The sequence below is a fragment of the Lagenorhynchus albirostris genome, chromosome 1 (genome assembly GCF_949774975.1).
Source record: "Lagenorhynchus albirostris chromosome 1, mLagAlb1.1, whole genome shotgun sequence".
Lineage (NCBI taxonomy): Eukaryota > Metazoa > Chordata > Mammalia > Artiodactyla > Delphinidae > Lagenorhynchus > Lagenorhynchus albirostris.
This window is the reverse complement of record NC_083095.1, coordinates 88,324,861-88,396,332: the sequence shown is the minus strand read 5'-3', so window position 1 is coordinate 88,396,332 and position 71,472 is coordinate 88,324,861. Positions and strand designations below refer to the sequence as shown.

Here is a 71,472-nt window from a genome sequence, read left to right as displayed (position 1 = left end):
AAAAAAAAAAAACAACCCAATCCAAAAATGGGCACAGGACCTAAATAGACATTTCTCCAAAGAAGACATACAGATGGCCAAGAAGCACATGAAAAGCTGCTCAACATCACTAATTATTAGAGAAATGCAAATCAAAACTACAATGAGGTGTCCCCTCACACCAGTTAGAATGGGCATCATCAGAAAATCTACAAACAACAAATGATGGAGAGGGTGTGGAGAAAAGGGAACCCTCTTGCACTGTTGGTGGGAATGTAAATTGATACAGCCACTATGGAGAACAGTATGGAGGTTCCTTAAAAAACTACCATATGATCCAGCAATCCCACTACTGGCCATATACCCAGAGAAAACCATAATTCAGAAAGACACATGCACCCCAATGTTCATTGCAGCACTATTTACAATAGCCAGGTCATGGAAGCAACCTAAATGCCCATCAACAGACGAATGGATAAAGAAGATGTGGTACATACTTACAATGGAATATTACTCAACCATAAAAAGGAACAAAACTGGGTCATTTGTGGAGACGTGGATGAATCTAGAGACAGTCATACAGAGTGAAGGACGTCAGAAAGAGAAAAACAAATATCGTATATTAACGCATATATGTGGAACCTAGAAAAATGGTACAGATGAACCGGTTTGCAGGGCAGAAATTGAGACACAGATGTAGAGAACAAACATATGGACACTAAGTGGGGAAAGCGGCAGGGGGCAGGTGGTGGTGGTGGTGATGAATTGGGCGATTTATGCACTGATGTGTATAAAATTGATGACTAATAAGAACCTGCTGTATAAAAAAATAAATAAAATTCAAAAATTTAAACAACAAAAAAAAGCAAGAGTAAAAAAAATTCAGTGAAATTTAAAATTCAGTTCCTAAGTCATTCTGACCACATTGCAAGCACTCAGTAGCTTCATGTGGCTGCTGGCTATCATATTGGACAGCAAAGATACAGAACTTTTCCATCATGGTAGAAAGGCTATTGCACAGTGCTGCTCTAGAATAAGAAAAGCCAGATTTTCAAGGGCCTCAGAAGGCATCTGCACAACTCTCCACCAAAGCATAACTTTGCTCCAAAAATCCTGGACTGCCCCTGCGGCCTCACATGCACACCAGCGTCATGCTGCACCATCCTTAGCCCCTGGGCAGGGTGTGAAACAAAGTAACTGAGCCCCCTGGCTGAGTTTATGATTAACTTCATTTTTAAAATTTTTGTCCATGCCAGGACAGTCCCTGTAATTAACTTCTCTGTCCAAAACTTTATTCCCTTTCTTTCTCCTTTCACCTCTCTGATGCTTCCTCTGGCTTCCTCACCTCCTCCTTAAATATTCCTTAAATGCAATGTGACTGGCACATAGTAAGCACTCAATAACTATCAATTTCTCCTCCACTCCTCACTCCCTCCAACCCCCAAATACTCCTCCATCCTGGTGGCCAGATGGGCTGGGGAGGCTCCAGGGACTTTATAACCCTCTTCTCTCATGCTTCTGCTGAGAGATGCCAGGCTCTTGCTGGCAGATGCCTGGGGAAACTGAGGCTCAAGGGCACCACTTCATCTTAGCAACAATTAAAGGTGGGAAAAGTGACAGTTCTTCTCCTTTTTGGGATACAGTTATTTCCTTCACCATAAATACACAGTTCAGAAATATGAACCAATGAAACAAAATAATTATGCCACAATCCCCAAATTATGGGAAATTTATAATCAGTGAGTGGACGGTAAAACCACACAAAGAAGAACCACATTTAACAAATTCTGCTAAGTAATGTGGATGAATCTCTTAGGAAAAATGAAAGTTGATTCATGTCTTTCATTTCATGCCACAAAAATTCTAGATCAGGACAGTCCGTGGAATCATGTAAAAGATTAATAGGTGATGTAAGAAAGAGTGTTGCTCAAATGCATTGGAGAAAATCCGTCTACTGTGTCCTTCTCCTGGAAATACACAACATACATTTGTCTCGTTGTTCACTGCTGTATTCCCAGCCTCTAGAGTGCCTCATAATAGGTGCTCAACAAACATTTTGCTCAATGAATAAAGTACCATATTTATGATCTGATAAGTACTATAATAACGGAGCTGTTTAGTTTTTGTCTAATTCATTATTTTCCAATATTATTTGACTATAGAACCCCTTGAGAAAATGCATTAACACCCAAAGAGATAGGAAGCTGGTGGGCTTCCCTGGTGGCGCAGTGGTTGAGAGTCCGCCTGCCAATGCAGGGGACACGGGTTCGTGCCCCGGTCCGGGAAGATCCCACATCCCACGGAGCGGCTGGGCCCGTGAGCCATGGCTGCTGAGCCTGCACGTCCGGAGCCTGTGCTCCGCAATGGGAGAGGCCACAACAGTGAGAGGCCCGTGTACCGCCAAAAAAAAAAAAAAAAAGAAAAAAAAAAAGAGAGAGAGGAAACTGGCGTGGGAAATACTGCTTAGAAGAAATTTATCTTAATTTAGGAAGAAATATATATATGTTAGGTAGTTAGTCAGACATGAGCAGGTCCACACCCCATCCTGGAAGGGGTCATCTTTCCCTCCCCCACCTGGACACTGGTATCAGAACACACCCAGAGATCCTCCCTCTTGTCGCCAAGGAGCACTGCTAGGTTTCCAGTTATATCAGGACCAAACAAGATACAAACTGCCAGCACAGGTTGGTGCAGGCGCACCAAGACCTAAAAGGTGCCTCAAGGTAACCAGGGGTTCATTATGCCGTATTTGTAATAAATTAGCATTTCGGTTTTTGCCCCTCCACCCCCCATGGGTTTCGAGTGGGTGCTTATGGGTAAGCACCTGCACACCGGGAGAAAAGTTATATAACCTAAAGCTGTCAATCAACTTGTCAGTCAAATGATGCAGGACACGGGGAGGGACCACCAATCTAAAAAACCCAACCCTACCCCATTGCAGTGCTGCTTCTGGTTTCCAGACAGCACGCTCTCATCCTTTCTCAAGAGTATACTTTCACTTTTGCTGAATAAAACTCTTAAAACTCCTTAAAGCTCCTCTATGTCTCTCAACTGAATTCTTTCCCTTGAGAGGGCAAGAACCGAGGAAATCGCCCTTCCACTGGTGACATATTTATTACTTACTATTGAGGTAATAAAAAAAAAATTGAGGAAAAAATGGACAGGTGTAACCACAGAAGATTCAAGTACATTTTTATCATTTTCTTTTGTTTAAGAGTAACCATTAGAATTGGAGAAATTGTGACAACTATGACAGATAAAAATTTGCTAATAAAACATAAAAAAGATTAAATACAGACCCATAAAGAATACAAACTCCTAAATAGGCAGAGAACACACTGACCAGGCAGTGTGTATAAGAGGGAATTATTGTCAGCATTTTAAAGGAAAATGCTTAGTTTCGCTAATAATTAAGGAAATGTAAATTAGTCCACTTCCGTACCATTTTTTTTAATTAATTAATTAATTTATTTATCTTTGGCTGTGTTGGGTCTTCATTGCTAAGCGCAGGCTTTCTCTAGTTGTGGCGAGTGGGGGCTACTCTTGGTTACGGGCAGGGGCTTCTCATCGTGGAGGCTTCTCTTTGTTTCAGAGCACAGGCTCTAGGACCACGGGCTTCAGTAGTTGTGGCACGTGGGCTTCAGTAGTTGTGGCACAGGGGCTTCAGTAGTTGTGGCTCACGGGCTCTAGAGCGCAGGCTCAGTAGTTGTGGTGCATGGGCTTAGTTGCTCTGTGGCATGTGGGATCTTCCCGGACCAGGGCTTGAACCCCGTGTCCCCTGCATTGGCAGGCGGATTCTTAATCACTGTGCCACCAGGGAAGCCCCCATACCATTTTGCAAATGTTAAATCAAGAAGCTCTTAAAACTGTTTTAGAAAACACACACTTTGAAGCGTTCTTGAGTTGCTATGGGTTGGTATTGTCTTTCTGGAGGACAATCTGGCAAAGTTTATAAAACATTAAAATAGCTGTACCCTTTGACCAAATTATTCTACTCGTGGAAATTTTCCCTCTGGAAATAATTCAAGAGGAAAAAAAAAAGCCCAAACAAAATGTTTGCATAGGGCAAGAATTCTCAGGGGGGAAGACAGAGAGGCAGACCCCCAGTGGGAAGAATCTGAATTACCTGGAGATTTTTTGTAGTCAGCACCTGCTTTTCCCCTTTCCTGAGTTTCTTGTACCTTCCTTCCCTACTCTTGCCTATATTCTCCTGGTTAGGAATCCCACTCTACCCTTCCACCTTTCACTTTTTTATTTTTATAACTGAAGTGTTAAGTGTATTTTTTAAGTGCTCAAATCAAAGATAAATGATCACAATGTGAACACACCCATATAACCACCAGGTCAAGTGGTGCAGGCAGCTTCTGCCTGCATCCTCCACACACCATCATCCTGACACCTAACACTATAAAATGATTTGCCTGTTTGACTTTTATATAATCATTATCACATAGTAGGCATTGTTTTATCTCTAACTTCTTTTACTCAACATAATGTTTGTAAAATTCATTTATGTTGTTACTGTGTGTAGCTGCAGTTTTTTATTTGCTTTTGTTTGTTTTGCTGTTAGATATTCCATTGCATTAATATACTACGATTTATTTATCCAGCCTATTTTCATGGACATTTGCACCGTTTCCAGTTCTTGGCTATTACCAGTTATGCTGTTAACAATCCTGTATGCCTCTTGGTGTACATGGGCGCACATTTTTTGTGGTGTATACCAAGGAGTCAGGTTGCTAGGTTACAGAGTAAGCCATTGTTCAACTTTTTTAGATAATGCAGAACAATTTTTCAAAATTGTATCCGTTTGCACTCCCCATAGCAGTGTATGAGAATACCCATTGCCCCACATTTTTGTCAGCTTGGCGTTGTTAGTCTTTTAATTTTCGCCATTCTGGAGGGTAAATGGTGATGATAACCTCATGGTGGTTTCAATTTGCATTTCCCTGATGCAAATTAAAGTGAAAGTACGCCCCCTCGTGGTTGAAATCTGAATTACCTGGGAAGTTGGGGTTTTTTTGGTCTAAGTATTCAGGCTTCCCCTATATCTAGGCCCTCCTTCACCTCTCTTCCTCTTCCAAGAGTCTCCAAGAATGAAAAGTCGACCATCTTTCATAAATTCATCGTGCACTGGATATCCTCTTTTATAAATTGCCCCTTTAAGTCTTATGCTCATTTTTCTATTGAGGTTTTTTTATATTAACTTGTAAGAGTTATTTACAGATTCTGGCACAAACTCTTTGTTATTTGCATGTGTTGTTGCACACACCTTTTCCGTTTTAAACCTTTAAATCAACTCATTTCCAACACAACATTGTAAATCAACTCTACTTCAATTTAAAAAATAAAATAAAAAATAACTCATTTTCACCTGTGCAAGCAGAGACTCAATGCAAGTTCCATTTTGTCATACTTAGAAGTTACCAGTAGATGGCGCCCTAGCCTTGCTCCTGAGCCTTCCACCGGCTATGCCTGACTTTCAACTAAATTTCCCAAAATTTAGCAAGTATTAAAGAATGAGAAATCAAACTTTAAACCATCATACAGCTAGATGGAATACAGCTGGAACTGGGTCTTTTGGTGGGAACAACACATTAATGTTTTTTGTTCTGAATAAAGGAATAAAAAGGTCTTTACCACAAGGCAGGAAAGACTGGCGAGGCTGTCCGGTGATGGGCGGGGCACCAAGTGGAATCCATGGAAACACCTTCTGAGAGCAACCTGCAGGCGGAAGAAAGCGAATAACTGCCACACCTAGCATTTAGACACTGTTTTACTGTTTACAAAAGGCAGGTACCCACTAGCACAAGGTCTGAGAGCGGAACAGGGGTTTGGTCTCAGTTCCTGCCTACCTCTGCCCCTCCCTCCGCCTCCACTCAGGGTGCAGGCTTCCCTGAGCTGCGCCCCACTCAGAGGTGGACAGACTTTCCGTCCTCCTCCCTCCTCCCTATGCCCGCTCCCCACTGAATGAAGTAATGAACGAGTGAGTGAATGACAAGGTCCTGGCTTTCCTGAGCTTAGAAATCAGAGCACATAAACCTACACTCAAAGGAAGACCCCAAGGGAGAATGTGGAAACGCTACAAATAGAGGTGCAACTCCAAGAGCTGGAGGGGGCGGGTGCGATGGGTTGGCTTGTGGTGGGCTGTGATTATGAGCAAGGGGAAGGCACCTTTAGTTACGGGAAGACATAAACCGAGGACCGAGGCATGTTTGGGGTGTGGTGAGAAGGTGACCCCTTTTCTCCAACTTTCACAATGGTGATTGGCAAGAACACAGGAACATCAAACCAGAGATTCAGCTTACTTCCTGCAGTAGCCAACACAAGGTTTCCACCACAGTGGGTCACCACGTCTGATGTCCCCACAAAGGGGGACAAAGACTGGCCCATTTAGAACATGTCTCTGGTGGTTTTCATTCTCACTGTTCAGAAATGCCCGAAGGTTGAGTTGCACCCCCGAAGCTCTCTCTGTCCCACATCTGTTCAGACCCAGCATGACCTGCCTTGCAGCCCATGGATATAAAGAGAGGCTCAGAAAGAGAGGCTTTGTCTTCTTTCGTTTTCTTCATTGCAGGTGATTGGGCAAGCTTGCTTTCTGAGAAATATGGAAGTTCCAAACCTCACAGGATTTCACACTTTTCAGGGTGAAGGAAATTGTGCCACTCGAACTTCCTGGCTCTGGGGGCTGCCAGGGTGGATGTCCAGAGGCTGGGGCCTGGGCGGGCACAGAAAGCACACATCTGTGGGTGGGAGAGGTGCCCAGGGCCCAGCTCTGCTCCTCCTGGGTCTGACTTTAACTGGGAATTCAGAGGCTTGGTACCTGTCACATGCCACCCACACTGACACCCACATGGCCTGGGCAGGGAGAGGATGCCAGGCGAGAGTGCACTGAAGTTTGGGGCTTGGAATCCCCCGCTTTTCTCCTGGCCCAGGTGGCACTCAGTGGTTTGCTGGAGCTGGTCTGTACTGCTTGCAAGAGCCAATTGTTAAGTTTTCAGGAGTTTTGCAAAGCAGTTGTTAAAACAGCCATTATTTTAACAATTAAATTACAAAATCTTACAAGAGAATAAGTTATATTTTTAAGAAGCAGCAAATACTCAAAACTTCCTATTTTACTGCATTTTGTAATTATACTTGCTTTTGAGGCTGTCTATGCCTATTGTGTTTGCTTGCTGGAAATATTATGTGACAGTGTACTACTGCCCATCTCTTCCCAATTCTGTATTCAGTGACATCCTGTTGGTAGCTTGAAATCGGTCACAGTGGGAATATTTACACTGCGGAAATCAGGAAATGTGACCTATCAGGGCTTTCCGCCCCCAGTGCCTGTAATACGTTGGCCAGAGCCCTGCTGCAGCTGGGGGACCTGGATGTGCAGTGGCTGGGAGGGGAGCTGGCCCTGGGTTTTCCACCCACTGCTGCCAGTGCAGGACCTTTTCTCAGGCAGGTGAGGGAGGAGGGAAGGGAAGGGGAGGAAGCGGATAGAAACTGGAAAACGCCCTTGGTTCCCCCAGGACACAGCGGTGGAGAGCCTGGCTCACTGGGGGGTGGGCAGGACTATCTGGAGGAACTCAGGGGAGGAAAGCCAAGAGCATGAGGAGGGTGACAAGCAGAAATGAGATAAGCCACTGAGGGGAGGAAAGTGTAATGTCCAGGAGGTGGGCCTTGTGAAGACAAAGGGGAAACACAGAATGTGGTATTCTTGTGACCACAAAAGGGAGGGGAGGGGCTTCCCTGGTGGCGCAGTGGTTGAGAGTCCGCCTGCCGATGCAGGGCACATGGGTTCGTGCCCCGGTCCGGGAAGGTCCCACATGCCGCGGAGCGGCTGGGCCCGTAAGCCATGGCCGCTGAGCCTGCGCATCTGGAGCCTGTGCTCCGCAACGGGAGAGGCCACAACAGTGAGAGGCCCGCATACCGCAAAAAACAAACAAACAAACAAACAAAAAAACAGGGAGGTGAGCCCAGAACACACAGAAGTTGAGCCCCATGGAGCTGGGTTTCACCGAAGGCTCTGCAGTGCTGATGCCTGTCCCGGGCTGTTATAATGGGATGGTAAGAACAAGGCTGGAGGGAACAGAGAAGTCACAGGCTCACAGTCCTGAGGTAGGAGCCCCTAGTGCTTCTCCATCCCCCCTGACTCCCTCAGTCCTCGGCCCCCTACTTAAAAGTTCTTCTCTCCAGGGCATCCCAGCCCTCCTCCCCATATCCTGCCATACATTCACCCCTAAGGCTTCCAGAATCTTCTATTGCTGGAGACACCCCAATCTGGAGCTGGATGTCCCACAGGCACCCAACTTTTCACCTAGTCCTCCAAACCTGCTGCTCTCCACGGGCTCCCATCTCAGGCAGATGCCAAACCTAGAAGGCCTCATAGGTCCAACAACTGTCACAGCTCAGAGGAGCCTCTCCATCACCCTACACCCCTCCTCCTCCCCCACCCTGCTTCCCAGACCTCTGACCACTGCTTCCCAAACTTAAATGACTTTTTCTTTCGTGTTCCTCATGTTTTGAAAGTTGCCTATGACATTGCATGTATTAAACAACATCACCTACCCTTAAAGTTGCATAAGCAACTTCCAGTCAGAATTTCAGCCATTAAACACCCACTGAGCAGTTACCACATGCCGTGCTGGCCAGTGTACTGGGTACGGGGATGCAGAGGTGAACAGGACCCGGCCCCGGCCCCGGCCCCGGCCCTCCAGGCCTCACGGCTTGCTTAGGGGAGAGTCACATAAAGAAGTAATAAAATCATAACAACGCCCCGAGGTAAGGACAACGTCTCTGCCACCTGGACTCTGTCTCCAGCCATTCTCCAGACCAAAGCCAAAAAGGGATTCCTGGGACACAAAGCCGACCACGTCATGCCCTTATGTACAACTTTCAGTGGATCCCTATTGCCCTTAGGATAACACCCAAACTCTGGTTAGCTTGGCTTCTCAGCCCTTACGGACACAACCCACATTAACATGAGAATTCTCATTTACTCGTTCACTTAACGCCAATTTAATTGAACACTTACTGTGTGTCAGGCATTGTGCTGGGCACCAGAATCCTGAGAAAATATAATGTACAGCATTTCCTCTCCTGGAGCTTGTGACCTCGCAGGGGATACAGATCTCAAGCAGATACTTATACAAATAATTGATTACAATTGTGATGAGGGCAGGAAAAGGAACGTTTCCTCCTCAGCTCCCTGCTTTGACCACGACTCCTCGCGGGGCCTGCCTGCCGGCCTTGCCTATGCCATTCCCTCTCCTGAGATGCCCTCTCTCCTTCAATTGGCCAGATCTCTGTAACCCCCCAGGTCTCGGGTCAAGGTTCCCCCCTCCTGGGAGTCTTCCCTGAACCCCCTTGTGGTTCCGTGGCGGGTCTCATCCCTGTGAGGACGCTGAGTACAGGCCTGTGTCCCCCAGGCCCAGCACAGGGCTCCTGCGAATGACAACTAGGTCCCTCTTGATCCACGTGTGAATGCATTAAAAATTTTTTTTCATTATAAAATTATTTACATCGGGCTTCCCTGGTGGCCCAGTGGTTGAGAGTCCGCCTGCCGATGCAGGGGACACGGGTTCGTGCCCTGGTCCGAGAAGATCCCATATGCCGCGGAGCGGCTGGGCCCGTGAGCCATGGCCGCTGAGCCTGCGCGTCCGGAGCCTGTGCTCCGCAACGGGAGAGGCCACAGCAGTGAGAGGCCCGCGTAGCGCAAAAAAAAAAAAAAAAAAAAAAAAAAAAAATTATTTACATCGAATTCGCATATTTATGAAGGCTGGAGCTGAGTGCAAATAAAGGAAACAGAAATGTTTTTTAAAACAAGGACGCTTGTGAAGATGAGAGCTTTCAGGCGACTGTGAGAGTGAGAGGGGTGGGCTGCGGAGGAGGCGGGGCGGCCTGGTGAGGGCAGCTGTAGGGCGAGGGGCGCCCTCGGTCAAGCTGGCTTTTCCGGGGTGGGGGGAGGGGGCGTCCCCATCTTTCCCGCGGGCTCTTGGCCCCGAAGCCCCTGCTAACTTCCTAACTTCCTGCTAACTTCTAGGTTTGGCATCTGCCTGAGATGGGAGCCCGTGGAGAGCAGCAGGAGAGAGCAGCCCGTGGAGACCACCATCCTGCCCCGGAGCCCGGCGTCTGCCCCTGGGCTTAGCTCCTGTGGGCTATCATTGCCCCGGGGAGAGAGGAGCACCGGGAAAGGAGGGGAACCCCAAGGGGGCTGGAGCAGCTGGACCCTCTTGCAACCTAGCGTTCTTGCACCCCGGAGCAGCCTGGCCGAGCCGGCTGGACTCCCCTCTGCTGCGTCTTGGGGAGGAACTCCACTCCCACCGCCGAAGTCCCGTGGTGGCAGCCGGTCCAGGAGCAGCCGAGGTAGGGTAGGGAGGCGAGCCCTGTCACTCACCCGCTTGCAAAACCCGCCTGTCCCTCTAGAAGAGACTTTGTTCTGCCTGGGAGTCGCCCACCTCCAGCAGCTTATGCTCAGAGTCCCACGCTGCTCCCGCAGCTTCCTCCTCCCTCGGAATCACGGAGCTGGAAGATCACCTGGTCGGCCCCCTTCACTTAACAGCTGAGGAAGCTGAGCTCCTGAGAGGGAATTAGTGACCAAGGTACCACAGCCGGTAAGGGCAAGCGTGCTTTCAAACAAACAAATAAGAAAGGCAGTCTCCTGGCCCTCACTCAGCCTGGGGCCCCTTCGCTAAGCCCTGCTGCCCACCTGTCTGGGGTAGGCTGCCCCAGCTTCTCCAGCTGGTTTGAACCTGAAAGTTATGCCTCCAGTGAATGAAACTCACAAGCCTCATGGCCAGCACCCGCCCCCCCCACCCCCCCGCACCTTCCTCCACACCCACCTGTTCATCTGCCCCTCTGACCCGGAAGTGGGGCAAAGCTGGACCCAACCTGACAGGCTCTCCCAGGTAGGGACCTAGAGCAGGGGCTGAGTGACTCTGAGTGACAGTGACTCTGAGGCAGGACTCACCTGGACGGGGAGTGGCTGCCTTAAGGAAGGAAACCAAGCACAGGTGTGCCCTGTTTGCCCGCCTGACAGGATAAAGCTCCAACCTCTTAGCCTGGCCCTGAAGCCCTTCCCAGTCGGGCTACAACCTGCCTGTCCAGCCTCATCTCCCACCACCGTGGACCCCACGCTCCTTCCTGCGTTGTCACACCATCCTCAGGTTGCACCACACCCTCCAGCCCTCTTTGGCTTTACAGGTGCTGTTCCCTTTAACTTGAACACCCTTCCCTGCTTCTCCACTTCAGAGGTCATCTCCCATCCTCTGTGCGGTTGCTTTCCTCCTCTTCTCCCTCCTCCCCTCCTCCCCTCCCTCCTCCCCTCCTCCCCCTCCCACCTCCCCCTCCCTCCTCCCCTCCTCCCCCTCCCACCTCCCCCTCCCTCCTCCCCTCCTCCCCCTCCCACCTCCCCCTCCCTCCTCCCCACCCTCCCTCCTCCTCACGCCTGGAGTGCTTCTGTGCTAACTTTATAGATAATAAAGAAAATACAAGGTCATGAATCTGTGTCGCCACCGGACTCTCAACTCCTCAATGACAGCAATTATGTCTTTATCTTCAAATTCATAGAGCCCTGCACATAAGTAGACACTCAAAAAAGCCATAAATTGCTAAACAAAATCAGTATATGGACTCTGGATTTACTCCAGAGCTAAATTAGGAAACACGTCTTAACATTGCCCAAGGATCCCCTTCCAACTCCTTTATTTAACAAATATTTATTGAGTATGGCTATGTGCAAAGCACTGGTTTGTGTCTGGGGGTCCAGGGTGAGCAGACTTGTGGGCCATCTCTGAAGTCTGTCCCAGTGCCCAACTTCCTGCCTCTCTAATCCTAGATCTAGATGATTCATGGACTGTCTGACCATGCAAGGCCCTCACTTAGGATGGCCACATCTGTTCCTCTAATTTGGGGGGCTAGGATATGCTCTGTGACTAACCCCCCACCGTGACCAGGTGGGAGAGAGCTTCTTCCTCAAGGAGAACAACAGGGTAAGACACCAGAACAGCCACGGTGGAGGGTGGGCCTTACCCCCAGCCTGTGCTTATTTTGAAGGGCAGAGCCCCTGTTTTCTTTACCTTTGTATAAGCCCTCTCCCCGTATCACCTAGCATAGTACATGGCATGGGACGGATGCTCCTTAAATGTTTTCTGGATGATTCAACCCAGTGATGAATCCGTTCACGAAGACTCATGCCGTTACTGAACTCTGGCATACTTTTACCAACAAATAGATACGATGAGTGCCTACTGCATGCCAGGCACACACCAGCAGTTAGTGATCCAATGATGAGTGAAAAATCCGGATGGCGCTCCAGATTTATGTGGGAAGAAATTAATTTTCCAAATGCGCATTGAATGACACCGTGAAAAAGTTATTAAAGGAGAGGGTCACAGGACTATGGAAGTGCAGGCAAGAGGGCCTGTCCGGGGGTCCTGGAAGGCTCCTTTGAGGAAGAGGTTTGCACATCAATCCACCCAGCCACCCACCCGTACATTATGGACCACATTCCAGGGTTTGCTTAACAAGATGCCAGCACATACTGACTGCTCGCGGGTCATTTCCCCAAGGTCCTTCAGAGCAAGAGGAAACCCACATCTCCTGGCTGCATAGGCCTCACCCAACAACACGCTCAAGTTTTTAAGTGTAAGTTTTCCGGTCAAGGGGAAAAAGAATTTTTTTGTGTGCGTGTGTGTGAAGCAGCTTAAACTGAAGCTGACCTCACATGGGTGTCTCAGGTTGTTTTTGGTGAAGGTAATGAGCCAACTTTCCAGGAACCTCGGGACACACCCAGATTGCCCAACACTGCAGGGCAGGGCAGCCCAGACACCTCCCAGCCCCTTCCCCTCCTTAGTGCCAGCTCCTCTGTAGCCAGAGGTCCACAGGGGACCACCCCAAATGAACCTTCTCCAGGGTCTGCTCGGGGCACGGTCAAGGGCAGGCCTGAAGGAGGGACCTTCAGACCAAACTGTCTGCCCACGATCAGGAGATGGACGATGACTGTGCCCTCTGATGCATTGCCTCTTGAACTGTCCTCACCCCTTCCCAGGGCTCTGAGCTCATAACAGTTATCCTACTGGCTCTGGACACAAGCTGTCACCCACACCTCGGCTTCTTCCTGGCTTTCTGCTCAGGTCCCCTTTCTCTCTCCTGACTAGCTTCTTTCCGTCTCTACTCCCTCAGTAACTTGGGGTGTAAGTGGCCCTATGACGGCCTTGACTTCTCTGCTGGCTGTCACCCTTGTCTCTTACTTTAAGCTTCTGAGAGAGTCTGACCGACATAATAAGCCTTTTCAAGCTGGGGTCTCGTGAGGCCACTCAGAAGAAGACTGAAAACCCTGTAGATCCTTTAAGATGTAATCTCAGCCCTTTCTCATCCTCTCTCCTTGCTGCTGATCAAACTGGTCTTCCTTTTGGATGTAAAGAGGGCTACGATGCCATCATAAAATCTTCCAGATACCGTGGCTTAGAACATAACCTCTGGGCTCAGTTTCCCGAGCTTTGTCTTCCAAACAAAACCCTTTCTCTCCCAACTTGCCACACATATATGCATATTGGCTTTTGGGAGGGCTGTGGTCTCAGCTATGGATTTTGAAGCCTCTACATTAATATTTATTTGCTCTAGACCAGAGCTTCTCAAACTTTAGCCATGCAATAACCTGAAAATTCTGTGTATTGAAACTCAGAATCCTGGGCTTCCCTGCCAGAGATTCAGATTCAGCAGGTCTGGGGTGCAGACCCAGGCGATGCGGATTCTGCCAGCCCACCCAGCTGCACTTGGAGGAGGACTGTTCTTGCATCAGTCCTCACCCTGAAGCAAAAGTTACTCGGGCTTAACACTGGAGGGAAGAAGAGCGATGAGGAAACAGTGCAGGGATGAGATATCTCAGTGAAGACATTTCTAAATATTAACCTACCTCACTGGTTTACCCCTGAGATGAATCCCCCTTTGCCAAGCAAGGTTTTGAGAAGTTAGGAAACCCACCCAGCTCTTGACTTGCAGAGCCTAGAGTCAGGTGCTGACCTGTCTGCTTGCTCCCTGCCCACTGTGCCCACCATGACGTTGAATTAATGTCAGATTTGATTGTTACTGGCAGAACCACTGCCATCTGTCCTGACATGGGTGGTCAGTAGTGTCATCTCTGCAGAGAAATGAAGATGTTCACAAAGGCATCCGCATCTACTCCCACTGATACCTGCTAGACCCACCACTCCTCAGTTTAGGGTGCTGGGGTCAATGTGACTGAACAGGCAGCCGGGGCAGCCTGGCCAGGAGAGGCACTCCCACCCTTTAGTGTTCCATGCCTGGCCTGACCCTGCTCTCCTGATAGCAAGAGTTCAACTGACATCTCAAGGCTGGTCTAGGGTATTAACAACTGGGTGAAATTCCCCACTAATTACCAAATGTTATAGGAGCAGTTTCAGCACAGTACTTCTCAAAGTGTGGTCCCCAGACCAGGAGCATCAGATTCACCTGGAAACTCGTTAGAAACCCAAATACTTAGATCCCACCCCAGAACTACTAAAGCAGAATCTTTGCGTTTGGGGCCCAGCAATCCACATCTTAACGTGCCTTTCAGGAGCGTCTGATGCACAGCTAAAGTTTGAGAACAGCCGTTTTGACTGAAAGAATGAGCCAGATTCCTAGTGCGGTTTGGGAGGATTTGGTTTGGCGACACAGAGGGTTCCCTGCTCTTGGGCAAGCTCTGACACACACGATGATAGAAAAGTTGGGGAAACATATACTAATCCAGTTGTGAAGTCAACTGTAACTTCTCTTGCTTAGCTTGGTTACAGCCTTGCCCTGGAGAGGATTTATTGCCGGGATAGTCTTTTTTTTTTTTTTTTAACATCCTTATTGGAGTATAATTGCTTTACAACGGTGTGTTAGTTTCTGCTTTATAACAAAGTGAATCAGCTATACATATACATACATCCCCATATCTCCTCCCTCTTGCGTCTCCCTCCCACTTTCCTTTTCCCACCCCTCTAGGTGGTCACAAAGCACCGAGCTGATCTCCCTGTGCTAAGCGGCTGCTTCCCACTAGCTCTCTATTTTACATTTGGGAGTGTATATATGTCCCTGCCATTCTCTGACTTCATCCCAACTTACCCTTACCCCTCCCCGTGTCCTCAAGTCCATTCTCCACGTCTTTGTTCCGCTACAGTAACTCTTGTACTCTGCCCGGGCCCTTACTCTGTGGGTGGTGATATTTACAACATTGAGACACAAGGTAAACCCAGTGTCTGAACTCTGCTTCCGGGTCTTTCCACACCAGAGCCCAGGGAAGCCTATTGGTTGTCACTGCAGGGACAGCCTAAACTACAAGCTCTGGCCCAGCTGGTCTTGTTGATGTGCTTCTTACAATCTTCAGTAACCTCCAATTTCCTGTTTTCGAAAAAGAAAGCAAATAAAATGTAATATATGGGGGGGACTGGGACGGATTACTACATATGGTGGAAACCTCTGTTAGTTCTTGAGGTGAGATAGCAAGTAAAGGTGGAGCAGATTTTTTTTTGATGATGTAATTCACATACCATAAAATTCACCCTTTTAAAGCGCACAATTTAGTGGGGTTCAATTTAAAAAGTAAATTGTGCCACAAGAACTTTCTCGGGTGATAAGAACGTTCAATAGCATGTTTTGCATGATGCTTTCATGGGTGCATATAATTTTCAAAACTCCTCTAACTGAACCATTAAGACCTGTTCATTTTATTCTGTCTAAACTATACCTCAATTTAAAAAATAACTTAAAAAGTATAATAAATGGTGCAGTTTCCCAGTAAGCAGCCCAAGGTGGCCTCTGAAAATGGTTCGCTATTCTCTTGACCCAGGAAACCCACAAAAATCATGCAAATCAAGAGGTTCAAATCTTTGTGCCATTAAGGGTATGCAGATCCAAAAATCCACCAAGTATCTGAAGGATATCACTTTACAGAAGTAACGTGTGCCGTTCTGTCGTTACAATGGTAGAGTCTGTAGGTGTGCCCAGGCCAAATGGATGCAGGGTCAATGGGGCTGGATGCAGGGTCAATGGCCCCAAAAGAGTGCTGAATTTCTACTGCACATGCTCAAAAATGCAGCGAGTAATGCTGAACTGAAGGGCTTAGGTGTAGATCCTCTGGTCATTGAACACATCCAGGTGAACACAGCTCCCAAGATGCAGCGCAGGACTTAGAGAGCTCATGGTGGGATCAACCCGTACATGTGCTCTCCCTGCCACATTGAGATGATCCTTACTGAAAAAGAGCAGATTGTTCCTAAACCAGAAGAGGAGGTTGCATAGAAGAAAAAGATATCCCAGAAGAAACTGAAGAAGCAAAAACTATGGCCCAGGAATGAATTCAGTTAAAAAAAAAAAAAAGAGTCAAATAAAAGTAAAATAAATGGGGCTACTTCAAAAAATAATCTGAAACAAAATTTGAGAAGTGTCCAGTGGTTGACTCAATGAACTTGTCTAGAAAATAACAAGCAAACAATAGGTCACATTTGTCTTGCAATATGAATCCATTTCTCATTAATGTTGATAAGGAGAATTCAGATAAGCAAAATATAAAATATTTTATAAAATAAAATAATCAGGTTAACTTGCCCGAGGCAACCTAACCTGAACAACATAACCTTTAGAACATAAACACCAAGAGAACAGTATCAACTTCATGATTACACACAACCAAGTAAAGGAAAAATCACATATATTACTTGATGTAAATACAAAAAAGTGGAGTTTAATTTTTTACATAGTATGCCCACTCTCCAAATAAGCAATATTTTATTGTATGTGTATCATAAGTCATACCAAGTGAATGAGCGAGTTGCTTTTAGCATGTCATCAAGAGTTATCAAATTTAGTGTTTTCCTTGATTTTATTCTAGTTTTCATTTTAAAACTAAGTAGTGTGCACACAAGCAAATAAAACACTACCAAAACCAAGCCTTAGTTTCTAGGGAGAAATTACATAATTACTGATGCAACTTTCTAAGCATGAGGAAAAGATATTATAAGGGATAATTACCAGAAAAACAAGTTCAATTCCTATTGCTCTCACTTAACCTCTCCAAGCCTTAGTTTCTCCTTCTGTAAAATAAGGGTGGTGAAAGCTACCTCTGGGGTTTGTTGAGAGGATTAAAAGAGGCAATCCTTGCTAAAGAGCTAATGCCAGGCTTGTAGTTAGGGCTCCATAAATAGAATTATTGTTAATCAATAGTGGGGCTTGCGTTTCCCTTCTATCAAGTTTACATTTAAAAAAAATTGATACCCTAAACAGGTATCTCAAAGGTTCCTCATTTTTTTCACTCAGGTAAAAAAGATCTCTTGAACTAAATTTGCAACAGCCTAAAGCTATATTTTAGGAAGGGAAACAGAATTTATCATGAATGTGTGAAACTACTGTTCAGCCATTGAAACAACCAATTAATAAGAAACCCTTGGAATTACAGAAGATACTATTTTTTTATGCCAGGAAAACTTCGTTACTATTTTAATCCTAAAAATGAATAAATAAAATTTTAAAAATTCCTATTGCTCTCTTAGGTACATATACTCAACTTCATCCCCCTTCCTTATTCAAACCACATACCATCATTTTTTTAAAATAAATTTATTTATTTTTGGCTGCATTAGTTCTTCATTGCTGCAGATGGGCTTTCTTTGGTTGCGTCGAGGAGGGGCTACTCTTGGTTGCCGTGTGTGGGCTTCTCCTTGCAGTGGCTTCTCTTGTCGCGGAGCACAGGCTCTAGGCTCGTGGGCTGCAGCCGTTGTGGTGCACGGGCTTATTATTTGCAGTAGTTGTGGCGCACCGGCTTATTAGTTGCCCCGCGGCATGTGGGATCTTCCCAGGCCAGGGCTCGAACCCATGTTCCCTGTATTAGCAGACCAATTCTTAACCACTGCGCCACCAGGGAAGCTCCATACCATCATCTCTGAATGTAAGAATATGTGTAGTGTACTTGTGGAATATAGTGATTACTAAAATGTAGACAGTGGTTGCTAAGGACAAATTTTTATATTATACACATAAAAATAATTATTTTTGCTACTATGTCTTTTCTAGATGTGAGGCCATCTAGGTGGGCACATATGCAGGGGTTCTTATTTCTAGCTCGGTGTCTGAGTAGGTGAGAGTAAAGGTGAGATGTGTTTATCTTCAGGTGTGGTCATGCTCTGGCAAAGGTTTATAACTGGGCACTGTGAACCAAAGGTAGACCAGTTACCAGAAGTAGGCGTGTGTGAATCTCAAACAGGCAATGTTCTCACTCATGGAAGAATATAATTTTATACACATTAAGAGCTTTCTCTTCTTTTTTTCCAGTTAGATGCAAATATATTTCATGACAAAGCAAATTTATGAAGGGATATGCTAGATCATTCATACCCTTAAACACAATTAATATAATGGACTGACTTTCTGAATACTCCTTTCAATGCGGAGGAAAAGAACAGACATTGCTCTAGCACAGAGTCAAAGCCAAGGGAATTATAAAGCACACTTGGGTGTTCACTGTGCAAAGAGCTTTCTCTTTTATAGTGATAATCATTTTTTAAAAAGCAAAAAGGGAATACTTATTGAACAACTACTGCATGTTAAACACCATGTCAGAAACTTTTATTATCTCACAAAATCTTCACAACTAACCCAAGCAAGTAACAGATTAACCCAATTTCATAGACCAGGAATCTGAGGTACAAAGCAACATGGGTAGTAAAGTGGCAAAGTGGTCTGATTTCGGAGCCTGTAGTTTCATTCTCTGACAAAATCTCAACTAAAATGTGTGAGAATTTCCCCAAGAAAATTGAAAATGATGATGAATGAGTATTTAATCAGACCTCACTCGTTTCTAGTGATATGGTATGTGACTTTAACTTTTTTATTCAGAAAGCTTACTTCACATCCTCTTTTTATATGAGAGAATTATAGGTGTTTGCTTAAGGCTCAAGGATATAAAACTGAAGGACTCTGGGCTTTGGTTTAATTGCAAACTGAAACCAACAATGGAAGTTGTTAAAATGTTAAAAAAAAAAAACACAAACTGTATTATCTCCTTCCCCATCTTAAAATCCTATTCCTTTGTGCCTACAGAATAATAGCATAAAAGGCCCTAAGCATTTCACCTATCCCACTCTACACTCCAATATTAAATTTCATGTACTAAATTGCTCCAAGTTTCTGAAGAGATGCTGTCTTAGCTCTCTATGGCTAGGTAAATACACGCTTCTACTTCAATTGCCTTTCTGACTTCTAATTATTGGCTGTTTTTTTAACATCTTTATTGGAGTATAATTGCTTTACAATGGTGTGTTAGTTTCTGCTTTATAACAAAGGGAATGAGCTATACATATACATATATCCCCATATCCCCTCCCTCTCGTGTCTCCCTCCCACCCTCCCTATCTTACCCTAATTAATGGTTTTTGAAGAAACTAGGCTTTCAGGGACCCATCTTCTTCGGAACCTTCCTTCGTACCATGTGCTTGTTTCTATCCTTGCCTTATTGTCACTGTATTGCTTGGATTTGTTCACAGATGTATCTACCTTTCCTATGTCAGATCCTTGAGGCCAGCACACCACCTACCACATAGTGAACGCTTAACGATTGTACAATTTCTTAAATATTTAAATTACTTGAAAATGTCTTTAATATGTCTCAAACTTTAAAACTTCAAAGTCTACTTGCAAGAGAATCTTATCCAGATCAAACTCTGCAGAGAGAGTTCTATACAAGCTCCTTGGGAGTCACTTCCATGACCACATATCCGTCAAGTACTCAGTACAATAGCCTAACAACCAAATGCAACAAGTGAAACTTGGATTGGACTCTGGACTTAAAACTACAGTTATAAAGGACATACAGTCAGAGGAAATGGAAATGGATTATATGTTAGGTGATAGTATTGAATTAATGGTAATCTTCTTAGGAATGATAATGGTATAACAGCTAGAATGTCCTTTCTCTTAGGCATGAATAGCTTTATGATGTCTGTAACTTATTTTCAGAGTTCATTTTAAAAGAGCATAATATACAGAGAGATACAGCAAATGTGGCAAAATATTAAGTGATAAAAAGTGTGAGTATTTTTTGTGCTAGTTTTTCAACTTCTCTGAATATTTGAAAAATTTCAAAATAAAACGTGTGGAAAATGCTAAGAATACTATCAAAAATAAAATCAATAAATCTTTTGAAATTTAAGTTTCAGTATTGCTGTTGGCCTTTCTCCCTCCCAAACCTGCTGCATGGTACCTTCCACTGCCTTGTTCACCCCATAAAGCCACTGTATTTCAATCAGGTTTGTGTTTTAAAGTTGAAAGGCACAGTCCCCTCCCAAACACTACAATTTGCTCTCCTAATTGGCCAAGCATCACAAGGTTGTTCATTTTTATTTGACTATATGGTACCACATTGCCCTTTAGAAGTTTAAGCAAATAAAATTGTACTTCCTAACTGGTACATGTAATTCCTTGAAATCAATAATTGGAGATTTTCACTGGGAAAATTTGAGGTGATAAGGAAAACAGAAGTTCCAGAAGTAGTCTTGTTTTAATCCCTTCAGAACTGCCAAGTCTCTAGAAAGATCTAATTAATTCTTATTGCCGTGAAGGTGATTAGAATTTAGCCCTACTCTTAAATTTCTATTATGTTCAGATGGAAATTAAGAAAAAGGGATTTATGATATTTATTTAAAAGAGTTAATGAACCTAGGTACACACCCAAGAGAATTGAAAAGATATGGCTATACAAAAACTTATACATGGCTGTCCACAGCAGCATTATTCATAACAGCCAAATGGTAGAAACAATCCAAATGTCTGTCAACTGATGGATAAACAAAATATGGCATATCCATACAATGGAAAATTAGTCATAAAGAGGAATGTAATACTGATACGTGTTACAACACGGACGAATCATGATAACATTATACTAAGTTAGAGCCAGGCCCCAAGGCCACATAATGTGTGATCCCATTTATCTGAAATGCCCAGAATAGGCAAATCTATAGAGATAAACTTTATTGGTGTTTCCCTAGGCTGGGGGCAGAGGGGTCAGAAATGGGGGAATGACTGCTAATGGGTACAGTGTTGTTTTGGGATGATAAAAATGTTCTGGAATTAGATGGTAGAGATGGTTGTAAAACTTTGTGAATATACTAAAAACCACCGAACTGTGCCCTTTAAATGGATGAATACTATGTTCTGTGAATTGTATCTCAATTTTTTTTAAAAGTTAATGAAAAGCTATTTTCTATGTGGTCCCACTTTCAAGAACAGTCAAGGGGGAGCCGAGGGGCATGCTGCGTTTGATCGTACCTTTGATCTCCAAGGGACCATTGGCCACAGTGAAGAGGAGCCCTAGACTCTGTGGGGTGCTCTCCATCCTCCCCTCCCCAAGCCTCACAGGAGCACCACTGTTAGCCTTGGCATCTGGAGGGCTACTCTCGCATGCCCCACATTCCCATCACTGCCAGAATCCCAGTACTTCCTCCAAGACCAATCCCCATGCAAGTCTCATACCCCATCTTGTCTTCATTTTCCTCACTGTACTTACCATCTTTTATTCCTCTCCCTCCAAAATTTGGTTTTGTTCATTGCTTTATCTCAGCTGCACAAGAACAGTGCCTGGATAACAGTAGTTACTCAATAGATTTCTGATGAATGAGTGAACTTGGAAAAAAAGTTTATACAGAAATTTGCACTGGGTGTTATTTAAAAAGATGAAGTTCCACGCTTCAGAATGTGTTTATCTCCCATAAAAAGACTTTCTCCTCTATTTAAGAATGTACCTGAAATTTAAGAAATCTCGCACAAGTGGTATTTTATTGGAGACAATCAAATTTAACAGATCTTTATACATTTTAAGGAGAACATTCAGGCATCATAAACACAAAAGTTTCAATACGCAAAACAAATTTACAACAAGAAAATAAACATAGAATCTTATTTTGGGACTACGTGGTTATTGTTGCACTACCTTTATAATTCTTTATCCAGAATCTGAAAACGTAGGCAAGCCCTAAAAATGTAGCAGAAGCATTTCCGCACACTGGTATCCATAATCTAGTTTGTGCAGAAGTGTTTCCACTAGATTCATAGAGTACTCTTTGGAAGAAAATGGCGAAGACTGGTCACCTGGTTGCCTTTCGGACCTGCTGCAACTCTTCAATAGGCTTCCATTCTTGGTTGATTGTTATAAGCTTTAAAAAAAGAATAAAAATGTTTTGTTAGGATCTGTCCATCCTCAGGCCCCCTTCTGGGATTTGTACACAGCTCCCTTTGTAAAAAGCATCACCATAACATTTGTAGTCAACGAATCACCTCTTCCCATCTCTAAAACAGTAATATGGGCTGGTTCTATCCCTCTATCCCTCTAAAGAGCCTTTGGGTTCCTGAGTGTTACAGGATCAGAGAGAAAGGTCATATCCATTTACCCTATTTTCACTTAAGAAGTTCTAGATTTTTAAATTTCCTATGGTTTTATGTGAACTAGAAGCTCAAAAAGTGTGTCTGCTACGTCTGAGTGGAGGTATGATGCTCCCAGCACAGAGCTAGGCACATAGTAGGCTCTTAAAATTTCCTCACTGTAATTACTCAACAAAAGTACAAATGATCCAAGTTATACAATAAGGGAAAAGGCACAGAGCTGTGGACAAGATAACTAGTAAGCACAGGTAACTCTACTCAATATTCTGTAATAACCTATTTGGGAAAAAAACCTGAAAAAGAATGGATATATGTATATGTATAAGTAATTCACTTTGCTGTACCCCTGAAACTAACACAACATTGTAACTCAACTATACTCCAATATTAAATAAAAATTAAATTAAAAAGGAGATGATGTGTCACAATAATGATAAAAGTTAATATTTGAGTGCTGACTATGGGCCAGGCACTGTGCTAAAGGGCTCTATTTTATCTACTTTAATCCTCTAAACTCTGAGGAAGAGCCCTATTATTGTGCCCATTTTATAGATTCTGAGAGCCTCAGAGAGGCCAAATTATCTAAAATCACCTGTGACTAATGGAGCAAAGATTTGAACTAAATCTCCATAACCCTACAGCACTCCCTTTGCACTACACATTAAATGGCACGCTAAAGGTTAAAAGGTATTACATCCATTTTGCTGACAAATGTGCTAAGGTTTCGGCTAAGTATAAATCACGTTTTAATGCAGCAATACCTTTCTAGGTGCAGTAGGATCCACAGTTTCCCAAGGTTCTGGATTTCTTTTTCGATCAATGCTAAAAATAAAAGAAAGCTGATTAAACATTAAAGTAAGTGCATTTAAACCAAGTCTGATATTGGGTTTATAAATATGCTAGGGACAGACTCAGAGTGCATACTTAGGCATTGAGTTAATTGAAATTGATGGAACATTCCTTTAAAAAGCTTCACAGTTTGGCTCAAACATCAAGGATCAATTCCTCTGCAGAGTAGGAGGTCTGTATTCCCTTTACTGGCCTAGACTGGAGAATGTTCTCATAAGCTGAAGAGCAATTAGGGTGGAAGTGCCAGGCTAAGAGCAAGCAAATATGCTCTTACCCCAGTTTCTGGAAGAGGCAGAAGGGCTGAGCTTGAAACCGGTAGGTGATGAACTGCCACAGCCTAGCATTACGGCTCTACGGAGCCCTGCACCCGGTCAATATCAGAGTCAGGTTTTTCTCTTCCTCATATTCCAGGACACATGGTATTTTACCTTATATCCAGGGCTAAGATTAGATTCATCGTAGACAGCTGAATCTATAAACTCTACCACGTTAGGAAAGACCTTTCTAATGAACTGACATTTTAAAATGTTATTAAAATGATTAAGATTGATGATGTATATCCCAAAAGACCGTCTAAGAACTTTAAATTTCAAAACTTAAGTTAAAAAAAAAAACCAACAAGCTTTATTTTGCTGCAGGAGAAGAGGAGGAGGGCCAGTGGCTGAAAGGGTATTTAGGTACAAGGAACTTATATTAGTAAACCTATTTTATCTCTAATCATCATTTGATAGTCTTCTGATACCTGGATGCTTTCTGGCCCTGACTCTAACCAAGTTCACAATTCGACATTCTTATCCTGGGGGGAAAACCAGGAATCTGATACTATGCATTTCATAAACTGAAGGTCAACCTAACACGGCTAAAAACGTTTTTATAAATGATGAATGCCTACTTACATCACATCGGGTTTTCGAAGGGAATACAGAGCAAAAGACAAAGCTCCAGTCGCTGCCACGGTCGTGAAAAACGCCAAAGGAATAAGCTAACAGAGAACAAAATATTCGGACGTTTCAATGTGAAACACTTGAAATATAACAGAATAGCTCTATATCATTTTATACTTTCTTCAACATCTTTAAAAGTTAATATTTTTGGTCAGATTTTCAGTTGCTTTAAAAATTTACTTGCTTCTTTTGGACTTCCCTGGTGGTGCAGTGGTTAAGTGTCCGCCTGCCAATACAGGGGACACGGGTTCAAGCCCTGGTCCGGAAGATCCCACATGCCGCAGAGCAACTACGCCCCTGCGCCACAGCTACTAAAGCCCGCGCGCCTAGAGCCCATGCTCCGCAAGAAAAGCCACCGCACTGAGAAGCCCGTGCACCGCAACGAAGAGCAGCCCCCGCTCACCGCAACTAGAGAAAGCCCACCCTTAGTAACGAAGACCCAACGCAGCCATAAATAAACAAATAAATAAAACCTTACTTCCTTCCTTTTCATCAGGACTTGGAAAAAGCTCATGATGACTTCAGTGTAGAATGCCAAATCTAGAAGAAAAAAAATCCAAGATATTGATCAAAACTCAGCTACTAGGACGAAGCCTGGTGGGCTCCAAACCGGCCAATGTATCCCAAAGCCAGCCTCGAGACGGCTCACCAGAGCCTCCGCCCAAGGGCAGCTCACCTGGGAGACCTGGCGGGGCGCCGCGAGCGGACGATGCTAATGCCCAGAACCGAACACCGACCTCGACCTCCGCGCATTATATACCAACCCCACCCTCTCCGGAAGGCCGGCCGGCGCGTTCTGGTCACGCGGGCCGCGCAGGGGGCGTGCGGGGCTTGACTCGCTTTCCATGCCGGGCGCCCGGCAACCGGGCGCCCCCTGCGGGATGCCGGACCTTCAAATTCCGCGCAGCAGGACGCTAGCGCTCCCTGCCGCCTGCCGCGGTTCTTACCCGCCGCTCGGAGCGAGCCCAGGCTGGGCGTTGGCGGGTCTGCAAGGGGGTGGAACTGAGAACTAGGGGCACTTGGATGGCCAAGAACAGGTGAAAAACAGCCCGTCTAAAAGGAGGTCCGGAAAAGGAGCCGCAGATCCGGGGGTCCCATGGGAGGCTCCTTGGTGCAGGCAGGTAAACTAGAATTAATCCAAGTCACATTAAAAGCTCCAAAAATGTGATGTGGCGCACTTACGGAGATAATTTAAGTTGTAAATTTCCTTTCAGAATAATTCCTTGTTGTCCTGATTTTTTTCCATTAAAAAAAAAATCAGGAGATGAGAGAGAAGAAACAAAAAGAATCAACCGGAGAGGTTTCCAGGAGAAGATCTCTGAGACGACCCTGAAGGAACTCGCCCCTAAGTTAGCAGCCTAGTCTTTCACGGAGCATGAAGGCGGCTGCAGAACCACGGGAATAATAATTAAATCAGTATCTGTCTGTCAGGCACTGTACTGGAATCTTCTCGACATTTTTGCAAGGTATGTTATTTAGGCTCAGAGATGCTCTAGGCACATAGCCAGTAAGCGGCGGAGATATAATCAGAAGCCCGGTCTGTCTGGCAATCAGGCAGCACTGTTCTTTCTGCACCCTGCTCTTAGCAACTGCAATTAAGTCAAGAGTGCAAGCTCAGTTATCTAAAAATAGTTATTTTAAAACAATTATTTTAAAACTGTTTGAAGTTTAAGCTATGAGTTAGCATTAAAAACGAAAACATCTTAATGTTTTCTAAACGGCCAGACCCAGCTCTGTTTCAGCCCCATTTTATTTCTAGTCATGGGCTTTGCATTCAAACTGACGTGAGTTCAGAGCCGACCCCTGACATACTTTATTAGCTGATTGACTTCGAGGAAACTACTTAACCTTCATGACTCTCAGTTTATATATCTGTAAAATGGGGACAAACCTGGCTCGGCAGGGAGTTGGAAAAAATGTTAGAATGTATGCAAAGCATGTAGCAGTCTGCCTTGCCTGTAGTAGGCATTCAATAAATAGTAATTATTATTTGCAAAGATTTGTTTTATATAAGGCAGATCATAAATATAACTTCTCACCCAGTCACTGACAAGGGTTCTTACTGTGTAACTCGAGCTGTAGCTGGAGACGTTTGTTGATTACTTCAGAGAAAATTCAACATTTTCCGTGGTTTGTATTGAATAGAATCAAAGAAGCCTTTTAATGCTCCTTCTGCAGAATCTCTAAAGCTTCTTTTGTCAGAAGGTTCTAAGAAAAGCCTCAATTTGTTAATTAAAGATAAATTGTTTTTTCTAGGATACAAGCAGGAGAAAAAGGAAAGAAATCTTATAGGAATATATCATGGCCCACAAATTAAAATGTGTAGCCCTTGGGAATTCCCTGGCGGTCCAGTAGTTAGGGCTCTGTGACTCCACTGCTGGGGGCCCGAGTTCCATCCCTGGTGGGGCAAGTAAGATGCTGCAAGCCACGTGGCACGCCCCGGGGCGGGGGGGGGGGGGAGTGTAGCCCATGCCTAGTAATGACCTTAAACTTAGAGCCCTGCTTTGCCAATGTCATTTCTTTTCAAAATGCAGTTTTGTAATAGCCTAGGCATTATTCTTGGAATGGGGCATGGTAAATTTAAAAGAATAAAACACAAGTCCCTTACTTCACGTTTCTTACAATTTAGTGCCTGTAAGTAACTCTAACGCGCTCTGTCATGATCTGGTGCCAAAGACCGATGATTAATTCTGACTAATGGGCTCTGAGAAATCTTACCAAAGGTGAGGATATTTATTTGTACATAGAAATAGACAAACCAACTGTAAAGACATTTTGGGGGCAACTAGAGAAACTTACAGACCAGATATGAAATGTTATTAAAGGGAGTACTGTTGATTTTTTCAGGTGTGATAATGGTATTATGGTTGTGGTTTTTTTTAAAAAACACATTTTAAAAGAGATTATATGTGGAAATAATTAAGAAATATCATGATGTTTGGGATTTACCTGAAAATACTTGTTTTTCAGTAGAAAATGAAGCAAATTTAGCAAAATACTAATTATTCAATCTAGGTGACAGATATGTGGGATTTTGTTATATTATTAAATGTGTGTGAAAATGTTCAGAAGAAAATGTTTTAAAAATTTATAAATTGTATATAGCGTTAAAAAACAGAATTCAACTGAGTCAATTTGAAGATCTAATTGGCTTCGTTCAATGATTCATGAACTAGCAGGGTGCTCCAAGGGGTAGTACAAACAGAAAGCTTTTATAAAGGCAGCAGGGTGGGGCAAGAAGTAGTAGCAAAAGAAAATGCTCGTTTCAAGCCAGACTGTCTTCTTTTGGGGGCCAGGATGGGGTGGGAGGAGGGGGTGGGTGGGAAGGAAACAGAGGGGTCTTTATCATGCAGATTACCTCGCTACTGTTGATCAGGAAATTTTAGACTGGCTGTTTTAAAGCTCACAATGAGAACTAGACCCTGAAAGCCATACTTTCCCTCTTTTGGTTAATGCCCAGGTTTACTGAGCTTGTGTTTAGTCTTTCGCAGAATGACTAACTAGCAGGCACAGTTCTCACCCTTCAAATCTTGGCAGCGCCCCAAAGGAACCCACTCAGGATACTCACCAGCATTACCCTCTGTGGCTGCTCCAAAGCCCAAAATCCCTTGGGGGAGCTTCTCCTCCCCACCCCAATTGCCAGAAACTTCCAGAACCTTCTCTAGCTGCTGCAACCCAGGCTTGCAGGAGCATGGAACCACAGCTACTTGGTTCCCATGTTAGGAATTTAAACTTAGATTTTAATCAGCCCAGCTCAGGCTTTATAAGAAAAATAGAATATCCTTTCATTAAATATTTTGTGTTGGAATTCTTTCTGCCCACCCTTCAGTGGCTGCCTAGTTACCAGGTTTAGCAAATATGGATTTGCTAAATTTCAGATGGTCTGGGAGTGTACTATTGATACATTGTTTAATGTGGCTCAGAAAGGAGTTTGAGCTTAATGTAAAGCTGTTCACACTTCCCAGGTATAATACTTAGAAGCTGAAGTGTTTTCTCACCGATTACGAACATAGCTTTTGGAAATTTCCCAGATCCATCCTCTAATCACACTGAAATTGAGTCAAAGAAATCCTTGATCTGACTTCATCATTTATTGATTTATTTCAATGAGAGAAGAAACATGGTTTTTGTCCTCAGGAGGCTTCCAAAGTTCTGTTGCAAAGTTACAGTTTCAAAAGACATTTTCAAATAAAAACTCAGCCTCTAACCAAAGTGTGGGTACTAAATTTCTTGGCTGACCACTAGAAACTTTCTCTAGGAAAAAACAAGGAGCATACAGCTAGAATCTGAGTTTAGGGGTTCAGGCCTAGGGATGGCAAAGGCCTAATGGCTGCCTTTTCCTGTAAAATCAATAATGGACAGAACATGAATGAAAATATTCAAAATTCTAATAAAGTTTCTAGGTATTTTCCCTACTACTCAAAAGCAAGAGTCAGGTTGTTAGAATAATTTTAACTGAATTATATTTTATACCTATAAATAAGACAGGCCTTTTCCTTAATTGTTCCCCAATAGTGAGGTTTTGCTTAATAACAGTACTGGCTCCCGTCAGAAATAGAAAACTTTCCAACTGCTTGACATTTATGACTTCATATAGTTCACGCACCATGTCCTGACTGTACCTATACTTCCTTTGAAGCTCGTCTCCTGTGTTTAACTCACACTGCATGATCTGTTGGAGGTCTCCGCTCCCAGCTGCCCTATCAGTGCCATGTCTGTCTCCTTCACGAACGCTCCTGCACCCTGTATGGCACGTTGAGAGTGAAGAAAGGCTCAGTAAGATGCTTACCAGATACTGTTAGGTGAGAAAAACAAGAGCTACACAGTACCATGCTTTTGGTTTTAAAAAGTTATCTATACATGTGTAAGGGACTGGAAAGGTAAATACCCACATGTTTTCTTCATGTTTATCTACATTTTCTAGCATTATTACTCTTTTAATAAAGGAAAATAAAAACTTATATATAACCTATCTCCTTAAAAAATACTCACAATTACAAAAGGAAAACTAGTAGCTATACAGTGGAGAAGATGGACAAGATCATAAACAAGTGATCAAAATTAACATCACCAGGGACTTCCCTGGTGGTCCAGTGGTTAAGACTCTGCCCTTCCAATGCAGGGGGCGTGGGTTCGATGCCTGGTTTGGGGAAGTAGGATCCCACATGCCGTGCGGCGCAGCCAAAAAACAAAAAATAAAATAAATAAATTAAAAAAAAAAAAAAAACATCACCAATAATGTGCAGATGTCACGTGCCTCCAGCTGTGATCTGAGGACATGACACCACATACATATGCTCCACTGGTGATGCATAACCTGAACCTATCATGATGCACATCAGACAAACACAAATTAGGAACCAACTGTTCTATAAAATACTTAGTCTGTACGCTTCAAAAGTGTCAAGGTCAAGAAAGACTGAGGAACTGTTTCAGATTAAAAAAGGCAAAGAGGCTAAAGAGACATGACAGCTAAGTGCAGTGTATGATCCTAAACTGGATCTTGTAATGGGAAAACAATTACTATTGGAACAATGGATGAAATTCATCGTCAATAGATTAAAATGTTGTATCAATGTTAAATTTCTTGAATTTGATAACTGCACTGTGGTCATGTAAGAAAATAACCTCATTTATAAGAAAATGTACACTAAAGTATTAAAGGGATAAAGGGGCATGATGTGTAAAATCTACTTTTAAATAGTTCAGAAAAATACTGTGGTGGGGAGGAGGGAGGAGGGAGAGAGAGAAAGGAGACAAATGTAGGAAAATGTTAAAAATTGGAGAATCTGGGTTAAGAGTATATAAGAGTTCTTTGTATTATTCTTTTAACTTTTCTGTAAGTATGAAATCTTAGCTTATTAGGCACAAGTTTTTTTATTTATAGGAAATACACACAGAGTGTGAAGTTGCAAATTATAATGCACGTTCACATTTAAGTTAATCCTTAAGCAGGTATGTAAAATAATTTTTAAATATCTTCTAAGTTAGAAAATCCTTGTTTCTGAAATAAGTTTTTATATAAAGTCAAATCCTTGTGACTTAAGGATGGTTTTACAGTCTTAAGTGATTCTAGAAAGTGCTCTTGTTTCACTGTGGTCGCTTCCAGTCCATTTTCTTGCAGAGCCAGCAAGGCGGCCTATAAAAGACAAACAATAGGAAATAATAAATACGCTTCATTGTTATTTTATAATATATGGTAATACTTTAAGAAATCTGAACACAAAAATCTCAGTCTCACTTCATTGAATTTCAATATTCATGATAATAGAAACATTAAGCTAAAAAGTTAAAGTGATTAAAAGTCCTCTCAGTAGACCATCTTCTCTTCTACATTAAATTCTAGCCTTAGGGCTTCCCTGGTGGCGCAGTGGTTGAGAGTCCGCCTGCCGGTGCAGGGGACGCAGGTTCGTGCCCCGGTCTGGGAAGATCCCACGTGCCGTGGAGCGGCTGGGCCCGTGAGCCATGGCCGCTGAGCCTGCGCGTCCAGAGCCTGTGCTCCGCAACGGGAGAGGCCACAACAGTGAGAGGCCCGCGTACAGCAAAAAAAAAAAAAAAAAAAAAAAAAAATTCTAGCCTTAAATGGGTGGGGGGCTGGGGGGAAAGCAGACTGCAGAATAATATAGACACTGTGAGTGCATATATTTTAAAGATGAGATCAACTCTACTCCGGTATAAAATAAAAATTTTTTAAATCAACTATACACCAATAAAAAAAAAAGTTAAGTTACAAAAAGAGAGACTATATTCCTGACCTCAGAGTAGTTTTTAAACAGGAAACAGCACTGATCATAAAGGAACAGATCAACACATATTCGATGACCCACCAATTCTCTTTGTATACGAAATAGACATACACACACACGTATACCAATAGACGCGTACAAGATTGTTCATAGCAGCATAATTCATAATAGCAAAAAAGTTGTAACACAAATGTTCAAAGATAAAATGCGTATATAAATGCAGCACATTCATATATTCATATATAAATGCAGCACATATCATATATACAAGATTGTTCATAGCAGCATAATTCATAATAGCAAAAAAGTTGTAACACAAATGTTCAAAGATAAAAGGCGTATATAAATGCAGCACATTCATATATTAGAATATTATAAGCAATGGAAATGAACAAACTACTGCTACACACAAAACAACGGATGAACTTCACAGACATAAGCTTGAGTTAAAGAAGCAGACAGAAGAGCATACCGTATGGTTCCATCTATATAAAGTGCAAAAGCAGGCAAAACTAATCCCCCCAGTGCTGGAAGTCAGGAGAGTGGTTCTCTTTTGGGATAGAGTGGGAAGGCCCACGGGAAGCTTCTGGAGAGGTGGTTATACAAGTGTGTTCACTTTATGTTAATTCAGTGCACCATATCCTCTGATCTGTGCATTTTTCTGAATGTTATATTTAACACAAGTTTATAGAAAGGAAAAACCCAACAGTGGCTGCCTTTTTTGGCAGCCAACATAAAGTCTAAATGCCTTAAAGTGACCTACAAGAACCTGTGTGATCTGGCCACTGTCCACTCCACCTCTTCAATAATGTCATTTCTCACCTCCAGTTGCTGCACATTTTATTCCTTCTGCCTCAAACACTCCGCTTCTCTCCCTTAGCCTAGCTAACTCCCTAATCATCCTTCCAGTTTCAATGTACACACACCCTCTCTCAGATAGCCTTCTCTGATGCCCCCAGGTCTGGACTGGTGTCCTTCCTAGGTACTCCCACAGCACCCTGAACTTCCCTGGCTCACTACATGTTTTAATTCAGTATTACCTCTCTGCACCTCCCCCACTGCCCCATCAACCTGTACGCTCTGAAGAGAAGGTAAGGGACCACAGTGGTCTTTTTCACCTCACATGGTGCCTCCCTTTCAGTAAATACTGCCAAGTGAATGAAGTTCTGAATAAATGTTTTGAACTATAGGTTTTCTTCATTAATTAACTTACTTCTTTGCAGAGGTTTCCAAGATCAGCTCCAGAGAAAAAACAGGTATGTGCTGCTACATTTTCCAAGGAAATATCAGGCCCCATTGGCATGTTTTTTGTACAGACTTTCAGAATAGAAAGCCTGCCCTGGAACAAAATAAAAAATAATATGTTTATAACCTTACAACATTTACGTCTGACACAATGCTATATTAAAACATTTCAAGTTAGAGTTTTCTATCATATTACAGAGAAAGTATATATATTTCAGAAACAATAAGAAAGAATCACTTCTTCTCAAGAAGAAAGTAAATGTGACATCATGATACATTTTAATATTTTTATATTTAATTTAAAAAACAGCCAACCATAGATATAATCTTTAAGAGACTTGATGAATCTCTCTTTTGGATACAAACAGTCCCATCAGACATGGTTCAAAAGCAAATACAAAAATTATCAGACACAATTTAAAAATAAAATAGATATAATTTTTTTTCCATCCCTTCAAAATCTGATAAAAGCCTAAGGAAGGAAAAGAATTCATTTTCTGTGTCTTTCACCACTTACTGCCAATGGCTCTGGATGTGAAGGGCAATGGATTTACTGATTCTTTGGCTGTGGATATATTGTATAATCTCTGTAACCTCAGATTTCTCCACTGAAAAATAAGAATGCTGACCCAGATAACCTCCAAAACCCTTTTAACACTTAAGGATTCCTCCATTCTAGTTGCAAAATAATGTTGAGTAGACTCGATAAACTCAGTATTTTGAGTCTTCCACAAAAAGGAAATTACTACCTTGCTTTTAGGCTTATGTTTCTCTGAAAACAGGGCCAGAGAACCCAGCAAAAGCAGATGAAAATGATGATTTATGACGGGCCCAGATAAGGAAAAATGCGGAATTCAATATAGGACATATACCATGTACACCTATACCCAGTAAGGGATTCAATTCTGCCGTCCTCTTAGAGCTCACTGATGTGTTGTTAGAAATGCACAGAGTAAATGTGCACAATGATTACCTTTTCATCTGGAGGTGGAATATAAATAATCTTGTCTAATCTTCCAGGCCGTAACAAGGCATCATCTAACACATCAGGTCTATTTGTTGCTGCAACAATCATGACATTGCTATTAAAAACTTCCTGAAACTCTAGCTGAGGGAAAACATACAACACAAAGTAATGTCAATAAGTTGTTAATTATTAAATGTATTTTTTTAAAATTACAAATCAGAAGGTCCATTTGTTTCTAAATAGGGGGATATTTTTTTCTTGGGACTAGAATGCTTACATTTCCCTTCCAGACCACCTTCTCAGTATCAAGGTACCCCAGAAACAAATTATTATCAAAGAGCTACTCTGTGTACACAGTGAAGGGAGTGATCAATCCTGATGGGGCATCTCTCAGTGTAAGAACTGATGAAAAGCTTTACACCACAGCAGAGAACATCTATCTGTTGACCTAAATGCACCTGAGCCCCAGTGAATGATTACAACTTAAATGGACGACTTGAAAAGACAGAAGCATCTGACTAACACATGTATAGCTATGAAAAGTCTTGGCTCTCATGTTCTTGAAGAAGGAGATTGATTTTACCTCTTCTTTTTCTTTCCACAGGCAGAAATATGACAATTAACATAAGCTGCATTTATATAAATCCTGAAGATAAGAAATATCTAAGAGCAACCAGAACAAGGCCTTACACATGCTAAGCATTCAAAATTGTTGAACTTAATTATCAAAGCAGTTCTCCAGTGATGTGATCTCTCAAAGCAATGAGTTCCCTATATCTGCAGGTATTTCAGCAGAGGCTGGGTAAACACCTGTCAGAGGCTATAGAAGGAAATCCTGCATGATGAGGAGATTTGATTAGAAAACCTGATGGGTCCCGTCAAATTCTAGTGGCATATGTTCCTAAGGAGCTGTAAGACTCTCTTTCCATGGAACAATTTCAAAAATGGGAAACAAGTAAGAACAAGAAAAAAATAAAAGAAGAAAAATTATCTGTCAGGAATTACTTAAGGATACCAAACTCTATCTGGAGAAGGCTCAAAAAGAGAGGAAGAGGATTTCCAAGGTCACTTTAACTTTGTTATAACCAAGGAAACCCATTCCTTAAGAAAACTGAAAATTTTCAATTACTGATCATTATTTCCAATGATCAGTAACCCAAACATGGGTTATGTTTCATTTCACATAAACAATTTTAGAAAGGGATGAACACTAGTTTTTCAGGGTATAAATATAAGAAGAAACTCCCTTCTCCACTAGCAATATGTAGTTATGTTTCTAATCTTAGGAAAAAATTCACATTCATATATATCTAAGATACTTTATTATAAAATTTGCCTCACCTTTCCCAGGTAAATCACTATTTTACGAGCTCTGTAAAAGTCCTAAGAGTCACACTGAAATTATATAATTCTCTGAGATGCATCCAGCATAGGGAAAGCTAGGGCAGATGCATTCTACTTAATGCTGGCCTGGATTTTTGGTGTATTCTGGCTAATAAATACCTCTTCGTTTTTTTCCAGCTCCTTGTATTTACCATGTTGATCTGATTTACTTCCTCTTCTCTCTATAGTCTTCAATCCAACACCATCTAATTCATTTAGGAGAACAGAAAGAACACGTTCTTGAACGTTACATCCTGTTCTGCTGATTGATCGAGAGCCCAAGATTGAATCAATTTCATCCAAAAACACAATTGCTGGAGTATTTGCTCTTGCTTGTCGAAATACCTTTTGTTCGAAAAACGGAAATATTTAAAAGCTATACATCATGCCTTATTCATATGAATGTATGTTTTCTGCACTACTCTGTATTTATAATTTTTAAAATATAAAAAGAAGAGAAAGATTCTAATGTCTAAGAACTAGGGAATGAATAAACAAGGAATAACAGTATTATATGGGGGTTAAAATCATATTTTCAAAGAATATTTAATATTATTGAATTTTAAAAGTGATAATATTAAGTTAAAAAATCACAGATATATATTACCATCCACCCATTCCCTGCCCAAGGAAACTGAAAAGCAAAGGAAATTCACCAAAATATTAACAGTAGGTAGAAGAATTATGGAGGATTTCTTATTTACACTTTTCTATATTTTCTAAATTTTCTATACACAATCAGGTATAACTTTCCTAATAGGAAAAAAAGCCAGTTATATTTTAAAAAATAAGGTTTATCCTTAAGGCATGAAACAAAAATTCAAAAGTAAACTTAACTGCATGAGGGAAAATAAAAAAACAAACCTGAGACAAGATTTTTTCTGAATCGCCAACAAAAGGTGAAAAGAGATCAGCTCCGCTCACTGAAACAAAAGAGCAATGACAGCTCGTGGCCAGGGCCCTCACCAGGGTGGTTTTAGCGCACCCAGGGGGACCATACAGGAGAACTCCCTTTGGCTCTGTCAGGCCCATCCTAACAAATTCCCGAGGGAATTTCAGAGGCCATTCAATGCTCTAAAAGTACACAAAAAGAGACAGGACACAAAAAGAGAGAGTTGTTTTAGTATAATGATGAACATCAAAAACTTCAGTAAATTCATGCGTTCCACAACCCTCAGGTACCTGCTATGAGCTGGAAATGTGGTCCGATCTCCACACAGCAGCCTTATGACCTAAGTGAGGTCACATCACTTCCTGCTTAAAATCTTTCCATGACTTCTCATCAGAATTAGAATAAAATCCAAATCCAAACTCCTAACTTACCACTGCTTACAAGGCCTCACATAACCCATCGCCCAAACACTCCAGTTTGTTCCCATCTCATGGCCTTTACCTGCTAGTCTCTCTCTGCCTGAACACTCCCTTAAGATCTTTGTGTGCTATCCCTCATCATACATGTCTCCACTCATATGTCATTTCCTTGGAGAGGTCTTCCCTAACCACTGTAGTTAAAGCAGATCCTCCTCCTCCTAGGCAGTCTACGCTACTACCCATCTTCTACTTTTGGAGCACTTATTCATTTGCTGTCTGAAACTACTATTTTTCCATGTTGAGTTAGTCATTCTGCTCCTGCTAGAATGTAAGCGAAGTTCACCTCTAAATCCCCATCACCTAGAGTGACACACCTTCACAAAGTAGGCACTCATAATAGTAAGTAAATCCTCACTACCTCTGAGGTAGATGGTTCTGTTATCATCATAACTTCACAGATGCAGAAACTCGGGCTAAAAAAGTGAAGTAACCCGCCCAGATCTTATCTTACTGCTAGCGAGGCAGCAGAACTAAGACTAAACCCAGACAGTGTAGATCAAGAGCACAAGCTCTTAACTACTGATATATTGCCTCTACAGAAAAGGATAGACAAGACCCCTGTACCTAGAAACTCCTATTTTAGTTGGGGAGACAGGCTTGTAAACTAACAAGCAGACCAGAGAAGGGCATTCCACAGACAAGGAACAATATATACAGAGACACAGGAAAGCATCCAATTCATCTCCCAACAGTAAGCAGGAACAGAGGGGAGGATGAGGGAGGCAAGACGCGATAGAGCTGAAGTGGAAGTAGGATTCAGATCACATTGGGCCTTGACAGTTTTAGTCAACAGTGAGGAAGCAGTATAGAGAATGGATAGAAGGAAATGAAACTAGAGGGAGGGAGACCACTTAGCAGTCTCTTGCAAGGATTCAGACTACAAAAATAATAAGGCTTGATGTGCCACAGGCAGCAGAGGTGGTGTGGGAGGGATGTATATGAAACATAAAATGTAACTGTATTATATGCAGGGGAAATCCAGAGGGGAAGTTACGTTATGTAACGCTATGTACGTTATGACATGACTCCATGCATTCAGAAGACAGGTTTCTGAGTGAGGGGATGGGGTGACTGGCTGCATTCATTGAGGGAGGGAATCCAGGTGTAGAGGTGGAACTGATTAGCTGAACTTTGGACATGCTGAGTTTGAGATCCCTGGAAGTTATCCAGTAGGCAGGCATTTAAGTAGTTCTAATGATCAAAAGAACTATCTGCGCTAGATATAAAGATTTCTGAGTTAGCATTTTTCAGGGGACAGCTGAGGCCTGGGACATTGAGGAGATCAAAGGCTCACTCAGAAAATGCAAAAAGAAAACTCTCAGGAGCTTGAAGAACTAACATTTAAGGTAGGGGAGACGAGTGCTCAGAAAGGCAGGAAAGCTTAATATTCAGAGCTAAAGAAACAGTGTTTCTAACAGGAAGGTGTTACTCATCTCCCGCATGTATTTTGTGAAGATTAAACGAGACAAAGCATGTAAAAAATTAGGGGGACTTCCCTGGTGGTGCAGTGGATAGGAGTCTGCCTGCCAATGCAGGGGACACAGGTTCGATCCCTGGTCAGGGAAGATCCCACATGCTGCAGAGCAACTAGGCCCATGAGCCACAACTACTGAGCCTGCACTCTAGAGCCCGCAAGCCACTACTACTGAGCCCGTGTGCCACAACTGCTGAGGCCCACGTGCCTGAAGCCCGTGCACCACAACGAGAGGCCACCGCAGTGAGAAGCCTGCACACCGCAATGAAGAGTGGCCCCCGCTCACTGCAACGAGAGAAAGCCCAAGTGCAGCAACGAAGTCACAATGCAGCCAAAAATAAATAAATAAATAAAAAATTAGGGCATATAAACGTGCTTATCCATGGACACAAGGATTCCAGGGTTCACTGTAGATGTAGCTTCCAGTTAAGACAAATAAATTATAATTGATACTTATAAATCAGTCTTGTGTGTGTGCAATTAGAGAAACCTACTTCCTTATGGCAGGATCACCCAAAGGGGTACTGGCAAAATCAACTGCTGAACCTGCAATGCAGGTAAGAAGGGCTGAATAGCTGTGTCCCTCAACAGCCACTGTGAGAACCAGTATCAAGTAGCCACCCAGGCCATACTGACTGTTTATTATAATTTTGTGCTTTTACCAGTCCCAGGGCAAACTCAGGCCTATGAACAAAGAATCTGTATTTGTATAGCCCATGAACTAATAAGAATCGTTTTTACATTTCCAAATGCTCAATAAATAAATAAATAAATAATTCAGGGCTTCCCTGGTGGCGCAGTGGTTGAGAATCTGCCTGCCAATGCAGGGGACATGGGTTCGAGCCCTGGTCTGGGAAGATCCCACATGCCACTGAGCAACTGGGCCAGTGAGCCATAACTACCGAGCCTGCGCGTCTGGAGCCTGTGCTCCGCAACAAGAGAGGCCGCGACAGTAAGAGGCCCGCGCACTGCAATGAAGAGTGGCCCCCGCTCGCTGCAACGAGAGAAAGCCCTCGCACAGAAGCGAAGACCCAACACAGCCAAAAATAAATAAATAAAATTAAAAAAAAAATTCAAAAGAATACTATTTTGTGACGTGAAAATTATATGACTTCAGTGTCCATAAATAAAGTTCCATCAGAACACAGATACTCATTACATACTGTCTACGACTGTTTTCGTGCTACAATGGCAGGGTTGAGTGGTTGCAACAGAGACCACAAAGCCTAAAATATTTACTCTCTGGCCCTCTACAGAAAAGAGTTTACTGACCCCGGTCTAAATTATAAACTCTTTAGAGCAAACAGCAAACAAAAAGAGGGTGAGGCAGGAAAGTATGAAAAATAATCTTTGATGCCTATAGAGTCCCGTTAAATAAGGATTGAAAATCGACCATTAGATCTAGATGTTAGGATCGCATTAGTGATGACGGCAAGAAGTTTCAGTGCAGCTTGTTTTCACCATAAAGCATTACACTTAGACTGTCATATTCTACTGGCTTAAGCAGATTCTCTATCTCACCTGTTTTAACTTCAGTTTTACATCTTCAAGGCCACCAATCTGCTCCCAGCCAACAGGCTTGATGTCCATCAGTCCAATGACACTTCGAAATGATGAGGGCTGGATCTTTTTAAAAGCTTCAAGGAAGTCTGTTTCATCAATCATTGGATTGTCCTGGTTCTGAAGAAATCCACCCCAAAAAGCAAAATCAAACCAAAAATCAGGTGGGCCTTTTTTGTGGTACACAAACACAATTACTTTTTAATTGTAAATCCTCTTTTGAATTTATACATCTATTTTGTTATCACTATAAAGAAATTTGTAACACATGGTATAAAAAATTAAATGTCTCCCCCTCAACTCCACCAATATTCATCCCCAGAGAATGTCAACAGTTTCCTGTGTATTCTTCCAGTATGTTTTATGACATATGTATATGCTTTCAAAAAGATACACAAATGTGACCATACCATACATATTAATTTGTACTTTTTCATTTATCTTAGAAATCTTTTCATGTCAACTAATACAGCTCTATCTCATTCTTTTTGACAACTGCATATTGTATGAGTATTTTAACAACATCCTTCTGTTGAACGTAGGTTGTTTCCAGTCTTTTGTTATTAAAAACAAAGGAGCAACTGAAAGTCCTTGTGCACATGCTCAAATATTTTATATAATAATTTCCTCAAAGTAGAATTATTGTGCTTAAGAGTATGTACACTTACAATTTTCACAGCTACTACTAAACTGTCCTCAAAGCTGCACCAATATATGAAGCTGTTCTCCCCACACCTCTCCAACAATGGACATTACCAAACCTTAAATTTCGGCCAGTATGAGAGAGGAAATGGTGCTCACTATTGTGTTAATTAAATTTCTTTAATCAAGAGTGAGGTAGAGGAAAATAATGGAATTAGAAAATCAATTTTGCAACCATCACAGTAAAGGCTGTTTAGGGCAAGAATCAATGGACGCTAATCTAGGGGAGGGAAAGTTTGATGAGGAACAGTGTGTCTGCATTGTCTCAGAGTGTTTCCTCACAGATTTCTTATTAGTTGCAAAGGGAAAAATAGCAGCTATACAGTAAATAAACTGGACAAAACCTTGACTGATTGATCACATCAGTCACCATTAGGGACATCACCAATGAGGGGCAGGTGGACGTACTGTGCCTTCACATGTGACATCATAAAAAGGACACTATCACTTACGTAGTATCCCCAATGGGCATGCATAACCTGAATCTGACTATGAAGAAACAGACAAACCCAAACTGACAGAAGTTCTATAAAATCACTGACCTGCATCCTTGAAAAATGTCAATGTCAAATGTCGCACACACACCAAAAAAGTGCTAAGGAAGCGTTCAAGATAAAAAGAAACAAAAAACTAAACACAATACATTATCCTGGACTAGATCCTGTACTGGAGGAAAAGAATGCTACAAAAATGGATACAGTTAGCAAAATTAGAAATAGGAACTATAAATCTGACAACATTTTGATCAATGTTAAATTTCCTGAATATAATGAGATTATACATACTTTTTCATAGGAAATGGACATTAAAATATTAAGGGATAATGGGTTAAGATGCATGCAACCCCTTCTCAAATGATTCAGAAAAAAACAATGTGTATACCTAGGCAGTTGACCCTTGAACAACATGGGAGTTAATCCTCGTTTAAGTAGAGGTGGCCCCCCATATCTGCCGTTCCCCACGTCTGTGTGGATTCAACCAACCCCAGACCGTGCAGTATTTATAGTATTTACTATTGAAAAATATCCACGTATAAGTGGACTGGTGCAGTTCAAACCTGTGTTGTTCAAAGGTCAGCTGTACAGAGAGAAGAAGAGAAAGGAGAGAATGATAAAGCTAATTTGGCAAAATGTTAAAAACTGGTGAATTTGGATAAAGGATTTAGCAGGAGTTCTCTATCTCAGAACTCTCCCTGAAGTTTTAATTATTTCAAAATAATAAGTTTTTAAAAAAGAAAAAGAACCAAAAGATTAATTTTTAAAGGAAGTTGAGGATTTTTCATGTGTATAAGCCATTTGTAATCCTTTTACTGTCAACTACCAGTTCATATCTTGCTACCCATTTTCTCTTGGATTGTTGGTCTTTTCCTATTGCTTTGTGAGAGTTCTTTCTACACCAAGGAAATTGGGCTTTTGTCATGGGCTGAAAGTATTTTTCCCAGTCTGTCTCGTGTCTTGCCTTTGCTTATAGTATTGTTCGTTTGTTTTGCTTTTGAACTTGTCATCTTTCTTTTTTTTTTTAATAGTATTGTTTTGCCATTCTAAAATGGTCAAATCAGTAGATCATTTCCTTTCTGGCTATCAAAAACATATTTCTATTTGTAATATCTGTATTATATTTAAGTATTTGCCCTCTTACATCAAATTCTGAACATTCAGTTATCCCAAAATTCCCACTTTCAATAACAAACTATTTTATCCCATTTATGAAAGATTAAATAAGTGAATATGTATACGTGGAGCTTTTCTGAACAGTTTTCCTAAAAAATGTCAATAATTATAATCTCTGGGAGGTGAGATTTCAGACAATTTTTACTTTCTTTATAATTTTTATCTTGTTTAATTTCTCACAAATAACACTATTAAATAGTTTTTTGAAATAGCGCTATTTTTTTTAACTAGTTAGCAGTATTAGGTATTGGGTAACTGAATACTAATTAATTTATAAGTAACACCAACTGACATTTGAAAATCCCATTTACACTTGCAGGTTACTTGTGTGTACACGATTCACTTGATTTTCATAATCCTTTCAGGCAGATAAAAATCCTTTCCCCTCTATGTCTATATGTGCGTGTGTTAAACTGTCTTCCTAACCCTTTAATAGGCATACTTGACAAAAAGATGAACAAACTGTGATGTGCCCTTGTCTGCCCTGGCACAGATAGAAGCAGCAGCAGCCCCTCAGCTGCCTGGGGAGGGAAAGAAGAAAAAGATGGAGCCAGTACCTTCCCAGAAGCCTCTGTCCCTTCTTCCTTTTTGCCTTTCTTTCTTCCACTTCCCCTGGTTGTTTATGAACTGAGCCATCACCTGTGGTAACTATGCCTGGGCAGGCCCCTCCTGAAGTAGCAGTGGGCTCCACCCTAGGACGGCTGCAGCTGGATGGTCCACCTAAGCCAACGTGCTTAAGGTCAAACCTGGAACTTCAAAGCAGAGGGAATTCTAAATGTAAACCTCCTTTCCCACACCGTGGTGTTCTTGTCCTCCCCTCAAGAGGCATATATCCTCAAATCTTCACACATGGGACTTGTCATTAAATCTTCAAGCAGCTTTGGTTCTAAACTGAAAAGATGAGGACTTACAAGTTCACATAACTCCTTCCCCACCTTTGGTGTAAGAGTAAAAATAAAGGAAAAGAAAATGAGTAAGGATATAAATGACCTAGGTAAAAAGGTTTTCAAAATTTAGGATGATAAATCATCCTTTTATAGCTTAAACAAACTCGAATTAGGTTTTAAAAAATTATAAGGTCAAAGAACAATTTTAAGGTTACAAGAGAATCCTCAGCATGCTGAAAATAATTTTTTTCGGAAGGGGTTTAGGGATTCAGGTTGACATTACATAAAAGTGAACAGATTTTCCAATCTATAGTGTTGAAAACTACTGTATTTAAGATAATATCCTAACTATTTTTAAGAAAAGCAGTCATGAATTAAGGATTTGAATGTCAAAGATGAATTTAAATAAAATCCTAAGCACCTAATCGTCTCCTGAGTTAGAAAAGCTTATTTTCCCTTCAAGATGCTTATTAACAACAAAGGAAAAAAATAGTATCTTGACAATGGAGAAATCTCAGAGATACCACCTTATCCAAGAAATCAAAGTTAATTTCACCAGTAATAGGACAAAGATATATCATTTGCTACCTAACAGATGCAATGAGCAGAACACAGTATCATTTCTGTGATATTTCTGCCAAAAATGCAAAACCTGAATCAAATCATGAGAAAACATCAGTCAAACCCAAACTTAGGAATATTCTATAGAATAACTGAACTGTACTTTTAAAAAATTAAAGTCGTGAAAGAAAGATTGAAGAATGTTTCTAGATTAAAGATTAAGCAGCTATGACAGCTAAATGTAAGGTGTAATCCTGGATTAAAAAATATATTTTTTTTTCCTTTTAAAATTTTTGCTACAAAGGAAATTAGTGGGACAAATGGTGAGATTTGGTTAAGGTCTATATAGATTAGGAAGAAGTATCATGTCAGTGTTAATTTCCTCATCTTGATAATTGTACTGTGGTTTTAAAGTCCTTGTTTTTAGGAAATATACACTTAAATTTTCAATGCTAAAGGGGCATCATGGCTGCATTTGAGAGTAGGAGTATATATATATACACACACACACACAAACATTCATACACATGAAGAGAGTATGATAAAGCAAAAGTGATAAAATGTTACATTTGACGAATCTGTGTGAAGGATATACAAAAATTCTTTGTACTATTTTTGCAACTTTTCTCTGAGTCTGAAATAGATTCAAAATAAAACAAAAATTAAAAAGATATAGTTTTACTTCTTCTGGGGCCACATTGTCTTTTTCCTGACTGCTCTGGGCTTCAGCACTAAAGAGTTACTATGGGAGTGGGGGAAAACGCTCTGGGCAAACCTGAAGAACTCAGCTCTCTGTCCCTACTTTCAGTCATATACTATTTCTATGGAGTTCAGTTGTAAAAATATATGTAAGAGGACTTCCCTGGTGGTGCAGTGGTTAAGAATGTGCCTGCCGGGCTTCCCTGGTGGCGCAGTGGTTGGGGGTCCGCCTGCCGATGCGGGGGACGCGGGTTCGTGCCCCATTCCGGGAGGATCCCGCGTGCCGCGGAGCGGCTGGGCTCGTGGGCCATGGCCGCTGGGCCTGCGCGTCCAGAGCCTGTGCTCCGCAATGGGGGAGGCCGCATTGGTGAGAGGCCTGCGTACCGCAAAAAAAAAAAAAAAAAAAAAGAATGTGCCTGCCAACGCAGGGGACACGGGTTCGAGCCCTGGTCTGGGAAGATCCCACATGCTGCGGAGTAACTAAGCCCGTGTGCCACAACTACTGAGTCTGCATGCCACAACTACTGAGCCCGTGACCCACGACTACTGAAGCCTGCACGCCTGGAGCCCATGCTCTGAAACAAGAGAAGCCACCACAGTGAGAACTCCGTGCACCGCAACGAAGAGTAGCCCCTGCTCACCGCAACTAGAGAAAGCTCGCGCACAGCAACAAAGACCCAACGCAGCCAAAAATAAATAAATAAATTTATTTTTTAAAAAAATATGTAAGAAACAGCTGTTGAAGGTATCAAAAGTTTGAAGAAAATGTACTTACCACTTTTTTTAATCTCCAAATTAACTTGTTACGTTAATAAAAGGGTTCACATAGAAGGTCATAAATCAATCCTTCTTACCTTCTCACTATGAAGCAGAGCGTGCATGGCAGCCTCCCTACAGAGTGCGGTCAGGTCTGCACCAACATAGCCAACAGTCATTTCTGCAAGGAGGCTCAAATCGACTTGACTGGAGATGGGCATCTTTGAGGTAATCACTTGTAGAATCGCCTTTCTTTGTCTAAGTGTGGGAGTTCCAATGACAATCTATGTGCAATGCAAGGAAAGAAAAAGTTTACAGCTTAAAATATTATTTTTTTAATCCTCACAAACATGTATAATAATTTAGCGAACAAATTTGGAACTATTACTGTGTACTCTTAAGCATACCTTAGATTCTGAATACATGAAAATCCTTATCTTCCAGAGGAGTAACACTGGCTAGAAAGTTGCACAGTTAAAATTACATATGTCATTTAATAAGTTTTTGTTATTTTTCAATTTTTTTTTTTTTTTTTTTTTTTTGCTGTACGCGGGCCTCTCCCGTTGCGGAGCACAGGCTCCGGACGCGCAGGCTCAGCGGCCATGGTTCATGGGCCCAGCCGCTCTGCGGCATGTGGGATCTTCCCGGACCGGGGCACGAACCCGCGTCCCCTGCATCGGCAGGCGGACTCTCAACCACTGCGCCACCAGGGAAGCCCAGTTTTTGTTATTTTTGAGAACCTACCACGTTCTAGGAGCCAGTAAACTAGATAGTCTATGTCCCTGCTCTTATGGAGCTTATTCAGGACAGGTACTACATGGTGTGAAGAAGAAATCCACTCAAGTTCTAAACAGATTATGCTAAAGTGGGCAATTATCACCTGTCTCTTTAGAAACCTACCACAAAGTTCAAACATCATTTAAATAATCACTATTCAAACTATTTAGTAGAAATCAAGAATCAATTTAGGACTGAAGTTTATAAAATAGGACAGCTTTGAATATTCAACCTTCCTGGCAACTCAGGGAGCAATTGTGGGATAGGAGGCTGGCGTTCGAACAAGGAATGAATAAATCTAGAAGAGTTAAATGTCTGCTCTGATCTAGTCCTTCCCTGCCTTCCCCCTTATTTCAATACATTTGTTTCTTGAGGCTATCCTACTTTAAATTCTCCTTCCAGATTCGTAAGAGTTTAATATGCTTGTAGCAGTCCTAGTTCCCTTAAAAACTAACACTACTGATTATAGTACTCCTCATTCTCAGGACCTGCACAACTCATCCCTAACGGCCCCCTTGCTTCTCAGAACAATTTGACTCTGGAGGGGGAAAGGGTCCTGGCTCGCAGATCATTTGTGGACCAGAGAATGGGTTCTCTGCTTTACAGAGCCCCACTCCAGCTTCACTGACTTCCAAACCAAAGTGGCAAACGCCTCGGGGCAGCCAACCGGGGCCAGAAGAGGCCGGGGTTCCAGGGGGCAATGAGCTAGCTGGCTGAGCCTATTTACCTCTCGGTCGAATCTCCCAGGTCTACGCAGCGCTGGGTCTAGTGCGTCCGGCCGGTTGGTGGCTCCCACAACCACCACCTCCCGGCCCCCACTGATGCCGTCTAGCAGCGTCAACACCTGGGCCACCACGCGGCTCTCGGGGGCTTGGTGTGGGCCGCCCCGCCGGGGACACAGGGCGTCCACCTCGTCCAGGAAGAGAAGGGTGGGCCTGTGGCTGGCTAGCTCCTGCGCGCGCTGGAAGACCCGCCGCACGTTCTCCTCGGTCTCCCCGGGCCGGGAGCCCTGCAGCGTGGGTGCACTCACGGCCAGCAGCTCCGCGCCCGCCTTTCGGGCCACGGCCCGCACTAGCTGGGTCTTGCCCACTCCGGGGGGGCCAGCCAGGAGCACCCCGCGTGGCACTTCTAGCCCCAGTGAGGCCAAGGCGCGGGGGTAGCTGAGCGGCAAGTCGAGGAGCTCCCGCAGCGAGTCGGCCGCCTCGGAAAGGCCCCCCAGGGGCACCTCGGGCTGCGGCTCCTCTTCCGACGGAGGTAGCCCGCTCAGACTGATGTGGGTGCGAGGGGTGACCAGCCCGGCCGGATTTGGGTTGGGTGCCCCGCTGACGATGTGCAGGGCGGCCACCGGGCCGGGAGCGCCCGGAGGAGCGGCCACCACGTGGCCCAGAGAGACCGGACGGTTCCTCAGCAGCTCCTGCGCCGCCTCCAGCACCGCGGCTGGATTTGGGGCACCAGACACGCCCGCCAGCTCCCGCAACACCGGCCACACGGCGAGGAGCCGAAGGGGCGGGCAGGGCACTAACCGGAGTCGGCTCAGGTTCAGACTTCCCCGGGACCCCGGCGCCCCCACTGCCGCCCCCGGGCTCGCGCACTGCGGATCCAGTTGCACAAAGCCGTCCGCTCCATCCCGCCGCGGCCAGGCGGTGCAGAGGCAGGAGCCGCCGTCAGGCAGCGAGATCTCCACCGCCGAGCCCAGGTGCGCGCCTAAGGCGCGGAGGGCCGCCGGGCCCAGGCGACAGCGCTGGGTGCCCCGGTCCCTAGCGTCTACGGGTAGCAGCTTTAAGAGCGACCCTTCTGGAAAGGGACCTGAGTCCGGAGCCATTACTCACGGAAGACGCAAGGCCCAGGAAAGTGGGGTAAGAATTCCACCCGGGCCAGAAAGACCGGTACACAGAGCTCCTCTGCCGGAACCACGTGATGCGCATGCGCCAGGGATCAGTTGCCGTTCTCTTACAGGAGGCAGAAAGGACCAATCGGAAAGTTAGACGAAGTTAAACGCTCGGACCCTTGGGGCTAGTTTGCTGTGGTGCTGGGTTTGATGAACTCCAGTCGTCCTTTCCATAGCTTTACGAACAAGGCCTTAGTCACGGGTGTCTGGGAGGCAGCGTAAGCTACCTTTACTAGGTCATTAAGCATGTACCTTGGTGGTTTGCGGAGTCGCCACATAGCACTCTCTTTCCCTGGCTCCCGGACTCGAGCATCACCACCTGCGCTTTTGGAGCCTAGAGATTTTGCTGTTTTGTGAAAAAACCTCGACAGTCCTCAGGGGCACAGTTTTTTGCTTTTTTTTTTTTTTTTTTTTTTTACGGTACGCTGGCCCCTCACCGTTGCGGCCTCTCCCGCTGCGGAGCAACAGGCTCCGGACGCGCAGGCTCAGCGGCCACGGCCCACGGGCGCAGCCGCTCCGCGGCATGTGGGATCCTCCCGGACTGGGGCACGAAGCCGCCTCCCCTGCATCGGCAGGCGGACTCCCAACCACTGCGCCACCAGGGAAGCCCAGGGGCACAGTATTTTGGAGTGCTCTGGTGCTAATGTCTTAGGTGACTTGGAGTGGATGAGAAATACAGCCTTGGCACCTTCGATAACCTGGGTTCCAACCTGTTTGTAAAGTCCATGCATGTCCTTCGTATACAAAAGCATCAGCCGAGCAAAAGAGAATCACAGTGTAGCATTTTAAATCCCTTGAAGAAGGGAAAGAAGGAAAACCAGGCCATCTGACGTAGTTGTGGCACACCAGTACATTCTGTTCATATTCCTGACTTCTCCTTTGAATGTTCTTTGACAACAACTTAATCATAACCTGTTCTGTTCATGTGATTAAGTCCTTATTGTCTATCTGGGGCACAACAGTACTAAGTCCTGTATTAGAGGCAATGCCTGTCTACATTATTAAGACCTCCACCTAATATTCTCTTTCCACCTCTCCTCTCCCCTCCCCACCGGGAATTACTCTTTCCTCCTATCCTTTTAAATTCTGCTCATCAAAAAGAGCTATAGGGCTTCCCTGGTGGCCCAGTGGTTGAGAGTCCGCCTGCCCGGTCCGGGAAGATCCCACATGCCGCGAAGCGGCTGGGCCCGTGAGCCATGGCTGCTGAGCCTGCGCATCCGGAGCCTGTTCTCCGCAAAGGGAGAGGCCACAACAGTGAGAGGCCCGCGTACGGCGAAAAAAAAAAGAGCTACAGATATTCAAAGTCAAGATAATATGCCTTGCTTTTTATCCTACTCACATCTTTCTACCTCTGTTTTTCCCACTTTCACTGAAAACCAAATTTATGTGATTACAAAATTGAGATTGCAGATGGAATGCTTAAGTCACTGGGGTTTGAGTGCTTTTTCTTCCTACTTATGCAAATAATCAGCTGCAGACTCTATAGGGATCTCTTCTCAATGGAAAGTACTGTCAGATCTGGGATCTTATGACCAATGCCCATTCCTGGCCTCACTCTATCCAAACCTCAGGGAAGACACTATGACTAACGTCTGGAGTCCACAGTCACTTATCAGATCTCTGCTGTATGTTTCCAACTACTGTGGTGGAACAACCTAAAAGGAACAAGAAAATAGCATACTAGGAGGAGGTCCTGAAATGGGTAAATCACCCATTACATCCTGTTTGCTTCTTTCTCTTAATCGTATTGCTTTCTATTCTCTTTGGAGAACAAAGACTCTAAACTCAGACTTTTCAAGAACAGCTTTGTATTTTCTGAAATAAAAAGCCAATTTTTTTTTTGCAGCAACACGGATGGACCTAGAGATTATCATACTAAATCAGAGAGAGAAAGATAAATATCATATGATATCTCTTTTACGTGGAATCTAAAAAAAGGGTACAAATGAACTTATTTACAAAACAGAAATAGAGTCCCAGTTGGAGAAAACAAACTTATGGTTACCAAAGGTGAAGGCGGGGGGGGGGGGGGGAATAAATTAGGAGATTGTGATTAGCATATACACACTACTATACATAAAAGAGATATCTAATAAGGACCTACTGTACAGCACAGGGAACCCTACTCAATATTCTGTAATAACCTATATGGGAAAAGAATCGAAAAAAGAATGGATATGTGTGTATGCACAACTGATTCACTTTGCTGTACACCTGAAACTAACACAACATTGTAAATCAACTGTAGTTCAATAAATTTTTTTAAAAGCCAATGAAGATGTGAACAAAATGCCCATTAAGTTATTCAATTATGATACCTCTACCTCACAGAGGTTCTTTTATTCTGGTTCCAAGAAGCTTTGGGGATCCAAAAAAGGGAAAGAAGACAGGACATGATAACTGTCCTAAATATGCAAAGGGCTGTCATATTAAAGAGTTGGCAGATTTATGTAATCTATAATGCAGAACTGGCTAGGAAGTGAAAGTTTAATGGAGTGAACACAAGAGTATGCCTCCTCATGTGGTCATGTGCAAGAAGTAGGAGACAGCCAAGGGGCATAACCAAAGCCAATATAGGGAAGCAAATAAAGTTACATCACTCTTAGAATTTTCTGAATTTGGTTTAAAACAGATGTATAGGCTGCAATATTAGGGATATGATATGAAGGGAACCACATGTTGCTTTGGGTTGGTCTGAAAGGTTGACTTTATACAAGGTCAAGCTAGAATTCTCTGACCTTGTAGGACCCATATACCCAGAAAATAGTCACTTCTCTCTATCCCTAAAAGGTTGAATTCTCACCTTAGGTTGCAAACAAAAGCAAACAGAAATTCTGTTCGTGGAACTTCAGCTATTATCCACACATTCTCAGCAGAACTATAACTGGCTTTTCTAGTCAGCCAGTGAAATCCACTGTGTCCCTTTAGGTCAGACCATTTGAAACACTATTATTTCAACTACCTTAATAGCCACATTATCATACCATTCAACCACATAGTTTTCTTCTTGTGGGAAACCACTCAGGAGTTGTGTGGTCCTTTTTCTTGTTTTTAATATGACCCAAAATTTGATGTTCTACGAACTGGAGAGTACCAATTAAAGCACCAAAGGTTTGAACCACTAGAGGGAGTCCAGAACCAAATAAGCCCTAAGGCTGTAAAATTTGAGTTTGAAGTGTTCTCACCTGTGGTTCTAGGTTTTTTTCCCAAGATTCACACCCAGGTGTATGAAACAATCTGTTGACTATATAGTTACTTATTTTCACATAATTTCTACATGCCTCGGGCCATGTATAACTCACTTCTCACATTGTTCACATTATCCTCGTTACTGAATACTTCATTTGTCCTTTGAAATGAAGGTCACTGTTTCCCTCCCACGTCCAAAAGATGTGTGGGAACGGTCATGAATGCTTAGGCATTTTTCAAAGTTTTCTTTGGGAAACTTCTTTCCATGTTTCTCTGCTACTCCCAGACCCTCAAACTTTTCTGACTTCAAGCAGACTCAATGTTTCATTGCCATGAAACAGTGTCTGACCTGCTTTGGTGCCACTGGGATGGATTCTAGGCAAACATACCACCTCCAGATGGAATTCATCAATTCTTCCTTTGGCTTTCCTCAGCATGTAACCTGCACCCCTTTTATTTTTATTATTTATTTATTTATTTATTTTGCAGTACGCGGGCCTCTCACTGCTGTGGCCTCTCCCGTTGCAGAGCACAGGCTCCAGACGCGCAGACTCAGTGGCCATGGCTCACGGGCCCAGCTGCTCCGCGGCATGTGGGATCCTCCCGGACCGGGGCACGAACCCGTGTCCCCTGCATCGGCAGGCGGACTCTCAACCACTGCGCCACCAGGGAAGCCCTGCACCCCTTTTAGTACATGGCTTCATTATGCCTTGAATGAGCTAGTTGTTTTCCTCCCTGTCTTCCCTCTACTCCCTTCTTATTTTAAGAGTTGACACTGTGTTATCTTTAATCTTTCATTCTACCTTTTCTCAACAGGGCCTAACTACTTGCTGTATGATCTTTAGCAATCCATTTAACCTTTCTGAGCCTGATTCTTGTAATCTATAAAATGGATTATTATGAGGATTAAGTGAGATAATATTGTTTTTTAAATTGAAGTATAGTTGATTTAGAATATTCGTTTCAGGTGTACAGCATAGTGATTCAATATTTTTATTGCTTATACTCCATGAGATTCTATTGTCTTAATTGTAATGATTATTGTCCACCTTATAAGGACGTTATGAGATAATGTATAAAAATTTCTTTTGAAAAGTAGAAAACTCTATTGGTATGTAATATAAGGCTCTACTAAACAGTAATAGCTATATGTAGAGGGTGCCAGCCACAGTTCTAAGTGCTTTGCATGTGTGATCTCATTTAATCCTCCCAATAACCTTGGGAGGTTGGGATTATTATTTCTAATTTACAGATGAAGGAACTGAGGCACAGAAGGGCTAAGTAACTTCCCCAAGGTCACACAGTTAGTAAGTGGCAGAGCTAGGATTCAAAACTAGCTCTGTGGTTCCCACTCTGAACCATTACACTATGCTATGCTACAATCAAATTTCAGTTTACCAGCTAGGTTCACTTGTTACTTATTAGTTATGTGACCTTAGGCAAAGCTTAAAATTCTAAACCTAATTTTCATCATTTGTAAAATTGATAAAAGTAATTCCTATCTCACAGATTTACTCAACAAATATCTATTAAACTCCTCCTGTTTGCTATATGCTGGGCATATTGCAATATCACGTTGATTATATTCACATAAAACACTTGGCATACTGCCAGGCACATGGTAAGTGGCCAATGTTAATTATTGTTTTAATTAATAACAATAAGCCAGTAACTTCTCTGACACATGTTTCCTATTACTCAGCTAGAGATTATGTTCTGATCATCACCATATTGTCATTTCTACTGTTCCCTTAATTCTATTTGAAATATTTTTGTGGCACTGTTCTGTAGGATATTGCCTTACTATCATAGCAAAAACAAACAAAACAAAATAGCAATTCAAGTATCTCTCAGGGCTAAACAGAGAAAGTGCTTTAAATGGCTACTTTCTGATACATAGCTAAGGCTGGGTGAGGCATGCAAAATATGCTTACTACCAAGGAACATGAAGTATTGGGTTGGCCAAAAAGTTCGTTCTGTAACATCTTACAGAAAAACTCGCACAAACTTTTTGGCCAACCCAATATATTTGATGAATATGAAGCTGTGAGGATCATCAAATATAATGCTTTCAGGAAATGTACAATAAGGTCATCTTGGGAAAGAAAATAGCCGCACATTTCATCTCCAGTGACATATAAAGAGCCCAGCAACGCTTCTGGTAATCCAGACAGGAAGGGATGGCCTGCTATGCTCTACTGTGCTCTCCTGCACTGTACTTTGGTGCTCTGAGGGTCCATCCTGTGCTTGCCTTACCCACATACTGTGAGAGTCAGCAGTATTTGCTAGATTGCATAAGAGATTTTACCTCCCTAGATGGCTGATAATCAAATGAAATGATATATAGGAAATCACTTTGAAATATTACACACACACACAAACACACATGCAAATAGTGAAGAGTTATATACAAGAGTGTTGTAGTCACGTCCAGAGAATACCTGATGTAGGAAGCAGATGTGGAAAGTATTATCTTCCCCATTTCTGAACTTGCTCTCAGCATCTCTTTCTTAATGTGGCCACACTTGCCTTCCTGTCTTGACTAGTTCCCCTTCTCCCCATTTCAGTTCCTATTTTTTAAAATAAATTTATTTTATTTATTTATTTTTGGCTGCGCTCTGTCTTCGTTGCTGCTCGCAGGCTTTCTCTAGTTGTGGCGAGAGGGGGCTACTCTTCGTTGAGGTGCACGTGCTTCTCATTGCGGTGGCTTTTCTTGTTGCCGAGCGTGGACTCTAGGCGTGCGGGCTTCAGTAGTCGTGGCGCATGGGCTTTGTTGCTCCACGGCATGTGGGATCTTCCCAGACCAGGGATCAAACCTGTGTGCCTTGCATTGGCAGGTGGATTCTTAACCACTGCACCACCAGGGAAGTCCCCCAGTTCCTATGAATAAGAATAACAATAGCGAACGTGTAGTGAGTGGTGCTTTACGTATATTATTTAATCATCATAACAACTCTGAGTTATGTACTAGTATTATTCCTGTTACATTCAAGAAAGCTGAGATCCAGAGGGTTTAAACAACTTCACAAGGTCATACAGCCAACAAACGGTAGAGTCAGACTTCAAACCTGGAAGTACAGCTCTAGAGCCCATGTTCCCACTACTAGGCTGACTGCATCTCACCCTGCCATAGTGCCTGCCACTGTCTTAGATATATATTTATCAAGCTAAATTTTTTCAGGCAGCAGTCAATATTTTTCTTCTTTACCTTTTATAATTCAGTCAATGATACCAGAGTCATTTTTTCATCTAAAATCAACTCTGGGGACTTCCCTGGTAGTCCAGTGGTTAAGACTCCGTGCTTCCAATGCAGTGGGTGTGGGTTGGAACCCTGTTTGGGGAAGTAAGATCCCACATGCCTCGCAGTGCGGCCAAAAAATTTTAAATATATTAATTAATTAATTAATTAATTAAATCAACTCATATAATATTTGTTACCCAGTATGATAAATTCAGAATCTTATCAACTGGTAATAATTCATGCTATAAACTTTGATTTTTAGTCATTATCTGGGGATAAAAAAGAGTTTAGCAATAACTATGTGTAATATTAACTAAACCACTAGCTTAGCTAGCTGACAACCACAAACATATCTACTCAAGAAATGAGGTCAAATCTCAGCTATTTTTCCTCTGATGATTACTTGATATAACATTAAAGCTGCAACTTGCTCAAGGGTTAGGCACAAGTTGGCAGAATCAGCTTTATTAATGACATTGTAAGCAGGGATAAGCATTTTGAAATGTATGCAAAATATCTTTCTGAGCTATGGAGATGGAGTGGTGAAAGACTAGGACTTGAAAGAAACCCTGACTTGAGCATCCGTGGATTTTGGAATCCACAGAGGTCCTGAAGCCAATCCCCCTTGGATAGTGAGGAATGACTTTAGATTTAAATATATTTAAATAAGTAGACTTTAGATTTAAATATATTTAAATAAGTAGATTCCATACGTCATATTAGCTTAATTTGAAAGCAACTAAGGGCTTGGCTGCTGTGGCTTAGATCTTGAAGGACAGACAAACCCACCTTGTGTTTGTAAGAAAATAGAAGGAATCATATAAAATGTACATTAGCGTCATCCCAAAATCCTCAAGTGTAATTTTAGGATAAGAAGCCTCAAGTTCTAGAAGTGGACCTCTCTCCACAAAACTGATCTTTATGTAAAACTAGCTTATTGCCCTTTTGATGTAGTCTGGGTGCTTCTTTTCAACATCAGAGGAACCAGAAAGTCCAAGAACTGTTTGCCTCTAAAGCAGTTCTCTTAAGGGAGAGAATTCTCTTTCCCTCCTTTGGCTTATTTTAGAAGAATGAGTTATTTATTTTTGTCACCTAGCTCCTTCTTTTTCTAAGTTCTGACTGTACTTTGTGAATGATTCATGTCTATTCAAAGCTCTTTGCAGCATGAGAGAAAAGTTCTGCCCCGTCCCAGGAACTTCCTGGCCTCCTAAAGCCTTGCCAACAGCCAGACTACAGAGTTGGGTATGTAGGGTTCCCTGGGTCCTTGTCACTCAAAGAAGGATCTATGGACCAGCAACACTGGCATCACCTGGGAGGTTGTTAGAAATGCAGAATCTCAGGCCTGAATCAGAATCTGTCTTTTAAAAACCTCCCTGCGTGATTTGTATGAGCTGTCCCTCTGCTCTTGTGTGAACACCTGTTGCTTCTCTCTGATCTAGAAGTAAGGCTGAGACCACTGTACCCCAGCCCAAAGTAAAAACCTTAGGTTTAAAACAAGAAGTCTTCGGTTATTTGGGGACGTAACTTCATTAATCTTGTCTGATAGTTGTTAAACTTAGATTGGAAAAAACTTTAGAGGTCATCAAGTTTAACCATCATCATTGCTGTGAATTTCAGTATCGTGATCAATTTTTGTAAAAAGGCTAAATTTTTGTTCAGAATATTCTGTTCAAGAAGATAAAAGCATATGATATACCATAGAAAGGCAGCCAGAAGAATGGGAGAAATTTATATATTAAAAAAAAGAAGCTCTTGGTGATTGAAGGAATACATTTCAGTAATCTGGAAAGTTTATTGATGTGAACTCTCTCAGCCATGGTGGTGTCCCCAAAAGAGGTGTTTATCTCTTAAATTCATATTCTAACACCATATGCTTACTTTATATTGGCCCAAACTTACTGTCTTATACAGTTATAATTTTAGTTTAACTTCCCACAAATTCAAGGAATTGCTATTATCTACTAAACTAAAATCTCCATAAATAAAGGGAGGATAAGAGATAAATCTCCCTAATGAAAGAATTCCAAATACTATATGAAGATAAACCTCTCTTCCCTTCCAGGCCAGTCCTAGTGGCTCACCTCTAAAGAATAGCGAATAGAAAGGAAAAACACTAACTTTATAGTGGAGAAACCTGGCACATACCACCTTCACCAAGTGGTCAGGGTTAACCTCACCAGTGATAGCATGGGGATATCATTTACCTCCTGATGTAATGTGATGAGAAGGGCACTCGGCATTTGTGGTATGCTTTCCAAAAACACATACATAACCCCCGTCTAATGACGAGGAAAACATAAGACCAAACCAATTTGAGGGACAATCTACAAAATACCCAACCAGTTCTCTTCAAAACTATCATGGTAGCCATAAAAAAGAACAAAATCATGTCATTTGCAGCAAGAAGGATGGACCTAGAGATTGAGTGAAGTAAGTCAGAGAAAGACAAATATGTGATATCGCTTATATATGGAATCTAAAAAAAGGGTACAAATGAACTTATTTACAAAACAGAACTAGAGTCACAGATGTAGAAAATAAACTTATACTTACCAGGGGGTAATGGGGGGGAGGGATAAATTGGGAGATTGGGATTGACATATACACACTACTATATATAAAATAGATAACTAATAAGGACCTATTATATAGCATAGGGAACTCTGCTCAGTACCCTGTAATGGCCTATATGGGAAAAGAATCTAAGAAAGAATGGATATATGTATACGTATAACTGATTCACTTTGCTGTATACCTGAAATGAACACAGCATTGTAAATCAACTATACTCCAATAAAAACTAAAAACAAACAAACTGTCATAGAGCAAAGACTAAGAAACTGTCACAGACCAGAGAAGACCAGAGAAGACACGACAACTAAACATAATGTGGTATCCTGGATGGGATCCTGGAATGGAAAAAGGACATTGGTGGGAAAACTGGTGAAATATGAATAAAGTCTGGAGTTTCATTAATAGGAATACACAGTGTTAGTTCCTTAGTTTTTTTGTTTTTTGGGGTTTTTTTTTGCGGTACGTGGGCCTCTCACTGTTGTGGCCTCTCCCGTTGCAGAGCACAGGCTCTGGACGCACAGGCTCAGCGGCCATGGCTCACGGGGCCCAGTCGCTCCGCGGCATGTGGGATCCTCCCGGACCGGGGCACGAACCCGTGTGCCCTGCATCGGCAGGCGGACTCTCAACCACTGCACCACCAGGGAAGCCCAGTTCCTTAGTTTTGACAAATGTACCATGGTAATGTAAGATGACAGCATTAGGGAGAACTGACACTGGGTGACAGGTATATAGGAACTCTGTACTACCTTTGTAACTTTTCTATAAATCTAAAACCTGTAATGGAAAATAAAAATAAAATGTCCCACAAACTCATGAGAATAGTTTTAACACATTAAAGTAAGATTTCTCTTGATAGTATCTTCTGCAAGTTTAGAGTCAATTAATTCCACAGACATTTATTAAGCGGCAATCACTGTGCTCTGGTACAGGACCTATAGCCCTTGCTCTCCAGAGATCTCAGTCTGGTGATAGAGACAGATCTGGAAACAAGCTGTTACAGGCATGTAACAAGTGCTATAAAAGAGGTATTAACAAGGTGCACTGGTACTCAGGGAGGAATTGCTTCGCTCTGCCTGTGGAGGCTGGAGATGGCTTTGGACCTGAGAAACAAGGACAACAATGAAACATTACAAGTTGATCTAACCAGATTCAGTGAGGGATCTGTCCTATAGTAGTAAACATTTATTTTAATTGGCTGTGTATGAGAATTTGGGATTACTGGATTTTCCCCGCCATACATTGGTTGTTGACTCAGTAATTTGGCTGCTACAGAGCTGGGCCAGAGAAGTACACTGTCTCAGGTGGCAGATGCGCTCTCTGGGGAATGTTGATACGCGTCAATGTTCACATGAACAAGATAACTTTCTAATAAAGGCCATGTGGGGGCTACATATCCTGTCATTTCTAAATCAGGCCTCATTAAACATTCATGCCTCTCAGATCATTTCATTTCCATCTTACGGCTGAACATCTGTGGCTCAGGCCTTACAATCCTCAGTCTTAGTATATAGCTTTGCTTTTAAATTCTGAACAGCCTGGCAGAAATGGAAATTTAGGATTCCTAAGCAAAAATTCAGAATTGGCTCCTACCTGGACCCTAAGCTTGCAAATTCTGAATAATTCTATTTAGGCAGGCCTTTCTTTAGTGAGAACGTGACATGACTGTGGGGGGAGCTTTGCCACTTAAACGATCTTGATGGGGGTGGGGATAAGTGCTTTCTCCTGGGATGTTGCCCAAGCCAATCCGAGAGAGGGGTACAGAAAACTGGCAAATGTTACGTCTCCATTTCCCAGGGCCTAGTTAGAGAAATGCCTTCTGCTGGGAGTGATAATTTGGGGAAATTCCTCACCAGCAACAAGTGAGACAGATGGGAGTGAAACAGCAAGCACAGATCTGAGAGAGCTGGGCAAAGTGCACAACAGACAGACGTGCCTTCCCATGCTAATCCCTGCGTCCTGCCAGATCATCACATGTGTGGACACAGAGGAGCCAGGTGGCCATGGGAGGTGTTCTCCCAGAGCAGGGTTTACAGTTTTCCTGGGGCTGTGAGGGAAAACATCTGGGACAGTAAGAGAGTTCTTTGCAGTATACACAGAATCCTTTTCTTCTAAAGAAAAAATTGACATTTATGGGTTTTTTTCCTGATTATAAATGTAAGAATGGCTCATAGAGAAAACTGCACAAGTTGCTGAAAAGCAGAAAGAAGATTATAAAGAACACCCATTATATCTCTATCCAAGGATAGTAACTATTAAAATTTTAGTGAATTTCTTTCCAGCATTTTACATGCATAGGTATTCATCACGGTTGAGAGCATACTATATGTATAATTTCATATTCTGTTCTTTTCCTCTTAATATCATGACATAGGAATTGCCCTACGTTATTAAAATTCTCTGTAAACATTCTTCTTAGTGGCTGCATGTTTTATCCGATGATGAAATCTATTTACTCTAAATCCTAAAGTTATTCATTCATTTAAGAAATAGTCATTAAATTTTTTTATTTTTTCACTTAAGAGCCCAATGCTGAATGTGTTTTAATTTCCTAACCCATCCGCTAGTTGTTGGCCACTCAATCCCTTTCTTATTTCATAGCTTTTTTTTTTTTTTTTGAGGATCTAGGCCAGATGTGAAAATAGGGAGTCAGAGTTAAGAAGAAGGTTGAAAAAATAATGGGAGAAGAATTTAGGCTGAATGAATGAGACAAGGGAGAGGATCCAGTGAAAGCTGCTCTCCCACCACTAAGGCATCCAAGGATATTTCCTGCAAAATCAGGAATTGTTCATGGGCAAAGAAATCTTTGTGGCGCTGACATCATATAACTTAATGATGGTGATTCAGTAACTTCTCCACCATTTCTGGAATTGGCCAAATGCCTTCCTCACTCTTGGGTGCTGCCTAGATGTGGCCCACCCCTGGCCAGCACCACCGGTGCTAGCGGCTGCTGGGTTAGGAAAGGGAAGTGCCGACTCCGAGGGAAATGTGAGGCACCTTTTTCAGCAGGGTGAGTGGAGCTATTTTAGCCCCTGCGAAAAGTCTTAAGGGTGGACTCAAGTGGGGATGAATATGTAGTCTATTTCCAGAACCATCCCTATAGGATAGACCCTTGTGGAGCATCCATCCCCTTTCTGATGTTCTCCCCTCTTTGACTGAAGTGCAGGGGCAACAGCTACGCCTACGCTAAAATACCTTCTCTTGCCTCTGTAGAGTTCTCAGTAAAACACCTAAGCCATTCCTGTGCTTGTTTAGAGTGCCCATATTTTATGCTTTCCTTTGCTGTGCAAAGCTTTTAAGTTTCATTAGGTCCCATTTGTTTATCCTTGTTTTTATTTTCATTAGTCTAGGAGGTGGATCAGAAAAGATCTTGCTGCGATCTATGTCAGAGAGTGTTCTGCCTATGTTTTCCCCTAAGAGTTTTATAGTATCCGGTCTTAACATTTAGGTCTTTAATCCATTTTGAGTTTATTTTTGTGTATGGTGTTAGAGAATGTTCTAATTTCATTCTTTTACATAAAAATATGGAACGCTTCATGAATTTGCATGTCATCCTTGTGCAGGGGCCGTGCTAATCTCTGTAGTTCCAATTTTAGTATACATGCTGCCGTAGCAAGCATTGGAGTGCTCATACTATGTCTGGTCTTTCCCTGTCCTTGGCATTCAGCTATAGCTGACCTGTAGAAGTTCAATTTGTCAAAGACTCTACCATGCAATCTTTATAGGTACAGTGTTATCCTAAGAAGGGCAGTTATCTGATAAATAACTCCCAGAAGAAACACTCAGATATCCCGAAGGATAAATGGAAGCATGTGACACAACATGAAGCTTACAGGAGAGTATCTGGTATTGAAAGTAGTTGGATTACACATGCACCTTGTGTTGCAATACGTATTTCCCTGAGAATCTGGAGAAAATCAAGAGGTATGAGAGGTAAGGGCACAGGCTTTGAAGTCTGTGCCTGCGTTTGAATTTGCCTCTGTCAGTCACTTGGCAGCTGTTTGACGTTGGGCAATTTATTTAACCTCCCTAAGGCTTAATTTCTTCATCTACATGAGATTTGAGATTATTTTAAGAATACCTCCTCAGGACTTCCCTGGTGGCGCAGTGGTTAAGAATCTGCCTGCCAATGCAGGGGACACATCCCTGGTCTGGGAAGATCCCACATGCCCGGAGCAACTAAGCCCGTGCGCCACAAATACTGAGCTTGCGCTCTACAGCCCATGAGCCACAACTACTGAGCCCACGTGCTGCAACTACTGAAGCCCGTGCGCCTACAGCCCGTGCTCCGCAACAAGAGAAACCACAGCAATAAGAAGCCCGCGCACCGCCACTAAGTGTAGCCCTCCTCGCTGCAACTAGAGGAAGCCTGCGCACAGCAGCGAAGACCCAACGCAGCCAAAAATCAATCAATCAATAAATAAAATTTAAAAATAAATGAATAAATAAAATTTGTCCTTATTTGAAAAAAAAGAATACTTCCTCATAGATGAGTGAATAAGATAACATACATGAAGCTCTTAATCTGGCGCATTTAAGCACTCAGTAAATAGTAGCTATTATTAAGTAGAGTGGAAGTTATTTTCAAATTAATTCAGTCAACAAATATTAATTGAGCACTGTCAAGGGCAGGGCTGTATGATAGCCTCCCTCCGCTTATACTTTATCTTTCATGTGAACTGAGTTTTTCTCTGTGGGTTCATTAATATTAAAATGAAAACTTTATCTTTTTTGAAACAGCAGATTTGTTACATTATCTACTAAGTCCTAAGCAAGTCTCAGAGGCTCCTCCAAAAATAGGAATATTGGTGGTAATGTCTCTTACAAGCCCATTGTTTAATTCTTGATGTGAGCAGTAGTTACTGTTTATTTTTCTGCTCTAAAAGAGAAATTTCCTTAGCTTTCCTTAAGAGAAATCACTTAGCTTTGAGGTTAATTTTTGTAACTTTTTAAAGATAAAAGTGTGTGTTTAACCCGAGTCCTATGCTATATATTTAAAGAAGTATTTCCCCTTTGCATTTTTAAACAACTATTAATTTGGCCTCACTTGAAAGAATGCTGTTGGTTCCTATAAACAGGCATCAGTTCCGCTCTAAATAAAGGTATTTTAATTTTTAACTGTCCTAAGACTGAGGTGACCCAAAGATGATGTACAAATGGCCAATACGCACATGTAAAGACGATCAACATCATTAGTCACTGGGGCAATGCAAATTAAAACCACAGTGAGACACCATGTCACACCCACTAGGATGGATATGATCAAAAACAATGGACTTACAAGTGTTGATGAGGATGTGAAGAAACTGGAACCCTCACACATTGCTGGTGGGAATGTAAAACTCGTACAGCCACTTTGGAAAACCGTTTGCCAGTTCCTCAGAATGTTAACCATGGAGTTAACATATGATACAGTGATTCGACTCCTAGATATACATCCATGATCAATGAAAAATACATTCACAAAAAAACTTGTATGTAAATGTTCATAAAAGCATTATTCATAATAGCCCAAAATGAAAACTATACACGTCCATCAACTGATGAATAGATAAATATAATGTGGTACTGAACCAACTTTAGCCACTGGGGACAGACACCAAAAACAACGGGAACTATGAATCTGCAGCCTGCAAAAAGGAGACCCCAAACACAGTAAGATAAGCAAAATGAGAAGACAGAAAAACACACAGCAGATGAAGGAGCAAGATAAAAACCCACCAGACCTAACAAATGAAGAGGAAATAGGCAGTCTACCTGAAAAAGAATTCAGAATAATGATAGTAAAGATTATGCAAAATATTGGAAATAGAATAGACAAAATGCAAGAAACATTTAACAAGGACCTAGAAGAACTAAAGATGAAACAAGCAATGATGAACAACACAATAAATGAAATTAAAAATACTCTAGATGGGATCAATAGCAGAATAACTGAGGCAGAAGAATGGATAAATGACCTGGAAGATAAAATAGTGGAAATAACTACTGCAGAGCAGAATAAAGAAAAAAGAATAAAAAGAACTGAGGACAGTCTCAGAGACATCTGGGACAACATTAAACATAGCAACATTCAAATTATAGGGGTTCCAGAAGAAGACGAGAAAAAGAAAGGGACTGAGAAAATATTTGAAGAGATTATAGTTGAAAACTTCCCTAATATGGGAAAGGAAATAGTTAATCAAGTCCAGGAAGCACAGAGAGGCCCATACAGGATAAATCCAAGGAGAAATACACCAAGACACATATTAATCAAGCTGTCAAAAATTAAATACAAAGGAAAAATATTAAAAGCAGCAAGGGAAAAACAACAAATAACACACAAGGGAATCCCCATAAGGTTAACAGCTGATCTTTCAGCAGAAACTCTGCAAGCCAGAAGGGGCTGGCAGGATATATTTAAAGTGATGAAGGAGAAAAACCTGCAACCAAGATTACTCTACCCAGCAAGGATCTCATTCAGATTTGATGGAGAAATTAAAACCTTTACAGACAAGCAAAAGCTGAGAGAGTTCAGCACCACCAAACCAGCTTTACAACAAATGCTAAAGGAACTTCTCTAGGCAAGAAACACAAGAGAAGGAAAAGACCTACAATAACGAACCCAAAACAATTAAGAAAATGGGAATAGGAACATACATATCGATAATTACCTTAAATGTAAATGGACCAAATGCTCCCACCAAAAGACAAGATTGGCTGAATGGATACAAAAACAACCCATGTATATGCTATCTACAAGAGACCCACTTCAGACCTAGAGACACATACAGACTGAAAGTAAGGGGTTGGAAAAAGATATTCCATGCAAATGGAAACCAAAAGAAAGCTGGAATAGCAATTCTCATATCAGACAAAATAGACTTTTTTTTTTTTTTTTTTGCGGTACGCGGGCCTCTCACTGTTGTGGCCTCTCCCACTGCAGAGCAACAGGCTCTGGACACGCAGCCTCAGTGGCCATGGCTCATGGGCGCAGCCGCTCTGCGGCATGTGGGATCCTCCCAGACCGGGGCACAAACCCGTGTGCCCTGCATCGGCAGGCGGACTCGCAACCACTGCGCCACCAGGGAAGCCCCCAAATAGACTTTTAAATAAAGACTATTAGAAGAGACAAAGAAGGACACTACATAATGATCAAGGGATCGATCCAAGAAGAAGATATAACAATTGTAAATATTTATGCACCCAACATAGGAGCACCTCAATACATAGGGCAAATACTAAAAGCCATAAAAGGGGAAATTGACAGTAACACATTCATAGTAGGGGACTTTAACACCCCACTTTCACCAATGGACAGATCATCCAAAATGAAAATAAATAAGGAAACACAAGCTTTAAATGATACATTAAACAAGATGGACTTAATTGATATTTATAGGACATTCCATCCAAAAACAACAGAATACACTTTTTCTCAAGTGTTCATGGAACATTCTCCAGGATAGATCTTATATTGGGTCACAAATCAAGCCTTGGTAAATTTAAGAAAATTGAAATTGTATCAAGTATCTTTTCTGACCACAATGCTATGAGACAATTACAGGAAAAGATCTGTAAAAAATACAAACACATGGAGGCTAAACAATACACTACTTAGTAACGAAGTGATCACTGAAGAAATAAAAGAGGAAACCAAAACATACCTAGAAACAAATGACAATGGAGACACAATGACCCAAAACCTATGGGATGCAGCAAAAGCTGTTCTAAGAGGGAAGTTTATAGCAATACCATCCTACCTTAAGAAACAGGAAACATCTCGAATAAACAACCTAACCTTGCACCTAACACAATTAGAGAGAGAAGAACAAAAAAAACCCCAAAGTCAGCAGAAGGAAAGAAATCATAAAAATCAGATCAGAAATAAATGAAAAAGAAATGAAGGAAAAGATAGCAAAGATCAATAAAACTAAAAGATGGTTCTTTGAGAAGATAAACAAAATTGATAAACCATTAGCCAGACTCATCAAGAAAAAAACGGAGAAGACTCAAATTAATAGAATTAGAAATGAAAAAGGAGAAGTAACAACTGACACTGAAGAAATACAAAAGATCATGAGAGATTACTACAAGCAACTCTATGCCAATAAAATGGACAACCTGGAAGAAATGGACAAATTCTTACAAATGCACAACCTGCCAAGACTGAATCAGGAAGAAATAGAAAATATGAACAGACCAATCACAAGCACTGAAATTGAAACTGTGATTAAAAATCTTCCAACAGACAAAAGCCCAGGACCAGATGGCTTCACAGGTGAATTCTATCAAACATTTAGAGAAGAGCTAACACCTATCCTTCTCAAACTCTTACAAAATATAGCAGAGGGAGGAACACTCCCAAACTCATTCTACGAGGCCACCATCACCCTGATACCGAAACCAGCCAAGGATGTCACAAAGTAAAAAAACTACAGGCCAATATCACTGATGAACATAGATGCAAAAATCCTCCACAAAATACTAGCAAACAGAATCCAACAGCACATTAAAAGGATCATACACCATGATAAAGTGGGGTTTATTCCAGGAATGCAGGGATTCTTCAATATACGTAAATCAATCAACGTGATACACCTTATTAACAAATTGAAGGAGAAAAACCATATGATCATCTCAATAGATGCAGAGAAAGCTTTTGACAAAATTCAGCACCCATTTATGATAAAAACCCTGCAGAAAGTAGGCATAGAGGGAACTTTCCTCAACATAATAAAGGCCATATATGACAAACCCACAGCCAACATCGTCCTCAATGGTGAAAAACTGAAAGCATTTCCACTAAGACCAGGAACAAGACAAGGTTGCCCACTCTCACCACTATTATTCAACATAGTTTTGGAAGTTTTAGCCACAGCAATCAGAGAAGAAAAGAAAATAAAAGGAATTCAAATCAGAAAAGAAGAAATAAAGCTGTCACTGTTTGCAGATGACATGATACTATACATAGAGAATCCTAAAGATGCTACCAGAAAACTACTAGAGCTAATCAATGAATTTGGTAAAGTAGCAGGATACAAAATTAATGCACAGAAATCTCTGGCATTCCTATACACTAATGATGAAAAATCTGAAAGTGAAATCAAGAAAACACTCCCATTTACCATTGCAGCAAAAAGAATAAAATATCTAGGAATAAACCTACCTAAGGAGACAAAAGACCTGTATGCAGAAAATTATAAGACACTGATGAAAGAAATTAAAGATGATACAAATAGATGGAGAGATATATCATGTTCTTGGATTGGAAGAATCAACATTGTGAAAATGACTCTACTACCCAAAGCAATCTACAGATTCAATGCAATCCCTAACAAACTACCACTGGCATTTTTCACAGAACTAGAACAAAAAATTTCACAATTTGTATGGAAACACAAAAGACCCCGAATAGTCAAAGCAATCTTGAGAAAGAAAAACGGAGCTGGAGGAATCAGGCTCCCTGACTTCAGACTATACTACAAAGCTACAGTTATCAAGACAGTATGGTACTAGCACAGAAACAGAAATATAGATCAATGGAACAGGATAGAAAGCCCAGAGATAAACCCACACACATAGGGTCACCTTATCTTTGATAAAGGAGGCAGGAATGTACGGTGGAGAAAGGACAGCCTGTTCAATAAGTGGTGCTGGGAAAACTGGACAGGTACATGTAAAAGTATGAGATTAGATCACTCCCTAACACCATACACAAAAATAAGCTCAAAATGGATTAAAGACCTAAATGTAAGGCCAGAAACTATCAAACTCCAAGAGGAAAACATAGGCAGAGCACTCTATGACATAAATCACAGCAAGATCCTTTTTGACCCACCTCCTAGAGAAATGGAAATAAAAACAAAAAAAACAAATGGGACCCAATGAAACTTAAAAGCTTTTGCACAGCAAAGGAAACCATAAACAAGATCAAAAGACAACCCTCAGGGCTTCCCTGGTGGCACAGTGGTTGAGAGTCTGCCTGCTGATGCAGGGGACATGGGTTCGTGCCCCGGTCTGGGAAGATCCCACATGCTGCGGAGCAGCTGGGCCCGTGAACCATGGCCGCTGAGCCTGCACGTCTAGAGCCTGTGCTCCACAACTGGAGAGGCCACAACAGTGAGAGGCCCGCGTACCGCAAAAAAAAAAAAAGACAACCCTCAGAATGGGAGAACATATTTGCAAATGAAGCAATTGACAAAGGATTAATCTCTAAAATTTATAAGCAGCTCATGCAGCTCTATATGAAAAAACCAAACAACCCAATCCAAAAATGGACAGAAGACCTAAATAGACATTTCTCCAAAGAAGATATACAGACTGCCAACAAACACATGAAAGAATGCTCAACATCGTTAATCATTAGAGAAATGCAAATCAAAACTACAATGAGATACCATCTCACACCTTTCAGAATGGCCATGATCAAAAAATCTACAAACAATAAATGCTGGAGAGGGTGTGGAGAAAAGGGAACACTCTTGCACTGCTGGTGGGAATGTGAATTGGTACAGCCACTATGGAGAACAGTATGGAGGTTCCTTAAAAAACTACAAATAGAACTACCATACGATACAGCAATCCCACTACTGGGCATATACCCTGAGAAAACCATAATTCAAAAAGAGTCATGTACCAAAATGTTCATTGCAGCTCTATTTACAATAGCCCGGAGATGGAAACAACCTAAGTGTCCATCATCGGATGAATGGATAAAGAAGATGTGGCACATGTGTTCAATGGAATATTACTCAGCCATTAAAAGAAACGAAATTGAGCTATTTGTAATGAGGTGGATGGACCTAGAGTCTGTCATACAGAGTGAAGTAAGTCAGAAAGAGAAAGACAAATACTGTATGCTAACACATATATATGGAATTTAAGAAAAAAAATGTCATGAATAACCTAGGGGTAAGACAGGAATAAAGACACAGACCTACTAGAGAACGGACTTGAGGATATGGGGAGGGGGAAGGGTAAGCTGTGACAAAGCGAGAGAGAGGCATGGACATATACACACTACCAAACGTAAAATAGATAGCTAGTGGGAAGCAGCCGCATAGCACAGGGAGATCAGCTTGGTGCTTTGTAACCACCTGGAGGGGTGGGATAGGGAGGGTGGGAGGGAGGGAGATGCAAGAGGGAAGAGATATGGGAACATATGTATATGTATAACTGATTCACTTCGTTATAAAGCAGAAACTAACACATCATTGTAAAGCAATTGTACTCTAATAAAGGTGTAAAAAAAAAAGAACCCACCTGAAAAAAAAATGACAGCTCTTAATTACTTATGAAAAATAAGTAATTACATATATTGTAGGCACAGACATGAAATACTCTGTCCCCTCTCCTTCTAACAATATAAATGTTAAACCGAGTTCTCTAGTTTTGCAAAAATCTGCAGCAATTAAAACTTTGCACTGTTTGGGAGCTACTTTTCTAACAAATGTATCTTTATCAAATTGAAACAAAATTTAAATACATGAGATAGAAGGGAAAAAATTCCCTGTAGTCCTCCCTCATTTCTGGCCCACATCTATCTCTATTTTCATGACTGAGTTTCTCAAGCCAGGGACACATGGCCGAAGACTATGAAACGACAAGTATTCCGAAGAACACGTAACAGGCTAGTGGGTGGACCACGCAGCACCCCGGGGAGCGGATGACCTGAGTTCCAGACTTGGTCCCCTCCAGGCTCCATCCCGGTGTTGCCCTAAGAAGCCACCTAAACTTGAGGTGGTTTCGTTCACTGCAAAATGAGGGGAGTGGATCAGTGCACAGAGATGAATTTAAACGTGAGACTCTACTCACGCTTTGCATATTTAAATCCATAAATGTAAATTTAAAACCATACATGTATATATCATTACTTGACTCGTCAGAAATCGCGTCCTCCTCCCCCGTCCCTGAGACTGGGGGCCTGGTTCGGCGGACCCGGGCGGGGTTGGCGGAGCTCGGCAGAAACCAGTGGGCGGACTGACAAGCTAACAGAGGGCCAGCCCGGGGGACTTGACCCCGCGTCCCCCGCTCTCCCTGCCGTTTCTAACTCCCGGGCGGCCCCGCGCGCAGCCGTGCACTCCGCGGCCCCGCCACCTGCTCCCGGCAGCCAATGGGGCGCGCGGGAGGCGGGGGGGCGCGCGGGAGGAGGCGGGGGGCGGCCGGGGCGGGGCGAGGCTACAAAAGGCCGAGCACCGGGACACCCTGCTGCGGGCGCGCTCTCGGGGCACTCGGAAGGAGGTGGCCGAGCGCTGGGCACAGTCGGCTTGTGGACCAGGCGGGCACGAGACGATGCTGCGGGTGCGGTGTCTGCGCGGCGGGAGCCGCGGCGCCGAAGCGGTGCACTACATCGGGTCTCGGGTGCGTGCGCCGCCGCCTCATCGGGCAGCCGCGTGCTCTCTTCCCCCTCTCCTTTCCTGGCTTTCCCCCGCCAGCCTTGCACGACCCTGTCCTTTCTGGGCCCCCTTGGAAGCTCGGCTTCAGGAGCCTTTGCCGGCTGCCGGAAGCTTGGCGGTGTCCCAGGGGAAGGGGGCGTGCGTTGGGGCCACACCCAGTGGGCACAGCTGCGGTCTACGCGCCTCGGGTTGCGTTGGCCGTCAGCGCGGGGGGCGCCGCCCTCCCCAGCCGGAGGGGGCGAGGGCGACAAGCAACACCGCTTAGTGAAAAAGGGCGGCCTTTTGGCGGCTCATCGCTATGGGTGGGCAGAGAGTTGGGCATGCGTGTACCGTGGATGGACGGGAGAAGGGGCGAAGTGGGACTTGGGGACGGAGGGGGAGCGAGCAGGCTCATTCCAAGTGTAACGTGGAGTCCCGAGTCGCGAGAGGAGTTGGAGCGAGTTCGGTCTGTACCCAGATTTCTGCCCGGTCCTGCCCTCCGCTTTCCTGGTATGCAAGCACGCGCCTGCAGCAAACCCTCCCTAGCTCCTGGGACGGGAATAGCCAGGCAGTTTGGCTTCCGCCAGCAACTGGCTTCAGAACAGCTGTCACTCCCTCCTGCTTTTTAGTCTCCACCCTGGCTCCCCTCCTGCCTCCTTCCTGAGGCTTTTAACAGAACCGGATAGAGATTTGTGGGGTTGAGGTTTGCCCAGTGTATGGGGGACTCTCCCTGATATAGAGTTTATGGGCTCTACATTTTCAAAAGCCTTTTTTGAAGTTCTTAGATCTCCTTCCTAGTTAAGTTTGTACCTGGGTTAGTTAATCCTTATCTTGCCTAGGGTACTGTGGACCATCTGTAAAATAAGCCTGTGGCACTTGGTCACTCTCTCATAATTGCAGTGCCAAATAATGTGAAGTGTGTGTCCGTGAGGACAAATTGATGGTTTGAAGCTGATTATTCTGAAAGATAAAGTCATTTAAAATGCTTCTATAGTTTCATTTGCGTGGGGCGGGGGGAGAGGATCCTAATACTAGTAACCTTTGGTACTGAAAGGGACAGGAGGCTCCCTTCCCCAGCTGGAGTTGGCAGGGAGATCCGGAGCCACTTTCTGTGGTTTTCTGGGAAGAAGGGTGACCCATCATCTGCAGAAAACTTGCTTAAGGCTTGATTGCAGAAAACCATTCCGAGATATAAATGGGGGTGTATGGTCGTTGGGGACAAAATCTTCTGAGAAGTTTTAAAGAGTTATACCAATTAACATAATACATAAAAAGATAATGTATAAACACAAAAGTAAAATCTGTAACCCCACTACCCACCTATCCACTAACATCTCGGTTTACATTCTCCTAAAAGATTTTAAATGCCTGGCTGTGTTATTCTGGGTTTTCATCCTACCTCTACTTCCCCCTCCCCCAAGTACTGTGCAGGACCACACAATAATCTTTTCTTTGTTCTTGGAAGCTTGGAAGAACTGTAACGGGATGGGTGCAGCGAACTTTCCAGAGCACCCAGGCAGCTACGGCTTCCTCCCGGAATTCCTGTGCAGCTGACGACAAGGCCACTGATCCTCTGCCCAAGGACTGCCCTGTCTCCTCTTACAACGAATGGGACCCCTTAGAGGAAGTGATAGTGGGCAGAGCAGAAAATGCCTGTGTTCCACCATTCACTGTGGAGGTGAAGGTAAAGCCAGGGTTTCACATGTCTGAGCGGGTTCATTCCTCATGGTCTGCAGTCTGGCTTCTGCTCCCACTCTCCTCTGTAACTGTGTTCACTTTAGCTTACCCAAGACTACCCAGATCCAGTGGCTGATGATATCTTACTTGGCATCTCTGCAGTATTTGACACTATCTACACCAATGATTACTCCCTCCTTCAGGTTTGGGGAGACCGTTTCGGGGGGTGGGGGGATATTAGTTCTTTCCCTATTCCTCACATCTTCCTTTGCGGTCTGTAATGTTGGGCTGAACAGAATTTCACTGTAGCTGTTCTCATAGCTTCCTCCCACCCCTCCACTCTGGTCCAGATCTCTCTCCTGAATTCTGTCCATATGAACACGTTAAACTCCTTGCTGGATATTGCCACTGGACCTCAAACATGGCACATTTGAGTTCAGCTGCCAGCCACTCTGCAAAACTGGGACGTTCTTCATTCCTTCCTTTCAGTTTTGGGCATTCCTATTTATTCAAGCTAAAACTTTTATTTATTTCTCCTTCAGTCACATCCTCCACATCCATTCTCCAAGATCGAACAAGTCTTTTATCAAAATGAACCTTACCTCCATCCCTCTGCTACTGCCTTAGGTCAGGATCTCATCTACTGCCTGGACTATTGCAGTGAACTCCTAACTGGTCTCCCCTATTTGCTGCACTCTCTAAACCACCTCTAGCTTCTATCAGAGTTAATTTTTTTATATATAAATTTGCTTATTTATTTATTTTTTGGTGCATTGGGTCTTCATTGCTACATGTGGGCTTTCTCTAGTTGCGGTGAGCAGGGGCTACTCTTCGCTGCGGTGCGTGGGCTTCTCATTGCGATGGTTTCTCCTGTTGCGGAGCACGGGCTCTAGGCACGCAGGCTTCAGTAGTTGCGGCACGTGGGCTCAGGGCTCCAGAGTTATTAGCACAAAAGAACTTGTTTTCCATTTGGAGAGGTATGATGTTTATTACGTAGAAATGAAGACTAATACTAAGTATCTTATGGCAACTAGCTGGCAAGGCAGTTGAATTCAAATACCAGGAGAGCTAAGGGAAAAGCAATGACCAAATGCTGAATAGTTAAGAAGTCTTCTTCCTAAACGAAGAAAATAATTCTTGAGTTAGACCTTGAAGAGAAGGTAATAGAAAAAGTCATAACTTCTTCTAGTTGTTCTGAAACTACCTTTGGTTTTGATATTTGAAATTTGATGAACAGATTAATTTATGTATCATCCACATGTTTTAAAAAGGCACGATCTTTTTAAAGTCTTTTGTTTTTTAATAAGTTTATTTTATTCATTTATTTTTGGCTGTGTTGAGTCTTTGTTGCTGGGCGCGGGCTTCCTCTAGTTGTGGTGAACAGGGGCCGCTCTTCATTATGGTGCGCAGGCCTCCCATTGCGGTGGCCTCTCTTGCTGTGGAGCGCGGGCCCTAGGCGCGTGGGCTTCAGTAGTTGTGGCTCGCGGGCTCTAGAGGGCAGGCTCAGCAGTTGTGGTGCACAGGCTTAGCTGCTCCGTGGCATGTAGGATCTTCCCAGACCAGGGCTCGAACCCGT

The 71,472-nt window shown here is 42.6% G+C and overlaps 3 protein-coding genes and 2 non-coding genes across 11 annotated transcripts in view; 1 reads left to right on the top strand and 4 right to left on the bottom strand.

Moving 5' to 3' along the window:
- Nucleotides 1–18,360: 18,360 nt before the first annotated feature.
- LOC132506263 (small nucleolar RNA SNORA22) lies at nt 18,361–18,476 on the bottom strand. The gene has a single exon (XR_009535766.1). It is a non-coding gene; the product is annotated as a small nucleolar RNA SNORA22 (small nucleolar RNA).
- Nucleotides 18,477–21,768: 3,292 nt separating this feature from the next.
- C1H15orf48 (chromosome 1 C15orf48 homolog) lies at nt 21,769–24,962 on the bottom strand. The gene is made up of 5 exons (XM_060169002.1): nt 24,853–24,962; nt 24,655–24,716; nt 24,129–24,214; nt 23,145–23,205; nt 21,769–22,157 (listed from the first exon to the last, which is right to left on the bottom strand). Exons 2-5 carry the CDS (start codon nt 24,688–24,690, stop codon nt 22,089–22,091), a joined length of 252 nt encoding a protein of 83 aa, XP_060024985.1. The 5' UTR covers nt 24,691–24,716; nt 24,853–24,962; the 3' UTR covers nt 21,769–22,088.
- A 4,891-nt stretch (nt 24,963–29,853) lies between these two features.
- On the bottom strand, nt 29,854–46,826 carry AFG2B (AFG2 AAA ATPase homolog B). 4 transcript variants are annotated; one of them, XM_060149270.1, is made up of 8 exons: nt 45,702–46,826; nt 44,296–44,481; nt 38,884–39,042; nt 35,382–35,591; nt 34,638–34,862; nt 33,141–33,275; nt 32,136–32,261; nt 29,854–30,315 (listed from the first exon to the last, which is right to left on the bottom strand). In XM_060149270.1, exons 1-8 carry the CDS (start codon nt 46,794–46,796, stop codon nt 30,148–30,150), a joined length of 2,304 nt encoding a protein of 767 aa, XP_060005253.1. In that variant the 5' UTR covers nt 46,797–46,826; the 3' UTR covers nt 29,854–30,147. The 4 variants fall into 4 exon arrangements, 2 of the variants coding, with proteins under 2 accessions (XP_060005253.1, XP_060005260.1); XM_060149277.1 differs by lacking the exon at nt 33,141–33,275; XR_009540567.1 differs by lacking the exon at nt 33,141–33,275 and having other exon boundaries at nt 30,176–30,315; nt 34,670–34,862.
- Nucleotides 46,827–59,381: 12,555 nt separating this feature from the next.
- LOC132504547 (U6 spliceosomal RNA) lies at nt 59,382–59,483 on the bottom strand. Its single transcript, XR_009534943.1, has one exon. It is a non-coding gene; the product is annotated as a U6 spliceosomal RNA (small nuclear RNA).
- An 8,548-nt stretch (nt 59,484–68,031) lies between these two features.
- GATM (glycine amidinotransferase) overlaps nt 68,032–71,472 on the top strand; it is a 15,372-nt gene continuing 11,931 nt past the window's right edge. For 2 of the 4 annotated variants that reach the window (XM_060149246.1, XM_060149249.1), the window contains exons 1-2: nt 68,032–68,205; nt 69,685–69,903. In XM_060149246.1, coding sequence (XP_060005229.1) covers nt 68,137–68,205; nt 69,685–69,903 — 288 coding nt within the window. In that variant the 5' untranslated portion in view covers nt 68,032–68,136. Of the gene's footprint in view, nt 68,206–69,684; nt 69,904–71,472 lie in introns of those variants that run through there. The other 2 variants (XM_060149258.1, XM_060149252.1) reach the window with 2 other exon arrangements.

Bases quoted from the DNA above. Each gene is read 5' to 3' on its own strand.
- C1H15orf48 (XM_060169002.1), bottom strand. From the start codon at position 24,690: ATGAGCTTTTTCCAAGTCCTGATGAAAAGGAAGGAA. The intron at 24,215-24,654 runs GTAAGGTTTTAT...GTTCTCTGTTAG, and splicing joins TCCTGATGAAAAGGAAGGAA to CTTATTCCTTTGGCGTTTTT. The intron at 23,206-24,128 runs GTAAGTAGGCAT...TTTTATTTTTAG, and splicing joins CTTCGAAAACCCGATGTGAT to CATTGATCGAAAAAGAAATC.
- AFG2B (XM_060149270.1), bottom strand. From the start codon at position 46,796: ATGGCTCCGGACTCAGGTCCCTTTCCAGAAGGGTCGCTCTTAAAGCTG. The intron at 33,276-34,637 runs GTATTTATTAGC...GTTTTCCCTCAG, and splicing joins AGCTGGAAAAAAACGAAGAG to CTAGAGTTTCAGGAAGTTTT. The intron at 32,262-33,140 runs GTAATCATTGTG...ATTTTGTTCCAG, and splicing joins TTCCACCTCCAGATGAAAAG to GGCAGGCTTTCTATTCTGAA.